The sequence below is a fragment of the Fundulus heteroclitus genome, chromosome 3, assembly GCF_011125445.2.
Source record: "Fundulus heteroclitus isolate FHET01 chromosome 3, MU-UCD_Fhet_4.1, whole genome shotgun sequence".
Classification (NCBI taxonomy): domain Eukaryota; kingdom Metazoa; phylum Chordata; class Actinopteri; order Cyprinodontiformes; family Fundulidae; genus Fundulus; species Fundulus heteroclitus.
Window position 1 is genome coordinate 22,413,457 of NC_046363.1, and position 69,991 is coordinate 22,483,447.

Genomic DNA, 69,991 nt, shown 5'->3' on the forward strand with positions numbered 1-69,991 from the left:
GTTTTGGCACTGGCACAATGGAAGTGCATTTGAAGCATGTTGGTACAGCTGCTTGGGCAAGAGACAGGTTGAAAAAAATCTGTAAAAACCCCAGCGAGCTGCTCCGCACATGCCCTTAGCACGCGTCCAGGGATGTTATCTGGTCCAGCTGCCTTGTGCGTGCTGATCCTGCTCAGTGCATTGCAGACATCTGTGGAGGAGAGTGTGATTGGCGGGTGGTCGGCTGACGATTTGAGCTTGGTGGCAGTTTCACTGTTGTCTCTTTCAAAACGAGCATAAAAGTCATTCAGCTCGTTTTGCTGTCATAGTCGAGTCTACCTTTCTTGTGATATAATTCTCACACTTTTTCCCAGCGGGACGAAGCAGAGGAAGGAAGGATAAAATATCTGATTACTTTAGCTGGTAGAGCCCTTTCTATTCCAGCAGGCTCCTATACCGCACAGACAGAGGGACTGTGATGCCGCGTGTCCTTGTGACCGCGTGCTTGGAGAAGCTCAGTGTTTCAAGCTCGGTGTCACATATGAAACAGTTTAATGTGAAGACTTGTTACCACCGAGCAGTTTATAGTGTGACACCGCGTACCCGCTCGTAAAAACTGAGCTCTGTGCATGCCTGTCAGTGCGGACTCATGTAAAAATAAATATAAATATAAAAACATTATATAAATAACTTCTATGTATAAACAAAAGGCTAAAACACTATCTTGAATAAAAAGTATGTTGTAGGAGAGAGGAATATTAACACTGACAAGACAGAAACTTATTAAAAACACTCTAAATATGCTCAAAAAAATGAACTCTATAAAATCATTTAAAGTATTAAATAATATAACGGAATCCAAACTACATTTATACATGTTTTTTATATTATCAATTTTAACTAAAAGAGAGCAGAGACACCCACAGTGGATGAAATCCCTACAGGGAGGGATCTATACAAGTGTGGCATTCTCAAGAGAAAAAAATATATCATTACCCATTAAAGAATATGTTTATAATATATTTACATCCCGCTTCATAATCTAGTGGAAGCTTTGCTCATGCGTGACTCATTTTCAGTGGGGAAACAGACGAGATGGTCTCATCTCTGACTTCAGGCAGAGTTTGCCTGTTGGTGCTTTCGAAGCGGGTGGGGCTCACAGCTGCACTCGGGGTTTACTGAAGAGACAGTAAACTTGGAGCGATCGATGCTTTTTCTTGTTGCCAAAGTCTCAGACAAGACAGAAAAATATCGCTAGCTCGATTGCTTGTCGTCTTTGAATAAAACAGTCGCTAGAGCAGTCTGGAAAGTTGCTAAATAGTTGGCAAAAGTGTCGATGAAAGTAAGCATGTGGGAGCAGAATGTTAGTCCCTCCCATCAGTCTCCTCTGTGTGTTTCTTAAGGTGAAGTTCAGCAAAATAATATTGTTTTAGTTGGAGACTCCCTGAAAAAAAAAAAAAGTTAATGCAGCCTTAAACATACTGTTAAGAGGACTGATGAGGCTGAAGCTTGTCAGTCTGCATGGACGGTCTGACGTGGCTCTAGGGCCATTTTGTTAACTGGGTTTCGGTACCCATCCCTACCCGGGCTTAGGGTGGATAAAACTTAGGCCTGCACTCTCATGAAACTCAGACTGTATTGCTTTTAACCCTTAGCTGGCGGAGTAAAAGCACTCTCCCCTAATGCCTGATTGAACAACTCTGGTTTTTTCATGCAACATGTGAATAATACAAAGACAAAAACACGGACAAACGCAAACCATGGTCTAAACAGAATGTTTGATCAAACTGTATTTATCAAATTTGAGAAATGATTAACTGAAGCGTATAAATTCCTCAGACTGTTACCCTAAAGGCAAAGCAATGACAGACATGGACAGAGTTACACACTAGATTAGGAATGTGAATAACAAGCTAACCTGTAGTTAAGTTCTAAAGTAATGGAGACAAAAAAGTATTGCACAGTAATTTCTAATTCAGATGAAAATGCAAAATTAAAGTAAAACAGAGAAAATACAGCAACCCATTTACACAGTGGTGTGAGAAAATATGAAATATACATGACTGTACAAGCCAACCCCCAGAGTAGTCAAAGCGTGTGCACATTGGCATTAGCCTTTGAGAGAAAGTGTAAATGATTCATGATCAGATCAGAATCCGTACCACCATTAGCACCCTTATCGACTCTGTTGTGAGCAGCAGAGATTAGTCTAGCAGCACCTGAGATGAAGAACCTGCAGAAGCGCTCCTCTTAACATCCAGGATGCTGCATTCTGTCACTGAAAGAGCTCTCCAGCTCTGCAACACCTGCATGCATGAGGCTTGAGACATTGTCCCCCAGTGATGCTATCCAACGAGAAAGCTGGCCCTCCTAATGGGTTTACCAAGCTGCTTCTTCTCAGATAAAGATCTGTCAGGAAGCGGCTGCTTGTTTTAGCTCCAACAAACCACACCATAGAAGATGGCTGATGCCACCATAGAGTCAAAGAAGGTCGTCAGGAGCGCTCCTTAGACTCCAAAAAAACCCTGAGCCTCCTCAGCAGGTAGAGTCTGCTGCGACCCTTCCTGTAAAGAGCATCCGTAAAGTGACTCCAGTCCGGTTTGATGCTCAGGTGAACGCCCAGGTACTTTTAAGAGTACAACATCTCAACATCTGGTGCCTGGATGTTAATTGGTTTCAAAGAGGTGGGTCTGCGCCTGCGGACGTCCAACACCAGCTTCTTTGCTTTCCCTGCATTTAACCTGAGATGGTTCTGCTGGCACCGGTCTACCAAGCTCTCTATACACTCATCTGTGATGTGAGCTGCTTTGGCTGTCATCAGAGAACTTCTGAAGGTGGTAACCTGGAGAGCTGATGAAGTCTGCAGTTTAGATGGTGAGCAGAAACTAGGCTGTCAGAGAGACAGCCCTTTGTCCTCGTGTACTGCGGTCGACCAGTGAAGTAATCCAATGTCCGCTGAGAGAGGTAGTGGACCACTCCTGACCGCTCTAACTTGTCCTTGAGAAGTTGGAAGGTGTTGAAAGTGCTGGAAAACCAAAAGAACATGATCCCAGGTTTCACTAGGTGGGCCAGAGCTCGGTGTAGCAGGTAGATGATGGTATCATCCACCCTAATGCCAGGCTGGTTGGCAAACTGACCTGGATTTAATGAAGACCTCAGCGAAGATGGTTAAGGATCAGCCTCTTGAAGGTCTTCAGTGGTTCTGTTTCTGAAACACTTCTCAGCCTAATCCGTTGTGCTGCCAGTTCTTCACAGTTGTGTTGTTGGTCTGATGTTCGTGGCATGGTGACGTTCAGGTTGGTTGGCTCAGTGACATGTGATGTGGGCCCACAGCGACACTTCAGCATTTTTTGGTTTTCTTCCAACTGACATGTTGAATGCTTGGGACCCCAGGAATGCAGAGCCTGTGTGGCCAGTTTCAATACTGTGATAGAACTGTAGACACCATCCCTTCTTTTACAGAAACATCCAGATGAAAGAGGAGGTGGAAAGAGTAGCAGCTGTAGCCAGAGCTTATTGTGTCCATGCAAAAGCTTGTTCAGGTTCTGGTGTCCGGCGAAGTTTGGCTCGCAGGTTCCGGTTTCCTGCATCTGCAACGCTTTCTCGTAATGGTTGAGTCAGAAGGGAGTCAGCCTCCGCAAAACTGTTTTTTATCATGATGCTTGCCAGCTTATCTGAACCAGAGTTTTGCAGCTCCATACAGATATTCAACCATACTTTCCTCATCAGTAATAGTAATGTCACTGAGCCGATTTGGATCTGGAGTACCGGGGTATTTCCCTCTTAGAATATCCCTTACTCCATTCAGAAAACAATTGAGAGTGGCATTCTCAGGTGTAGAAGCACACACTCTTCCCTCTTTGAGCCGTGTATTAGTGGGTCGACAGCTCTCACCTCAGCCACACATAGCTGTTCTTCCGTTGTTTCAACCCGAAATGTGATTATCCAATCAGCTGCTCGGCAGGGAAAGGGGCTAGCTTGGCTATGAGAAAGGCCATGCCTCTATGTCTGAAAGGAGCATAGGCAAGATTATCATTTCCCACTTATCTAAGGTGGAACATGGCAGGTGGCATGACTTTTCCACGTTTAGTCCCTCTGAAAACATAACCACCATGTGCTGCTGCCTTATTCACAGCTGCTTCTTCTCGGGGGTCAGAATAAACAGACAGCCGATGCTCCTTTTCTTCTTCATCCTTACTGGAGAGGAGAGATGTGTGATCGGTTCAATCGGTGGGATTGGGGGGGGGGGGGGGGTCCTCTGTCCTTTTCCTGACCCCTTGCTTGTTCTGCCATTTCTCTGTGTAGTTCCTCAAAGAGGGATCTGAAAGTTTAACTTCCTCCTTCCTCTCTGAGGTGGCTGAGAGGCAAATTACTCTCACTCCCAGATGGCGTTGGGAGGGTCGGTAGTTAGTTACATCAGAGGGAGCAGGGCAGGAGGGAGGGGGTGCTGATACACCACCTTGGGGTTGTGAAGGGCTGTGAGGAGTTGAAGAGGACATGTACCCGTCTTTAGCGTAGGTCTGCTTCCTCTTGGTTGTGATATTCTACTGTTCCCCCTGTTATCCGGACTACTGGAGCAGCAATAATAATAATAATAATATTAATATGGGAGGAATCTGAAAAGGAAGACGCTTTCTCCTCGCTATTTAATCATATCACATTTTAAGCAGGGTTCAACATAGAACAGTGATTTATTAGTTACATTTTAACTTTGCAAATACAATAAACAGTAGAGCACTTGGAAATTGTCCCTGGTTAGCAAAACATAAAGGTTTTTGGAAAGCAATAAGATTCCATTGTTTTTATTGCATTATAAACAGTGACATCAGGGAAGTGAACAGCAATTTTATTGTTATTTTACACGCAGAATGGTTTACAAGTGGTGTTTGACTTTAACTTGTGGCTCCTTGGGCCATAAGAGTCTGCTTAGGACTTTGTTGACAATTGGTTGCAATTTTACAATTGTATCATAGTTGCTGGTTTACCTAGCAGCAACATTTTAATGTGTTAATTTGCTAGGCAACCCTAGTTAAGTTGTTTGCTGCATTTTGGATAGATTACATTTTTAATTGATTTTTAATCTCGAGACCTAGTCTGCTTCAAGTGCCTTGTTCAAATCTTCACCTCTTTATTATGACCTCTAAAGGTGAATGGTCTTCAAAGCAACTATTTTTTTCTAACTTAGCACTACTGCAGTAACTGTGAACAAGTCCTTTTCGACATAGAAAGTTTAAAACATCTGAAATTTGCAGACACCAGAATGGAGGTATCAAGAAGAAGGGTCCTACTGAGGCACCTGGAGCCGGCGAGGCCCCTCCGTCGCTGCGTCCACGCCGATGTTGGTAAGTTTTAAGGTGCCGGCCTGAAATTCAGGGTGTTTGTCTTAATTTAAGGGTTGTGTTTTTATTCATAGAGTCTCCAATAAGTGCTGCAGCAGGTGATCAGGATCCGGTGGAGCAGGAGGTGAGAGAACCATTGTGTAATGTTGCATTAATGGGTGAGGATTGAGTTTAAACTAGCAAAGGAGTTGGGTTTAAATTCATGTAGACATTGTTTTTTTTTTGTTTTTTTTTTCAAAATCAATGCGTTTAGCGTTTTTTCACACGCCTGTGCTTCCTGTGCTCTCGTTAGTGCGAATGCAGTAGACATTTACACTTATTGTTTTCCTCCTTTTGACATCCGTACCACTTTTTGATTCGCTTTTTTTTTTTGCCATTTGAAATGAAAGGAAATCCTGTAAAATTCACCAAATTTCTGCTAAGTTTCTATGACAGCTTGCTATATCTACGTACGTTCAGCTAAAAACTCCATTAGTTTTAAAATATTCACAAAACCTCCTATCTTCAACTACTTCAGCTAGTTCATATCTTTTGCCATGTTCATATAGTACCTCCTTAAAATAATTTAGCATTTTCATAAAATTCAACAAAATACATGGGAGCTCAGAGCTTTTTGAATAAATTCTACTTCTCCGAACAACTTCTTCTCACTCACTCAATTTTCCCTCTATACACATAAATTATACATCAAAACATAGAAAGTGGGGGAGTGTGAGTTTCTCTAAAGGGGCCCAGCTGTGTGTATTCAGTCAGTCAGCATAGAAACGCAGCACCTGTCAAATTCTGACTAGTCAGGGTTGACAGAATGGAAGGACCGTTGGATGTGTGTGTTTAATCCAGTATGCATGTTTTACACATACATATATCTCTTCTCCTCCTCCTCCACTCTCGTTTTCTCTTTCTGTTCCTCTCCTCCACTCTTTCTTTCCAACATGTGTCAGCAGATCCAACTTGTGGGTAACTACCACTGTTGTCTTCTCCACTCTATAAATGCCCATTGCAACCTCATTCCAGCTCCTCAGGGTTGGCCTGTCCTGTGTTAGCCATTTCCTTGCCAGTGCCTTCTTCAGTCAGCGATATGTTTAACAGGTGCTTGTCCTTTGTTTCCCCGTCCTGTGGTATGAATCCAAAGAACAGAGTTTTTATTTTGAAGGGGAATGCCCGTTTAAAAATGTTCTGTAAAGCAACATGAATGTCTGTCCAATATTGTTTTCGCAAAGGGCAGTCCCATTGAACGTGACAATGGTTTTGCTTTTTGGGTTCCGCAAATTCTCCAACAGGTAGGGGGCGCTCCATCGTAGTATGTTTTCTGGCATGGGGTGATAAAGTATCTTATAATTATTTTCCACCCAAATTCTTTCCGCTGTGATGATTTGGCTCATTTCCACTGAGATTTCCAGAGAGATGTCCATTCCTCCTGAGAAATGCTAGTTCCTCGCTCCTTTTCCTGTAGAGCTTTAATATACAGTGTTGACTGACATCTGGCATTCACCAAACATTTATACAACAGTGAAATGACACCTTTACCAATCTTTCAGTCATATGCTTGTTTAAACAAATCCACAAAATCCGGATTTACCATCGTGAAATTCCTCATTTTATTATCGACACAGTGTCTTAACCACAGGTATCGGTAAAAATCCAGACTCTGTAATGAATATTAATTTTTAAGTGTCTTGAAATTTATCCTTTTTAAACAATTAGTATATTACTGTTAATCCTTTTATTGCCCAAATCTTGAAACTGGGTTCATATTACTTTTTGAGGAAATTCTAGTCAAAAGCATACCACTTGCTCATCAAGTTTCTAGTAATTCTGTCAAATTTAAGAAGTGTTTTTTCACACGCTTTCACTTCTTTATCCATTTTCAGCAAATCATAATGCTTCCACAGTATGTCAGCTTCTGCCTTGGCTTTCTAGAATTTCTTTTATTTTTATAAATCTTCAGCAGCTTTTGCAGGTATGTTATGTTAGCATACAGTTTATTGATTAGTTTAAAATTTCACTTTTGTTCATTTTATGCTGCTTTTTCATATTTCAGCCATTTTCAGCTATTCTGCTCATTCAGCTTCCTGCATTCCCACTGCATTTTTCTGGAGCATGTAACAAAAGTAATTTCCCTCTGGGATTATTAAAGTATGTCTGATTCTGATTTTCAGTGGAAATACAATTCTTTTCCAGTTGATTTTTCCATTATTCCCATTAAATACTCTGATTAGTCATTAAACTGATTTAGACACTAAGGCAATCTCTTGAGACTTTCTAACTTTTGCACTTGACAGACTACTGTTGGTATAGAGCAGGTCTTCAAGATTTTCAACCTCCATAAACAGAAAAAAGGTAAGAAACGACATGATATAAAGGTGGAACTAGGTTGTGCATCTCTGCTCTCTCTTAAAAAGTGCTCACTTTTACTGTAACACTTATTTGGTTCAAATAGAAGATACTTGTATTTTAGATCTTGGTTTCCTTTTCTCAGTAGAAAGAATATCTTACACGAGGGAAGTTTTAATTGGTTTGGCCAGCTGCCCTGAAGCCAAAAAGAGGCCAGAATACCTACCCGACCACCCCATTGTGTTGCCTGAGGCAGTAAGTTGTTGATTTCTAGTTTAAATTTTAATGTTTGTTTATTATTTGATCACAAATCTTAGTTAATTTCATTAATATCTTGACAGAGGGATCCGGGACAAGAGCTGAGAGTAACCCTGTGGAATGGTGTAAAAGAAGACGTATGAGTAAGTAAGTTAGAGAAATGAAATTATCATATGGATAAAGTTTAGATTCATGTTGACAGTATATTTTGACTTGATGTAAATCTTGCAGACCAAACCAACCGGGGCGATGACACAAAACCCTGTCATGGGGTTGCAAGTTACAACATTCAGTGCTTTGGAAAAGTATTCATGCTATTTCATAATTTGTCACATTACCACCTAATTGCTGTGTCATCGTTTGAATTTTATGTGATACACCAAATAGTGCGTTATTTTTGCAGTGGAAGGAAAATTGTGCTCGATTTGTTTTTTATTTTTTTTAACCAAAGAAATCGTGACTGTGCTTTAGAATTCACTGCCTCCCTACTCTGTAAATAAAATAAGTCACCAGATTAATGAATCATTTCCACCTGTGTGTAATTTAATCCCAGTATGAATGCAGCAGCCCTGTCAGGGTCTTGGAGGTTTGTTAGAGAACATTGGGAAACAAATGGCATCATAACCAAGAAGGAACATGGCAGGCAGGATGGGGATACCGTCATTGAAACGTTTAAAGTAGGGTTAGCCAAGCCAACTTTATTTATAAGCACTTTAAAAACAGCAAAGCTGACAAAAGTGCTAAACAGATATATAAAGCATCAAAAACATAAATACATAAAACATATAAATGTATTAGTAACTTGAATAAGATACAGTATAAAACACATAAAATATGTTATAAATAACTGGAATAAAATGGATAAAGTGAGCTCTCATGCTGTGTCAAAAGCTAATGACAAAAGGTGGGTTTTTGGAGCAGATTAGTAAATACAGTTTGATGGTTTTTGCGACTTCACTTGGGGACACTTTCAAAGTTTTCCCAATTTTTCGGACTGACTGACCTTTGTTTCTTAAAGTAATGATGGCCACTCGTTTTTCTTTACTTGGCTGCTTTTTTCTTGCCATAATACAAATTCTAACAGTCTATTCAGTAGGGCTATCAGCTGTGTATCCACCTGACTTCTGCACAACACAACCGATGGTCCCAACCCCATTTATAAGGCAAGAAATCCCACTTTTTAAACCTGACAGGGGACACCTGTGAAGTAAAAACCATTTCAGGTGACTACCTCTTTAAGCTCATCAAGAGAATGCCAAGAGTGTGTGAAGCAGTAATCAAAGCAAAAGGTGGCTACTTTGAAGAACCTAGAATATAAGACATATTTTCAGTTGTTTCACACTTTTTTGTTAAGTATATAATTCCGCCCTCATTCGTGTGGAGGTAGGTCTTGTTCACGAATGAGGGGAAGATAGAGCGGGAGATCGACAGGCGGATTGGTGCAGCGTCTGCTGTGAAGCGGGCGCTGTACCGATCCGTTGTGGTGAAGAGAGAGCTGAGCCAAAAGGCGAAGCTCTCGATTTACCGGTCGATCTACGTTCCTACCCTCATCTATGGTCACGAGCTTTGGGTCGTGACCGAAAGAACGAGATCCCGGATACAAGCGGCTGAAATGAGTTTTCTCCGTAGTGTGTCTGGGCTCTCCCTTAGAGATAGGGTGAGGAGCTCAGTCATCCGGGGAGGACTCAGAGTAGAGCCGCTGCTCCTCCACGTCGAGAGGAGCCAGTTGAGGTGGCTCGGGCATCTGGTCAGGATGCCTCCTGGACGCCTCCCTGGTGAGGTGTTCCGGGCACGTCCCACCGGGAGGAGGCCCAGGGGAAGACCCAGGACACGCTGGAGGGACTATGTCTCCCTGCTGGCCTGGGAACGCCTTGGGATTCCTCCTGAGGAGCTGGCCCAAGTGGCCGGGGAGAGGGATGTCTGGGCCTCCCTACTGAAGCTGCTACCCCCGCGACCCGACCCCGGATAAGCGGAAGAAGACGGACGGACGGACGGATATAATTCCGCATGTGTTAATTCATAGTTTTGATGCTTTCAGTGTGAATCTACAATTTTCATAGTCATGAAAATAAAGAAAACTGAAAAGGTGTGTCCAAACATTTGGTCTGTACTGTACCACTTCAAATCTAATTATTTCTGGAGAAATTACATTAAGTCGAGTTTCTTTTTATAGCACATTTCATTTCCTTAGTTAAAAATCAAGTATCCTAAACATTATTGACTTTTAATTTTGCAAATGCCTGTGCAAATTCTGTTTGCCGGGTCATCGCAACAGCAAACGGGCTTAAATCGGAGGCAAGCGGACTTGTTTAGTTTGCAAATCATCCTTTAAAATGTTATTTTCTGAAATTATGTTTTAGATAAAGGCTTGTTCACAATGCAAGATTTAAAAATTTTCAGCCGATTTTTAAAGCCTGAGAGACGCCATGTATAACAATTTAAAAAAATCATAGATATAATAGGTTTGCTCATACCTCGTGTGGTGTCTGGTCAAACGGCAAGCACAACGCACCACACACGAACAGATTTCCCTCAGGAACATTTGGGTGTCAGACAGGAAATCTCGCTAAACCTCTTAAGATTAATCGTGGGTTTAGAGTAAAGAAATATGGACAACGAGGAAGAATAATCGCAATAGTTTTTGGACTGATTTTTAACAGAGTAAATGCATTAAAAAGGTGTTGATTAAATGAGTGGAGACAGCATGAACAAGGGCGCTACGTTTGCTACACTATGATATAGAGGTGAGTTATGTTTCTTTTCTCGCAGTTTCCCTCACCTACCTTTCTGATTAGCTACAGGTTACATTCAACAGGCTTGTTTGTCCTTGGGGAAACGCCCCACATGAAAGGATATCGAGCCAAGACAATCCAACATGTTGAGTATCCCTGGTTTGAAGTTAGAGTGGTCCTGACGTCCTCCTGAGCAGACCAGATCACTCTTAACACGTCACACACGTTAGAAATATCTCTTAAGATAATCTTAAGTCACCTCGGTAGTTGGAGCATGTTGGATGGGGAAGCTCAGGGAAAAAAAATACTGTAAATGATCCTGCTGTGTGAACCAGCCTTATCTCTAAATTTTATTGTGAATGGATTGAATTGTTCTAAATTAGTTAAGCTAATTTGACCTCATTTCATATTCTTTAAGGTGAACTTAGGTTCTCTACATTAAAGATTCTCACAAAACTCTAAAATCATCAGATCATTTTTATGGTGATGGTTTTGAATCTTTATCATCTGTCCTTTTTTGGTCTTAATTTTGCTTAACAGTTTTACAAAAATTTTACTAGCCTAGTAAAGAAGAGTTGTTGGTTGAGATAGATTGTTAATTCAGGTAAACAGCAGTATTAATGGTATTCACTGGACGGACATTTATTTCTGTTAATAAATTCTGATATTTCAAGAGAAGTTGTCACTCATTTATTCCCTGTGTGTGAAGTTTTGTGGTAGAGAATGCAAGAGCTCGAATCACTCCATCTATTGTACTAATAGCATTTCATTGCCCAACCGCACATTCAGGACAAATTGGTCCACTGACCTGAGTGAGCGGGAAGGGCAATGTAATTACAGTAGCTCAGAGAGGTAGGGTGGGGCCAGAGCAGTTAAAGATTTAAAAGCAAATAAAATAATCTTAAAATCAACCCTAAACTGAACAGGCACCCAGTGTAATTAAGAGGCTATGTACTTTCTCTTTTATGTACCAGTTAAAAGGCAGGCAGCTACATTCGATATGAGACTCCGTATTAAAGAGGGTTGCAGTAATCAAATCATGTTCTGATAAAATTACTGGAATTACAGTTTCAAAGTCCTGTTTTAAGAGAGTATGTTCCACATTTGATAGTTGTATCAGTTGATGAAAGGTTGATTTCACCACCGAACTGATTTGCCTGTCAAAATTAAAATCACTGTCTGTTTTTACCCCAAGGTTAGTAACACTGGGTTTTACATACTGTGCCAGGGAGCCAACCTCTACGGAGTTAAAAACACCAGAGACCCCGGGACTAAAACACCAAACCTCTGTGTTTTTTCATTAGAATTAACTAAATTCAATATTAACTATTAACTATTCAAAACAATTAACTATTCAAAAAAAAAAAATGAATTAACTAAATTTAGAGTGACCTTGGCTCTTACTTTCTTAAAGGAGGAATAAGCGATATTTCACAACTAGGTGGTGCTTGAGCACTGTCTGTAGACCAAAACATCTGTGATAAGCCACGCGTTCGGCCCCTCTTTTCCCTTCTCAACTGTCGCCTCATATGTGCATATTTGTAGAGGATAGAAACACAGCAAAACAGTTTCCCCTCAGAGGAACATTTCTAGTGCAGAAAAGACTTAATACCTTATAATGCTGTTGGCAAGAGAACGTTTTGATCTGCTGAGGGTGCTCTCCGCCATGTTGTTCCGATGCTGCGCTGCTCTGAGTGGCAGCTGTTCACTTGCACATACATGCACACGCCCGCATGTACACGTACGGTCCGGCCCGGGTGTTAGAACAGTCTAAAATGGCACCCGACAGGAAAGGGAAACGAGAAGACTTAAAATTGGTCAGGATGACACAGAATGTTCTGTCAGGCACGACCTGAACTAGTCAACGGCAGTCCCTTGAATGCCAATGAAGTGCCCTAAGCGAGAAATTGAAAGTTTTGTGATCCACAGTGTAAAATACAGCTGTTAAATCTAATATTTCTGGAGTCTGGCGCTAAGTTAATGTTAACCCTAAGCAGTGCAGATTATGTGCTTTGACATGACTTAAAACCTGACTGAAAAACCTCAGAAATATTGCCCCTTAAAAAAGTCCATCATCTGTATATAGACTATTTTCTACATTTTTTTTTTTTTTTTTTTAGAAAAGACAGCTTGAAGGTTGGCCTAAATTTTGAAAATACAGTTGGATTTTGAAAGTACAGTTTTAACCTAATACAGAACATACAGTTGGATCACAGCTCAGCTTTTTAATCAAGGCTGCACTAAAGCATGTTTTCAATCATTTGGAAAAACACCCGAGGACAGACTACTGTTAATAACAGGAAGAAGAGGCCCTAGAGTAGCAATTATTTCTTTGAAAAACCTGAGTGGGAATGCATCCTTGGGAGAACCTGAGGGTTTAAAATTATCAATAATCTCCTTTAAGCAGTTAAGTTAGAGAAATAAGCAAGGGGTACATGGTAACTCTGGAGGAGCTGCAGAGATCCACAGCTCATCTGGAAGAATGTGTTGACAGGAAAACTTATTTATTGGTCATCCACTTTACAAACTGTTCTAAAATGGAAGGAAACTGGACTTTCAATTTTGTTCTTAAAAGATGTTCCACTTTTTTTTGGATATTAATACAGAACTAGTGAGGCTCTGGAGGCAGTAATGCTGTTTTGTACCTTTTTGTCTACAGGTGCCGTTGTTTGGGCTTCATCATGGCAGTTGTCCGTTTACAGGGGCCGAGTGTCACGGCAGGTTCTGGGGATATTTACAGGTTCTTCACGGGCCTCCAAATTCCAGAAGAAGTTCTCCATATGATTTGTGTGGAGGTAAATGAAGCTTTCGGTATCTTCGCTTCAGATGAAGATCCAAGAAGAGCCATTGGATGGTGAGGGGGGGGGGTCCATTAATGGATCTACCTTTAAGATTGCTTCTTCGGGTTCAGTGGAAACCTTTTCCAGGGCAACCTTGAAAAGATTTTAAATCCGTGAGCTTTTTTTTTTTTCTTGTAAATTGAGTCCAAATTTGTAAAACAAAATCAAATAAAATCTCCATCCAATCTGATATTTTTTACAGTTACACAATCATGCATTGCTTTGTCTAGCTTTGTCACAAAACATCCCCATAAAACACATTGAAATTTGTTGCTTGAAAAGTTCACTATTGTGAAAACAGATCAGTTGCAGGAATACGTCTGCAAGCTGCTGTACATGTTGAACCGGCGTCCCTTTGATACTTTGGTGTATATATTGAAAATATTTTGTCCACACAAAACAGCGAGTGTAATATTAGTGCGGCATTGGAGTGTTATTTATTGGCTGTACTGATTTGTTGGGTTTATTGCAATTGCTGTCATGCATATTTAGTGAGTTTAGTGCAATGTTCTGGGTACAGTCTGAATAATTGTCAACATGCTGGGTGTCTGCTTATCACTTCATCCGTTTCAGAATACTACTGTAAAGCTAAAACACTGTTCAGATTTGAGTTATGTTCTCAAAAGTTCAAAGTCCTTCGGTCAGATGAATATTGGTTATTTATTTGCATTACAGTTGAGGTGTGGCTCTTATCAACTCCGGAAAATGCTTTCATCTGGAATGGCAGCAAGATGACTGCTCCACTATCGGTTTTGAGCTATACCTCACTCAATACTGTGAAAGTCCTCCTAGACTTAAGTTTTCTTCTGGTGTGTTCTGTTGTCGTAAAAACTCAAAGTAAACGATCAGCCTTTTTAAACTAGTTTGGACAACCGTGATCTTAATCCCGAGAAAGCAGAAGCTTAGGCTGCTGCCTTAAGAAAAAAGACCTTTATGACTCATGTTGGGAGGAACCCACTGGTTTGACAAATAATTATTGTAGTTGTGTTTTAGTTTGGTCAGCACGTTTTATAAAAATAAAAAAACTGTTTTGCAAGTAGCAGTTTCTATTTTTTTTTTTTTTTTTTATTTCTTCACATTCTGTCATTACTACAACCACAAACTTTGGCTTGTTTGTTAGCATTTATGTGATATACCAGCACACTGCAGCAAAATTCTTAAGTGGGTGGGGGAAAAAATGGTTTAAGTAAGTATCCATGAGTCAAGACTTTATCTTGACCTTTTGCTTCAAATGTCTGTTTGCCTCTTTCACTTTTGCACAATCAGAAACTGCAACTTTGCAACTTTGTCTTTGCAAAATGGTTTACTAGCTGCCATATTGGATTATTCTATCATCTGTAAATAAGCCCATTTTTTTTTTGTCTTGCCATAGATTCTTATTCGTTTTGCTTTTTGGGCTTTTTTTTTTTTTGCTGGGCCTTTCTAACGCACGAACATGCTCTGATCGAGTGTCGCATTGTAGCCCTAGTTGCATGTTTAGGCCTGTTACCGTGCTGGAAGTGAATCTCTACGCCAGTTTCAAGTCCCACATGGTCCGTATTTGTTGCTCTTCCAGGCGTAACCTTTATCCTGCTCCATCTTTTCATCAAGTCGGAACAGCTTCCCTGGCCCTCCCCACAGTATAATGCTACTTCCACCCTGTTTCATTGTGAGGCTGGTGTCTTGGGGAAAATGTGCAGTGTGACGTTCACCTTATTCCCACATGCTGGCTGTGTGCGCTGTAAATTTCCTTTACGTTGCAAACACATGAAGCAATGAGCTTTGCAACACATTTGTTACATGCTGTTAAATTATTCACACCCATCAGGATGTGTGTGAATGGGTGAATGACTATAGTGTAAAGGGCTTTGGGGTTGTGGGACTAGTTAAAGCGCTGCACAAGTACAAGCCATTTACCATTTTCTCTGGCTTTAATACAAGTCTACTTATTGTAATCCTCAGGCCAATTAAGTACGTTGTGCATATTTCTCAAGAGCAGAATTATCGTCCACTAGGATTAATGTTTAGTGATTGCAAGCAAATATATATATTTTTTTTCCATTTGAAGTCTTAGTCTGACACAGGCGTTTGTCCTCTTAACCAGCCGATTTCCCGGAATAAAAAGTGATTGCCACATCTGCAGTTGGTCACCGCTGTACGTGACACAGAGCGGCCCGCCTGCCAGCCAATGAGAGAGCAGCTCTGCAGAGCCGTACCTGTCACGTCACCGGAGGTGGGCGCTGGCGTTTCATATTACTGGCGGCGTCAGATATTCAAAACGAAACTTAATTTCTCTACGTCGGAGGACGCAGCAGTGAAGATAAACCGTTAGAAGGGAAACTTCATAATTTGTGGCTTTTCACTATCCAGCCGTTCGGTTGTTTCATTTTCAAGGTAAATATGGAGTTTGTTGATTCTTCTCGTCCTCTGCGATGCCATTTTTTTATTAGAGGAATGTCTAAACCCCTGGAGGGTTAACGAAGACTGACAAAACTTTATAGGCGATTAAAAAAAAAAAAAAGAAGAAGAAAAGAAAACGACAAATCAGCCCCTGGTTCGAACCTTTGACCTGTTAGAGTCAGCGGGAAGGACAGGTGTTGTTAAAGGTGTATTTTTCTTTGTGGTCCACTAACAAACCATTTACTGTGCGGACTTTTCAGGAACATGGCCCAGAAGGAAGGCAAGCAAAACCAGCAGCGCGGCAGGTGAGCAGTTTCCCCTTAGATAACCTGGCAATATCACTTTTGGTGGCTGTTTGGGCAGAAGCTCACTGTAATTTGTGTAAGTCAGGAAACTGATGAGTGTGACAGGACCGTCTATGACCTTTTTTTTTGTCCACCAAAAGACGGCCTCCCCCCTCCCCCTCTCCCTTTTTTTTAATGAAAGCTACTGACAGAATTAGGGGTAAATGTAGATTCACACAGATTACCCCCCAAATGTTATTCTATTCTATTTTGATTCTAATGCTGTTTCACTTCTTACAATAAAGTTGACATATTCACCTTCTCATCTCATTTTCCTTTTTTAATTAAAAGCGATTATCGCCTATAATACCATTGTTCTCAAACTGTGGTGATACACTGGGATCCCTCTGTCGTCCTCAAAGTGACTTTGGTATCGACTATAAATAGAAAGTATATCAGCTGTAATGTATTGGGAACGCGAAATTGTCAACAGGATGAGCCGTTGGAGCATGATGATCTTTCCTCCATATACTATTCAAAAAGAAGGAAAGTTTCAAGATCGCCCTCCCGCTCATTCTAAGGCAGATCGGCGGTGAACCGAGAACAAGCACTACTTAGAGACTAACTTCGATCAGCCATACCATAATATTAGGCAACGAAACTGCGTAGTCGCCTTGGCTGCATCTCAGCGGTTCTCCTCAAGTGACCTCTTCCTCATGTGTCGGGAGCGCGCACTGCAGCCAGAGAGGCGGGTCCGAGAGTCTTCGCAGCATTTCTCACCGACTGGTTTTGAATTACTCTGTTCCTTTTGGGGGGAAATAAGAATAAACTTGGGCTTTTTTTAATCGCCGGTATAATCAAAGTTTTTAACAACTTGGCTTACTTTTTCCTGACCATCAATCAGCCGCCAAACAGATCGTTTTTTTTTTTTGCTGCGTGTAACACCCCGATCCCAATCAAATCATTGGAGCAAGTGAATCTACCAGTGGACGATAACTCTTGAATTTGGAGACATTCGCTCTTTTATTGTGAAATAAAGAGCAAATTCTCTCCAAATGCAGGGGAACAGAATTTCGCACAAGATCCGAGCGTGAGCCACCAAGATGTTCGCTGCAGTCCTATAATGAGGGGTTTCTTCCACCTATACGCTCCATGACACTGAGATATGTGAACTCTGAAGACTAAGATGTGCTCATAAAACCATTTCTGGGGCATTTTAAGGAATGGATAAATGATCTTGCGGAAATGAGGAACATGTCTCAGGAGCATATTTTTTCCAGTTCCAGTTATGTTTCAAACTGATATCCATGCGCCACATGTAAACGACGCGCGCATAAGCATGTAAAAGAAAGAAAACGTGATCGATCAGACCAAACAACTTGGGACCTCATGTAGGAAGCGTGTCTAAAAATAAAACTTGCGGCGCAATGTTTAACAGCGTATAAAAATGAATGTTGCGTGAAAGTATGCGGTAGGCAGATTTACGCAAACGTTTGATTTGCCACGCGCGTCAGCAAACCACAACGTTCTAAAACTCACCCCAAAACACTGCAGTGTAACTAGGTTTAGCTTTATTTATCTCAATGACTTTTTTTTTCATGAACTGGAACTTTTTATGGAAAAAATCCGTCCTTTCATTTTCAGTATTAATCCCTAAATTATTATAATAGCTAATCTTTTTCAGCAGATTAAACAGCAACGTTATTTAGACACCTCAAAAAATTATGGAAACTGTAAAAATCGCTCAGTTTTTGGTAGATGTAAGTTCGCATCCGTCTGTGCGCTAAGTAGCATTGAATGCGTGTAAATGATCTATAGGGCTCTTTCATTTTCAGCAGATTAATTCCTAAAAAAGTAATGTGTGATGATTCCTAAGGTGGAAACAATCGCACATGTCCACAAATAGCTGCGTAAAGTTGCGCGTATAGTAGTGGAAGGATGGCACTGCTCTGCTGGTGGAGGAATGTGGAGGGAGCGTGTGTTCAGAAATCCTGCTGATCTGCTGGCACATTATGAATGGCTTATTATTGGCCGATTTAACTTGGCCAGGACGATGATTTCAGAACTGGCCGCAGCTTTAGGGGAAAACTTGGAGGCACCGTGCGTCACCGCCGTTTGAAGCTCAATCCGCTGCAGTGTCTGCAACCGGGCTTCTGGGTAATTAAATCATTAAAACGAGTCAGGATGCTTTTTTAAAAGTACTTCACAAGGTGTGAAGTACTTTAAATTAATATTAAAGTACTTCCTAATCTTAAATAGCCAGTTTGTTTAAATTTGCCGATATTACTCAATAAGGTTTGCTGTATAGGTTTGCTGTCATTCACTACAAATAGGTGTATCAGAGTAAGTGACACCGGTGTTGCCATGGTTATTTGGACACGTGGTAGCGTGCCTTCAGATATTTGAACTGATTTGCATAAGTAGGGGTGCAGACATGCTGACCCAATACACTTGAACGTAAGTATTATCTATCACACATCTGGATTTATCATGTATGCGGTGACACATCTGCGCACGGATTTATACAGCTGACGGTTTTTGTGCGCCGCCGCAAGTTTCAAAATTTCTCTCCTTCGCCAACTTTTAGTATGAAAGCTGGTCTGTCTTTTAGGCGTGGGGCTCCTGGTTGCCTTGCTCTGCGGTCCTGCTCCGTTGCTCATTTACTCATTTTATTCTGTAGGCCGTGCGTGTAAGGGAGCAGGCAACACCGGCACCCTGACAGCTCTACATTCATTCAGCCCCATATGCAGTTAACTGCAATGCTCGGTGTATCCTGACACCTTCTATTGGATTCAACTGTATCACTTTTTAGTAATTTGAGCTACAGATAATCTGATGGATTGGCCCATGGCTCACCCTTCCCTTCCCGCATGTATGACTCTGTTGCTGGTTCGCTGCTGCTCCTTTTACTGGCTCCGATCACAGCAAACAACACGCCATAAGAGCTGCATATTTGAAGATATCGGGGCCCAGCTGTCTAGCCATCAACAATCAAAAAACATTAAATCCAATTTGCTCCTTGCAAGATGTGAGTTTTGCAAGGAGCAAATTGGATTTAATGTTTTTTTTTCCTTTTTGGGTTAAAACACCATAAGTGGCAAAAGTCCAAATACTTTTAGTGCCCTTTTAAAATGCCTTGACAGTACCGTGGTACTTCGACAACTTAGTATTTATACAAAGGTACACATCTTATTTTCGAACTGGTTATATTCCATCATTTTTATTTCAAACCCTTAAAGTGTAACTCACTCCAAAATCAACTTTAAAAAAAAATAAAGTTTTGCAGGTAAACTGTAAAAACGGGGCCTAGGGGTGCTACTTTAATGTTGCTGTGCAATTTATTTATTTTTTTTACATTTTGTTTGTTCTGCAATATTTGTCTTTAAACCATTTTAGAGCTGCCCTCGTACGGTTGCATGGGTGCACGGGTACTGGTGCAGTTGAATCTTCTTACTGGTTCCAACGGTACATGCTTTGGTCATCATGGCCCCGTAATAATAGCATCTCAGTCAGACACATGCCACAGTGACATGGAATCGGGAGCATCGCCCGATAGTGTTTAGCGTTCGTTACTGCTTTGAACGTTAGGCCATGTTAGCAAAGATGCTGCTGACGTGACTTTACCTTGAGGACTTCACCCATTCCGTCCTCCGCTGCCTCGGCAGCACCGGCTTCAGGCATCACTGAGTCAGTCCCTAGCGGCTCGTACTAAGAAGGCTCAGCCTCCTTCAACCTTAAGAAATGAGGGGGTGAAAAATCTTCCACCTCAAAAAAAAAAAAACAATCCGTGGCGAAACCACCAGTGTCGCCCTGGTCACGCTTCATGTTTCAACGTGTCACTTGCCTAAGCCCCCTGTCCCTCGGGGTCTCTTGGCACCACCCATTTTGGTGCCATTTTGGTGGCATTTTTAAAAATTTGTCTCGGGGCAGGGTTATGCTTTCACTTCAGGATGAGTTATGCTTCAAATGACAGTTAAGGCTTTATATGTCTTTAATTTGGAGTTAAACCCCTTGAGCTTCTAAATGCATTTCTGTGATGCACAGATATAAACAGTTATATTGGTTTAGCCTGAGTGTTTCACTAAAACTGAACCCGAGTCTTTAATGTCTGCCCTCTTTCCCTCTTTTAGTGCTGATTATGTGAAAAACCCACATCTGGAGGGTATGAAGGAGGACTTCCTTTATCACATCAACCTAGGAACTAAAACTAACAACCTACCAGAAATGTTTGGCGACGTCAAGGTAAGGAATTTTTCTCACTGTTTTATTGGGAAAACATGTTACTGACGTGACATTATAGACTAATTGTTGTTTTCAGCGACCAATGTTGCAATGATGAGTTTCGCTGATCCTTGACGTATAAACCAACGTTTTGTTTTCGTTACGTTCGCTTCTTTTTGATGCAGCCTAGAACATGATTTATGATGTAACATTATTCCATGATGACTAAACCATTACGACTGCATATTTGTTCTTTATTTGACACTAACACTCCGTGTGTAAATGTTCCCCCTAGTTTGTGTGCCTTGGGGGCAGTTCCAATAGGATGAAGGCATTCATTGAGCTGATTGCTAAAAAGCTCGGGATGGAAGACCCCAAATCGGAGTATCCCAACATCTGCGAGGGAACAGATCGTTACGTGATGTACAAAGTTGGACCCGTACTCAGCGTCAGCGTACGTGAGAACATGGCTCTGCTTAGCTTGCGTCCTGTAAACTTTCAGTCGCTTGTCTGTTTGATTTGTTATAATGTTGAACTTTTGCGTGATGCGTTTGCGCATGGTTTTCACAGCATGGGATGGGCATTCCATCCATGGCAATAGTGTTGCACGAGATCATAAAGCTCCTCCATCACGCACGCTGCAAGGATGTCACAGTCATACGCATCGGGACGTCAGGAGGAATAGGTACATTCAGTTGTTGTTTTTGACATTTTGACAACTAAAACAGCATGTTGGCACAAATCCTTCATGAAAGTTGTTACGCATAGTGGTAGTGGGCTGGTGATTTGGGCTTGTTTTCCAAACGTAGGAGCTATGTTAAACAAAGTTATGTCTTCATTTTAATCAGCTTTGGCTTGTAGGAAAATCTGTGAAAATTATGTTTTTTTTTTCTTTTGATAAGAGATGGAACTGGGTTAGGAAGAGCAGCAGGAGGGAGAGGTGTTTTTTTTTTTATTAACATGTCTGATAGTTATAAGAAAAGCAGGGAAATGGAAAATGAAATAGAAAAAGGAGGACAACCATTTACATTTTTAAACTTTAGTCTTGCCTCTTAAACCTTTTACATGATCTGATTGTATTCAGAGCTAGCGATGATATAAAAGTTTTATAATAATAAACATCGAAAATACCAGTGAAAATGACTTGATTTGACATCAGTACCTTTGCTGACAGATTGCTTTGTGGGTTTAATATGTGGGTAAAAGGAGATCTCTGTCTTGTCAGCAGGAGTTCAGCGTCCCTACAGTGTCAGCTTTTTTTTTTCTTCTGCTTAATGGTTCACTTTTTGTCATTTTGAATCTAGAGGAGTATGGATTTTTAAGCACAGCTGTATTCAAATATTAAAACAAAATAAGATATTACTTGTTATTCTGTTGTTTTTTTTCCATTGTTAATTATGCATGTAAAAAATTTTCTTACTTTGAACCATTTCGACGTACAAGTGTATCTTTCAGATGAATATTTATTTGCAGAATAATTTTCAGCACCAGTTTAATTGTCTCACTTATCAGTAGTTTTGTTGCTGTTTTTCAGGAGTTGAGCCTGGCACAGTTGTTGTTACCAAAGAAGCGGTGGATCCCGTCACCTTCAAGCCTACGTTTGAGCAGGTGATCCTGGGAAAGATGGTGGTGCGCAGTACTAAACTGGACTCAGGTCTGGCCGAGGAGCTGCTGGTGTGCAGCAAAGAGTTCAGCCAGTTTAAGACGGTCATCGGTAACACCGTCTGCACACTGGACTTTTATGAAGGTATGCACTCTTACTGTACTGATGGTTTACACTCTTTTCCCTGCAGGACCCTCACAGTGTACGTTTTCCTTCCCTTATCTCTTTCACATGCAATCCAAAGGTCAAGCTCGCCTGGATGGTGCCTTCTGCTACTACACCGAGAAAGATAAAATGGATTACCTCAAAAAAGTCAAAGAAGCGGGGGTCTGCAACATGGAGATGGAATCGACCGTTTTTGCTTCTATGTGCGAACAGAGCGGTCTGCGAGGTGAGAAAACACGATAGCGTCATAATACCTGACAAAAGTTTGATTGGCTCAAAACGAGAGTCAAACATTGTTTTTTTTTTTTTGTTTTTTTCTTACAGGGGCTGTTGTCTGCGTCGCCCTGTTGAATCGATTGAATGGCGATCAGATAGACAGCCCTCATGAAGTTCTGGATGATTACCAGCATCGTCCTCAGCTACTGGTCGCCTCCTACATTAAGAAGCAGCTGCAGCTGCAGACCAAAGCAAAACACAACTGAATGCAGTTGCTACACTGATGTGAGAGCAAGAGCGTCGTTTGCGGTCTGGTAACAGGGGTTATGACCCCCCCACCCAAAAAAAAAAAACCCCAACAGAAAAATCTGATCCAAGCAATGTAACTCCCCCATCCCCAAATCACACCATTGCAATTTAGAAAAAATATTTTCATGAATAACTTTCTTTATTTTCACTTTCCATCTAAATAATAGCGTTTTTTAATCATCTGATAGTAATGAGTCAACGGGAGAGTGAGGGGCTGAAGCCGAGCGGCACAACACAGGCTGGAGTAAGCGGTAAAACTGGATGCTGACTCAGTAAGACCTAATTGTAATACAGCTAATCCCTTATATTCAACTTGCAAAATGTGAAGTGGAGGTTTACTCTAATAAGCATCTTCAGGATCATGATGAGGCACAGAGAGCAGAGGGACTTTTATCTGAACTAGTTAAAGTTAAAGGGCCTGGCAGTAGAAAGTATATATAGATCCCTCTCTGTGAGCTTCTAGTTGGATTAGCCTCATTATGTGAAAATATCTGGTCCTTTACTTCAGTAAAAACAAAGCACTTAATCCTAAAGCAGCTAAACACATTAAAAGGTCCTGCAGATCGTCACATTGTGTCCCGCTGCTACAGCCGGTCCTACAGTCCAGTTCTACCTGTAGACAGAAAAAAAGTGTTGCTCAATAAACCGGGAAAACATGCATAAAATTGCAAAAAAAAAGCTTCCCTCTTCTCTTTTATTTGTGATGGTCCTAAACATCTGGGCTGTTTAAAGGTTGCAGAAGAAATAATAATTAAAAAAAATCATAGCAATTAATCACAAGTGTATCATTAACTAGTTAATCGTTTTATTTTTTCTGACTAATACATCTAACATGCAATATTATATAAACTAAACTCATTAAGCAAGTATACGGTTTAACTCAAGTTAAAACATGCATTGTTTATGTATTCAATTATTATCTGTCATCTTTTGTCCTGTTAAAATCCAAGAGAGGTCCAGGAAGAGGCTCTATGTTATACTGTAAACACATCAAATTAAAACCTTTTTCTCTACAGAAAGATTTTAAAAGTAAAGCTTGTATTAAAGACTCAAATGCTCACAGAAGAACAAAAGATAGCGTTATAAAATATTAGATTTATTATGTTTGACAGGGCAAATGAAAGTAGTTCATTCTGATTAAGACAGAATAATATTTCGTCATATATATACTGTATGCCTACAATTTGACTAAGATTTAAGAAAATCAACTTATATGAATGCACTGTTTTGAACTGAAATTTAAACCATAGAGCCCCAGGAGTGGAAGACTTTGATGCAAGTTTAAAATTTAATAGCATCCTTTATGTTATCAAAAAGTGATCCCTCTGCTCGAACAAGTAAAATTATTGTGAACCTTTTTGTTTGAGTCACAATAATTTACATTCAACAGAGACTCAGCCAAGGCAGTGTTATTTGCTAAATAAATAGCTTCTGTCACTCTCCCATCGCCGCTGTTCACACATCTGTGGTGCTGAAAAAACACAGACTGCTACTTTTAACCTGTCATTCTTGTTAGTCAGGTTATTTATTAGGAATGATGATCATTGGTAAAACCAAACGCGTTATAAATGCTGCCCTTTCTGTCCATGAAAAAACGCTTTATTTTACTCTGGGATGACTGGAGAATGTTATGTGGCACTATTTGGCACAGTGGTACATAAGTAAAGTTATGAATTAATATGTTTTAATGTGGCCACATAAATCATATTTTTAATTATGACTTATATTCATACGCTTTTGCACCTTAAGCTTGCACCTTAATTGTTTACCCTTTGCCTTAGTTTAGCTTTTAATTTACCTGAGCGTTGAATGCATTTAGATGTTGTAATTTTTTTTATTGATTTGATTTAAGGCACTTTTATATATTTAAAGGGCTTATATCATGCAAAACCAACGTCTTTGAGCTTTAAGCTATGTTATGATGCTATTCCTTCATCAAAATCATGCCAAAGGTATTTTTTTTTGCTTGATCCACGCATGTATGACTAATCTTTGTGAATTTTGCTCTCTGAGCAGCATCCCCTTCCTGTCTTGGATAACGAGTGGTCATGATCAGGTCTACGTGGAGCTGTCTTTACGCTCCCCCTCTAGGAAGTACCTAAAAAAAAACATGGCTAATGAGCGGGGATGTAAGGCAGAACGCAATCATTTCTGCTTAAAGTTTTTAGCACCCAATCTGAGGAGCGACACCAAATACTCTTTTTTTGATACTATGCTGCAGCAGCTCTAGAGTGAAAAAGCAGCGTGTCAGTGAAGGCAAGCGTCTTTTTTTCACAACAAATTAATACGCCGTAGTGCCAAAGACAATATTTCATCATATATATGCCTATAGATGACTGGGAGCCTTAAAAAAAAGCATGAAATAGATCCTTTAAATTTCTATTCCTTAAAACTTGAACTTCACACATGCTATAACAGAATATTCTTAACCAGTTCTTCCAAAATTCTTTTTACTTAAGTGCCAAAGAAATTATACAAATATCAGGTATTTTTTTTCTATGTTGTTGTTTAAAAAAAAAAGATCTGAACCCAATAGTATTCATCTCATTGAGACTCTTTATTGTTCATGATTACTTGGTATGTTATCTCAACAACAACAACAAAAAAACAATTGCACAGAGGTAACTTTTCATCAACCTATGTATAATAACAAATACTGGTGCTAAAAACCTCTATGTGATACAGAGATTAAAAAAAATATATTTTTATGAATTAAAACAATTGTCCTCACAGTGTTGTTTGTTACTTACGATTGCATAGCTGCAGATTCAATAAGTGCCGTGAGAAAAAAATCATTGAGGATATTTGTTTCTAGATCAATTGAAGGTATTTGCAGGACTAAAAAGAGCTCAACTCCAGAACATGATTTGATCAGATCATCAGAGTTTTTCCTTTAAATCACTCAATATGTTTGTCTTATGTTTGAAGTTCCGCCGTCTTATCCAAAATATTCTCACATCAATTATCATGAAGCTAAAGGTTCAAGGCTTTTTGAAGGGTGTCGGTGGATTTTTCCATTTAGGATTAATTTGATATATTCTGATACACATGAAATGTAATGTCAAACAGCAGAAATAGTGTGAAAATGACCAATCCTTACAAAGTCTATTACGTCCTTAATAGTTTACTCCTGTTAAAAGTGCCTTGGAACAATCTTCAAACCCCTTGAACCTTTTCACAGTTTTCATTTTGTAATATTCAAACTTCAATGTATGTGAGAAATCAAGCAATTATGTGTAATGCTGTGCTGCTTCAAAAATCTTTTCTTGCACTTTTATGTTCATTAAAGAACTTTTAAAAATAAAACATCTGAAAAGTTATGCGTGCATGTGTACTTTGCCTGCTTTATTGTAATAGCCCTAAATTAAATACAGTGACTTGTAATTCACTTCTCTCATAAATACAGCCAATCTGAAAAGGGTTAAAAAACATTAATGAGCAAACTACATCACAAAGACCAAGGAACAAGCCGAAACGCATCAGGGACAAGAAGTTGTGGACAAGAGCAAAGAAGAGTTGCCGTGAAAAACAAAATCCCACATTTTGAACATCTCCCCAAGAGTTGTTCAATCCATCATCTGAAAATTTAAGAGTTTGGCACATCTGCAAAGTTACCAAGAGAGCAAGGAGAGCTTTCATCAACGTTGCAACCATCGTGACTTTAGAAGATGTCCAGATAGTCGCACCTCAGCTGAGGGAGACTGTGGAGAGGCCAGGCACAAATCTGGCTCTGGAAGTGGCAACAAAAGAGCTGTTGTTGACAAAGTCATAAGAAGCTTGCGCTTTGCCGCGGTTCATGTAGGGGACGCCGCAAAGACGAGGAAGAAGGTGCTCTTGTCAGATGAAACCGCAATATAACCTTTTGCCCCGCATGTAAAACACCAGACATTACACATCACCCTCAACACGACAACCCCAACGATAACTACTAGTACGTCTCAGAAAATTAGAATATTGCTCAAAAAAGTGCAATATTTTCATTTTATAGAGATTCATTACACCTAGAGTAAAATAGTTCAAGTTTTTATTTGCTGTACCTACTTTTGATGACTATGGCTTACAGGTAAAGAAAACCCAAAGTTCAGTGTCTCAGAAAATTAGAATATCACATCAGAGCGATCAAAAACAAGATGTCTTAAGCACAAATGTCAGGCGTCTAAAAAGTATGTCCTTTTCTATGCACCCAATACTTGGTTGGGCCGCATCTCCCATGAATTACTGCATCAATGCGCCGTGGCAGAGAGGCCATCAGCCCGTGGCGCTGCATAGATGTGTTGGAAGCCCAGATTGCTTTCATAGCTGCCTTCAGGTCATCTGCCTTGTTGGGTCTGGTTCCGTAGATTTTTCGCGGTGTTCAGGTCAGCGGAGTTTGCTGGCCTTCCAAGAACAGGAACACCATAGCCAGCTTTTGGTACCTTGGACAGTGTGGGCAGGTACCAAATTCTGCTGGAAAATGAAATCAGCATCTCCATTCAGCTGGTCCGCAGAGGGAAGCATGAAGTGCTCTATAGAATTTCCTGGTAGACGGCTGCATTTACTGTAGACTTCAGAAAACCAAGCGGACCAACACCAGCTGACACGGCCCCCCAAACCATCACTGACTGTGAAAACTTCACACTGGGCTGCAAACAATGTGGATTCTGGTCCTCTCTCCTCTTGCTCCAGACTTTGGGACCTTGATTTTCAAATGAAATGCAGAACTGAGTTTCATCTGAAAACAGGACTTTGGACCATTGAGCAACGGTCCAATTGCTTTTCTTCCTTGCCCAGCTAAGACGGTTCTGACATTGTCTCTGGATTAGGAGTGGCTTGACATGAAGAATGCAACATTTGTAGCTCTTGAGGCACCAACTCCAGCCTAAGTCCACTTGTTGTGAATTGGTTATTCCTGGTGCAGCTTTTCCTACAACACGTCTTCCTTCCACTCAATTTTCTCTTAACATGGTTGGATACAGAACTTTGTTAACAGCCAGCTTCTTCAGCAATGACCTTGTGTGTCTTACCCTCCTTATGAAGGGTGCCGATGATTGTCTTCAGGACATCTGTCCAGTCAGCAGTCCTCCCTGTGGTTGTGTCGCCTACTGACCCACTGCGTGAGAGACCGTTTATAGGCTCAAGAAACCTTTTCAAGTGTTTTGAGTTGATTAACTGATTAGAATGTGACACCATGAGTTTCAAGTAATTAACTTTTTCAAAGTGTTCTAATTTTCTGAGACACTGAATTTTGGGTTTTTGTAATTTGTGAGCCATAATCAAAATTACAAGAAACAAAGGCTTATATATATATATATATATATATATATATATATATATATATATATATATATATATATATATATATATATATATATATATATATATTGCTCCACATGTAATGGTTCTATATAATATGTGTTTCCCTTTCTGAGATGACACACTAGTATGGTGGTGACAGCAGCATGCTGCGGGGATGCTTTCTTGAGGAAGGAGAGGGAAGCTGGACAGAATTTATGGGCAAATTGGCATAAATTAAAGGCAAATTTTATTTTATATTGATTAAAAAAACTTTAACCCCTAATTACGGTTCACCTTTCTTTCCCTTCCCTTCATGAATCCCAATATGATCCATTGAAGTTCACGGCTGTAACGTCACAGAAAATGTGACATTTATCAAGAGCATCAATCCCTTTTCTTGTGAGCAGTTCAGCTCTGGATGTAGTTTTGATTTGCCTTAGACTCAGTTGTGCACTGAGTCCTGCTCAGGCTGCAGCTTGGATTGGTGGCTGGCTGGTAGCCGTCGTGCGTGCGCGTCATAGGCAAGAGGAGGGTCTGCATGCGCGTTTCCGTGCGCGGTTCTCCTGCTGTCTGCTGCCCGGTCCAAGCCCTGTCTATTCGCTGACTCAGTGCCTTAAGCAGCATCACGGTCCATCGGAACAGAGCTTCAGCATCCTCTGCGGAGAAATAGATCAGCCATGGCCAAAACTGTAACCGGTAAGTGTGATGGGACTCTTCCTTTCTAAATAATAATAAATAAAACAAAAACGGGAGGATGGATGGTTGGATGAGAGGATGGATGGATAGCTGATTGGATAGACTCATGACAGGCGCATCCTTTCCATACCAGAGTGGGGTTTTATGTCGGCTGGCGTTGTATTTTGATCGCTAAAAACTAAAACCTTTCACGCACTGATCCTCTGTCTCCTAATCTAATGGGAGTCTATTGTCTCAGCTGAAATCTGCAAAAGGCAAGAATAGCTTTACAAGGCCAGAATCCTTCGTCACTGTCTTTTCGAAACGTGTGTTTGATTTTTGTAAGCATTGCTGTTTTATTTCATATGCTGTAACCAATATCCGAAACGATGCGATCTGAGGTGTTCATACAAAGCTTTTATTTGCTGCGCGGCAGCTGCGCCGCTCGCTGCCGCCGCCGCGGCCCCCAACATGCAGCATAATGCAGACGGACCCCACCCAAGATGCTAAGCGGCCCGATGACTGAGCCCACAGCAAAACAGACATCCTCATCCTTTGGGCTCTTATTGTGACCGAGCTTGCACAAAAATGGCTGTTTCATTTTTAAATGTTGCATTTATGTTTATTATTATTTTCTTATTTTTCTTATTTTTTTTTTTTTTTGTAAAACGCGATCAGGATGCTGCCTCGTCTAAATTAGCCTCTTATTTATCCTGCTGTGCCATGTATTGCAATTCATCTAGCAAGAAATGAACAAATTTTTTTCTGCATCCACGATTGTAGCGGTTGGATTTTTTAATTAAAACACTAATATTTATTAATGTTTATACATATTCCACTTCACTAGTTTGCCATTGTGGAGGCACTGCCATTTAATAATTTTGTTTTTTATTGATGTTTTTACCTTTGTTAAAGCAGTACCCTGATGTAATTATTCCATTTTGACATTTGTGTGCGTGTGTGTGTGTGTGTTTGCGTGCCTTATTTTGGAGAGCATCCTGAAGCAGATAAGTGTATTGTAAGGTGGGAGGCAGGCCAACCCTGCAGCAAAAGAGCTGCTTCACACTCTGGCCTTCTGAACCAAAGGCTTAACGGCTCTGTGGTCTTCTGTGGAGGAGCCAGGCGACGACTTTTATAAATGTAAAAAATAAAACATTAAGAAGAGGGAGGAAAAATGAAGAGCAGATCATTAATCAGCTGGTTCTGGCTGTCTGGACAGTGCAATAAGCTTGGCATACCTCATATGCAAGGGGCTCCGGTACAAAGAGTTGACAAGAGAACTGAATGAACTGATGCAGAGGCCTGTTTGGTTTCTTTTGTTTCCTACGCATGACAATTATATTTCTGTTCCTTTAAAAAAAAAAAAAGTCTATAATGATCCTTAAAGAATGCCCCCATCTAAATGAATAAATCAATTGTTCATCAATTATTAATGGAGAAACACAATACTTCTATACATTTAAGATTTGAAATACATTATTGATTCTGTAATAATGAAATGTTAGAATAGCTTGCAAAACTGTTCATACCCCTGGACATTTTACATGCTTTGTCACATTACCACCACAGTTTGGTTATTGAGATTTTATGTGATAGAGCAACACAAAGCAGGACATACATAGTGAAGTAGAAGGGAAAAGGATTTTTTTTTTTTTACAAGTATAATTTTCAGAAGTGTGGTCTGCATTTGTGTTTAATGTTCTTTAATCTGATACCCTAAAATAAAATAAAATAAAAAAAAAACAGAAAACTACCAACTTAGTAATAGTGTCCACCTTTGTGCTATTTATTCTCAGTATAGCTCCAACTGTTCTGTAAGGTTTTGTTTTTGTACATCTTGAAGACTGAGGAACACAGCAGACAGGTCAGGGATAAATTGTGGAGAAGTTTAAAGGAGGTTTAGATAATAAAAACAATAACCCAAAGCTTGAATACATGCAAGAGCATTGTAAACATGTGTTACCTGAAAAATAGCAAAACCATGTTAGAAATCTGTCAAGAAATGGCTGTCTCCCTAAATCTGACGGTCCAGTTAAAGATTAATCAGAAAGTTACAGACGGGCTGCCGAGATCCTCAACACTGGTGGGAAAAGTCATTGACTGAACAACTTTTGCACTGAGCTACACAAATCTGGCACAAATTATCTGGTTTCCACAAACCAGACTGGGAACGGTAAATATCTAGAAGAAGGTGCTGTTAAAATGCTGAAATCACGTGACATTTTTCATTCACTTCATGATTATGTATTACTTTGTGTGGGTCTATCACATAAAATACCAAGAAAATGGACAACAATTACTTGCTAATCAACATGAAAAAGACTGTGTGACAAAAAAAATGAACGCTGCACATGATTCTGAACACACCACCCCTATGGCGAAACATGGTGGCAGTAACATCATGCTGCGGGGATGTTTTTCTTTAGAAAGGACAGCAAAGCTAGTCAGAGTTAATGTGCAGATGGATGGAGCGAAATACATTCTTCCTCTCCTTCCAAAATCCGGATTCAAGGACTATGAGTGGTTTGGCAAACTCTATATGCGGTTTAAGCCACCTCCATTGGCCAACTGTCAATTATAGGACTTTAGGACTTTTTTGTTTGAGCAATCGCCTTAGTTATGTATTGTTTGACGTGTTTTTCTGTTTCCAGAATCTTTCTTACCTGGATGCAATTTTTGTTCTTTATATCCCAACAGCATACAAAGAGAAGATGAAGGAGCTGTCTGTCCTCTCCCTCATCTGTTCCTGCTTCTACCCAGAGACTCGCAACAAGCTTGTTTGCGAATTCGAAGGTATGGGTGAGCCTGAAACATCGATTTTCTTTGCAACCAAACAAATGGTCCCTAATGGATGTTTTCTCTGCCCTGGAAGAAAAGCCATTAGTAATTAATGAACTGGTATGTTAATGGATTTCTTTTGCCATTGTATTTGTCTGATTTACAGACATGGAGGTTAAACCTATAGACAAGCGAGCCTCGGGGCAAGCCTTTGAGGTCATTCTCAAGCCCCAGTCCCCGGTGTCAGACCTAGCCCACAACCTCCCCTCTCCCCCAAAGAGGGATCTCTCCCTGGAGGACATCGAGAAGAAACTGGAGGCAGCTGAAGAGCGAAGGAAGGTATTTTGCTTCTCACCAGCAGCTTTGGGTTTTAAATAACCGAGGCTTTAAAAAAAAGAATAACACAATGTGTTTATTTAGTACCAAGAGTCTCAGGTGCTGAAGGCCTTGGCGGAAAAGCGGGAGCACGAGAGGGACGTGTTGCTAAAGGCCATGGAGGAGAACAGCAACTTCAGCAAGATGGCCGAGGAGAAGCTCCAGATGAAGATGGAGCAGATTAAGGAGAACCGCGAGGCCCACCTGGCAGCCATGTTGGAGCGCCTACTGGAGAAGGTCAGCGCTGCGTAGGATCGTGCATTTATCAGGGAGAACCAGCGTTGCAGAATGAGCGTTACAATTGTCCAAACTAATCATCGTCACTCTGTGTGTTGCTGTGCACAGGAGAAGCATGCTGCCGCAGTGCGCAGGAACAAAGAGCTGCTGAGGGAAGAGCAGCTAGCATGAGCTTCACACAACTCCTGTGGTCCGTCTTGTCGAACCCCCATCCATCCCCTGTCCTGCCCTCAACCTCTCCAAAACAGACACTCTGCCCTGAAGGCTGAGAGGCTCAAGAAACTCACCATCACAACACTGCACACCTTGCCACAACTATCCACAAACCTCAGTATTATCAGTGAAACAGGCATCCATGACACTCCCGCAACAGAATAGATTTGTTAATTTCATTTAGAGTGCAACCATATGACTTTTATTTTGTAAATATTTATCCTGTTCATCTAGCTGACTAGTTAGTGAGCTTGCTAGGGAGCTAGCTGGCTAGCTAGCTAGCTAGTTGGCTAGATAGCTTTCTATTTATCTCTCACTAGCTAGCTAAATGGACGGAAAGCAAGATCACTGTCTTGCTTGATAGCCAGTATGCTAACTATTTATCTAGCTAGCTAGCTAGCTAGCTATGTAGCTCTCTATCTGTTTGTCATTGATGATTTTTGTTCTTCAGGTTTTACTCCACAACTCTTTTCATGTGAAAGGCCTCAGTGTTGTGAGCTGGCAGTAGATGGATGATTTTCAGTGTTTTCTGGTGATGTCACGACGACAACGATGATGACGACGACAACAATGATGATGATGATGCTCTTGATCGGATAATGATATCTGTGTGTTTCGTGAAGAGTGACGGTTGATGTGTGTACGCTGCGAAACTGGCTTGGACACGTCGCATACCTCCCCCATGCCACCCATTGAGTCAGACCACTTCTCTAAGATGACCTGTATTGTTGTTAGGAATGTATTTGCCTAAAGGGAGTAACTATTGGTACATCTGCATATTCCCACTTTTTTCCCCGACCAGTCGTTTGCCAAATAAACAGCTCTCCTAGGATCAGAGTCTCTGGAGATGAGTCTCACGAAATGAATGAATGTTATGAGACCAAACTGGTATCATGCACAGTGTCTTGGACAGTGGAATGTGCTGTTGCTCCCATCTTGATATTTGATAGTGTGAACCTAAAGTATGTCTGTGTGGACGAATACTAGGCATCATTAGCATCTTCTCTCTTTAGAGGTTTAGGTAGATAACGGATACAAGAAGCTTTACATACAGCACACTGAAGTAGTCTCTTTTTAACCTTCAGTATACCACTGATATTTGCCTGCGTAGTCTGCTGCTTGTGTTTTTTCCTCTTCATATTTTTCTCTGTGAAAGCTTTGCTGAATAAAGGTTTGGGAGTCCAGTGAACATGGCATGCACCATCTATTACGTTTCTGTAACTAAACACAAAGGGAATTGTAAACTGCCAAATAAAAGAACCAGTTATCTACACATCTTGACAATTGCAGTCTGCGACCATCACATTTCTTATTTCATTTCACATAGGCTAACTGATACATTTCAAACAGGCCATGCGGCTTTCTTCAGAGGGTAAGACTAATGCTGAAAAACAGAGTGAATGATCACAGGATCAAGAACACCGAACCTTTCTCTTTCGTTCCCAAAACTCCTCTGAGGGGAGGGAGCACCTGGAAACACGGACTATGACAGAAAGGTTCCGTTTCTCATCCTAGCGATCTACAGCGGATTTCTACTGATATTATTTGGCTGAATAACCATTACAGTACATTAAAATACTTTTAACTTGCATTTTCATTTTCAATTAAAATAAAAACTATTTCACTCTTTGTGAGGGTCTCACACAAACAAAGAGATTGCAGTGCTGGCCAATACAGCTTTACATCATGCTTGGAAATTGGGTTTTCCATATAACTGTAGCACTGATAAACTATGTTAAACTATATTAATCTGCTTAGTCCCAACCAGTCTTAACCGGTCAAAAACAATTAAAACTTGGTCTCAAGGAGTTCCTCACCTTCTCATTGAAAACATCTGATCACAAACTTAAAGAAGAAAGGAGAAATCTGGATATTTCTCAGTTTAAGATTAATTTGTTTTTAATTAACCGTGCCCTGCGATAGACTGGCAACCTGTCCAGGGTGTACCCCAATTCACGCCGGTTGAATGCTGGAGATAGGCACCAGCACCCCTCGTGACCCCATGAGGGATAAGCGTGCATAGATGATGGATGGATGAATGGATGGATGGATGGATGGATAAATTAACCAATCAATCACACTTCAATCAAGGTTTACTTAAAAACACAAAAAAGACCTAATAATGTCTATTTAGAAAAAGAAAATAAACAATCAAAGATAAAAACACAAGATGATAACACCACCTAGAGGAAGTTTTATGAATGAGAATCTAAGCCTAAAGTATGTTATCAAAAGCCTGAAGATTAACAAGGGGTGCCTGCGGCCTAGTTTTGAGCTAAAGAAATAATTTGATTGTATAATTTAGATATGGAACAAAGAAGCAGGACTTTTAAGCTCTACAACCACCATGGTTCTTTCAGAAACTAAACCAGAACCACCATGGTTCTTTCAGAAACTAAATCAGAACCACCATGAGAGAACAGAAAACAAGGTTCTGTTTCAGAAACCCCACTTTTGGCTCACATAAGAGCGGACCATACCTTTGGTTCAGCATAATCAGCTGTGATTATGGCCACTCGGAGACTGGCTCTGTCTGCTGGGGGTTTTGGTGACTTGCACTTTGGATTTAGGACAAGTTGACATTATACAAAATCACATAGGGAATTCTTGAAGAAATGTTACACCAAATAAGATGAACATAGCAAAGCTTACAATAGAAACAAAACCTTATTCTGGTTCTTTTTGTGTCACCTGACTGAACATTCAATACTATAAACGTGTCCTTGTTTAGAATAAAAAGAGAGATTCACATTCAGAGTTTAACACAAAAACTTTAAAGTTAATGACATCCTGACAACTTTTGAGTGTAGCACTTTAAAAAAATAGATCACAATCTATGTTGGTGAAGACGAAGTTGTTGTGTCTAAGGTCTGGAAGGATATATTGAAGTAAACTGTAGAAAAGCATTCTTTTATATGAAAAGTCAAAACTTTGTGTTAATACACACTACAGTCTATATTCATTTTGGTACAGAAAATATTGACTCTTGAGACATGACAAAATAAATGAAAGTGTGCTGTGAATGCACCTACATTTATCTAATTTATCTCAATATGAAGCTAAATTTATCACATATAAAACCTCTACATTTTTATATATTTTAATATATAATCTTTTAAAATTTACAATAACTGTGTCTGTTATGTATTTTATCTATCTTTGTTTAGTTTAGCATACAATTCTAGTGTTAGGAATACCCCAGAAACTCAATAATAATAATAATAATAATAATAATAATAATTATTATTATTATTATTATTATTATTATTATTATTATTATTATTATTATTATTAAATTATTAAAGGTTACACATGTAACCCTAAACCTGGCATCGTTTGCACTTTGTAAGTGTGATGTTCTACCAGCAGGTGGCAGTGTCCGAGTTATTTTAAATTGTAAACGAAGCTAATCTCATCTTCCAAAGCAGGTCAATATTTCAAAGTAACACAATTGTATTAAACACGGAAACTTTGTTTGTGACTTTATTTTCAACTTACAAATTTGCTTGTCTGATGATGGCAAACTAGCCTACATAATGTTGGTGCATTATTAATGCGTGGCTTCAGCCCACAGTCAAAAAAATATGAAAACATACTCCCCGCCTGGGAGCCTTGATGTGATCTATAGAAGTTTAAATCTTCTCCGCTAAAACAATGAACTGTTTTAACATCTTAATTTATAGAAACAAACTCAGAAACAACCCATTTGACTCCAGCTCGTGATTTATGAGACCATCTGCTGCGGCGTTGGTGATACTTAATAAATCTCCCTCTCCACCAATGTCTTCATCCTGTTCACACTATTGTCTCCGTTTCAGGCCAACCCAGGCTGGTGAGGTCAGGGCAACATTGTAAAGGATTTCCTCTGGCTTTTAATGATTTCCTGGGTATTCATAAGGGCAACAATGCTTTTGGATTCTGTTACTCGAGCTTGGCACATGGCGAGGGACCTGCTTTCCAGTCAATAACCGGGACCTTATTAGCTTATAATGAACTATCATGGTGCTGCAGCTGCAACACAAACACTGATTTTGGAAGAAGCCTACAATCCAGTGGTGAGGCGGAAAAATAGGAACTTTTACCGCAAATGTCAACAGAATGAATTTGAGACCAGTAACATTTTGGTCATAAAATTAAACATAAAAACAGTCTCAAAACAATGTGTTTAAGACCAACTTTATTGGTAAAAAATTATAACAGATACATAAAAACAATGTTTCAATTTCAAGACATTTGTTTTCCAACTGTAAGTCATAAAACACTTCTTCTTTTTTTTGTACATTGTTGCAATTTTGCTAACAAAAACCAGACAAAATAAACAACATTACCTTTTAAATGTAGAGAACTGGCCCAGACTCTAACAAGGGCTGACTGAGACAGTAGCTTGGGCCTCTAAGGATTTGGTCACCCAAAATGTTCCTTTCTTTAAATGAATGGAAGTTTTGCAAATATATTCTATAAAATTTATAAGTACAGATTTCCATGTTGATAATTAATCTGTAACTGAAAATGATCATTGCCCCATCTTTAATCTAGCCAGCTCCAAGCACATCAGAAGTAACCTTTCTTCCTCTTTCTTCGGATACGCCTTCCCTTGTTCCAGATGTACCTGCTGGAGTTGTAAGCACATGCTCCAGGCCTCCTTTGTTGTTTTTTTTATTTTTTGGTATATTCCTGTGACTGGGTTACAATGGCGCATAGAGGCCTGGCGTAGTGCTCACATTTATGTCTCACTGTTAAGAATGGATTAGTCTGTATTTAAAACAAACTTTAATTGTTGTTCTTGTTTTTTTACTCCGTGGTTTGGACAACCAATTGTGGTGATATGTATTCATAACTTCCACAGGTGAAAGAAATTTCACCTGTGGCACCAAAACTTGATCTAACTCTAGCCCCGGAGCCCACATCCTCCTAAGTCCAGCCCTGGTGGTCACCAGTTTACACAATTTTTGTTTCGTATCTCTAAATTTCCTCTACAGTCCCCCTATTCATGGCTCATTCGTATGCTTATATCAATCCTCAACCTGGAGGCAGTACAGGCTTCCTCGTTTAAACTTTTAATTCAGTGAATAATATAACAAATTTCAAGTAAATTAAATTCTTAGCGGGCATTACATCCACCTGCGACGTCTCAAACTTGTGTCTAAGTAAAATCAAATAAATTGGTTTTATTCGTATCCCCTGTTGTTTATCGCTATAAGAACAGTTGAAGCAGGAAATCTGTCGGTGATGGTGGGAACAGCTCAACCTGTCGCCAGTTCAGTCCGGTGGTCAGCGTCAGAACGCCCCGATCTCCATGCCCCAAGGCCTGTAAGGCTTCGACACGGCGGAGGAGGGACTCCGCGTACTGATGGCTGTTGGGGAGATGAGAGGAAAGGCCCCAAAGGAGAGGGGGAAGGTCGACAGCGAGGAGAGAGATGAGACGAGAGGTGGGGACAGCTTAGTCGTCGGCACGGGTAGACTGAGGGGTAGGGAGCCGTTGGGAGGGACCCTGAGGGATTCTGTAGGGGACATCATGCCAAGCCTGGATGTCCCGGAAACCTCGCTGGACGAGGAGGACGAAGAAGAGGAAGAGGACGATGAGCAAGAAGAGGGGGGACTGCTGTTTGTTCTGGGCGCAGGTGTCCTGCCCTGAGGGTGCTGCAGAAGAAGGTGGTGGGGGAGCGAGGAAGGGGCCGTCCCATAGGCTGAGCCCCAGGCCAAGTGCTCCAGTCCGGCGTGCGCCTCCCTCTGAGAGGCGCAGTTGCTGAGGTGGGACACCAAGCGCAACCGCAGGGAGTCCGTACCGTCCCGGCCCTCGACGATGCTAAGGTAGCGGGCCGTCTCTGCCAGGCACTCCCTGAAGCCCAGGCTGCGGTAGTCCTTAGCAAGAGCGTGAGCCTCAAAGAAACCTATGGGACGAGACAACGGGACGTTTAAAGAAGCAGGCGGCTTAAAGCAGAGACTTCGTGGTTTGCATTTTAATGTCACAGGATTATTCACCTTTCCCTCCAGACGCATGAAGCATCTTCAGGTGGTCCACTGTCATTTGCAAAATTTCAGCTTTTTCCAGTTTGGCGGATCCCTGAGAAGCAAGAAGATGGATATTGTTATTTTACACAAATTCCAGGTGAACATGGCCATGATCTGCATAACAATCAGTTTGACTTCAGGACGAGAGGCTGTAATGAAGGCCGTAATGAATGAGTAATGAGTAATTCACCTGCTTCTCAAAGGCACTTGGCACCAGTCTTCTCAGCTCTGACAGGCTGTTATTGATCCGGTCACGTCTCCTTTTCTCTATTATCTGTTTTAAATGCATATATAATAGAAAGAAATATTGAATCAGAAAATATATTGAAAATATCTAAAATAAAGAAAAATACTTTAAATGTGCGTATATATATATATATATATATATATATATATATATATATATATATATATATATATATATATATATACACACACACACAGTAAGCATAGATGGAAGAAAGAAAAGCATTTGTGCTTTGTAAAGTCAGTCCTAGATGTTTGCATACCCCTCTGCGCCTTTTTCTTGCTTGAACTTGTGTGGTGGTGGTGGTGGGTGACATTGATCCTGGAGAGTCAGCTTGACTGAAAAGTAGATTTGTTACAAAACATTTTTAGTTGAAATCAATGCACAACAATATATGTTGTTATATTAGCTCAAGAGCAATGCCTATTTAATCTGAAAAAAGATAAAAGCCAAAGACCACCCATCTTGCCTTTAAATCTAACCTATCATGTAGGTATTGGGGAAAACAAAAAAACGAATCCTACCCATTTTCGTCTCCACTGTCCTTCTCCACTTCCACGTTGTCGTCCAGCTCGCTGTCCGATGAGCTGTAGTTGAGGCTTCGCTTCATTCTCATATCCAGACTCACTCAGAGGAAGGCGGCTTACTTGGTTTCACAGAGAGCTCCAGCTGCGGAGGGTCCGAGCAACAGTTTGATCATCGGATCCGCTTCTGCTGGGATTAGGTTCACACCGCGGGGAGGGGGCGGGGCCCGATGATTGAGGTGGGCGTGGCACGAAACCAGTGCGCGAGCTCAAACGAAGCTGACACCTAATGACGTGTGCATTAAGGTATATCATGCTGTGTACGATTGGAAACGTTTAAATAGAGTCAAGTGTGTTGTTTTAAATGTTTTTGTTGTATTTTTATGACAAAATACAGAAAACTGGAAAAAGTAGTCTATCTATCTATCTATCTATCTATCTATCTATCTATCTATCTATCTATCTATCTATCTATCTATCTATCTATCTATCTATCTATCTATCTATCTATCTATGTTTTTAAAAGCACGAGGAGAACTGGTCTGTATGTTGCTCAGTGGATGCTGTGAAGAATAAACACAACATTTGTGTTTAACCCTTAAATCTAAAGCCACATTTCCAGCTTTCCTCATTTTCAGCAGACCTTTCAATCCATATAACGATATTTTCTAGGTAAAATCTCAATTGACAAAACATTTTTCCGGTAAAGTCCCTATCCTTGAATGTTTAAATGTTGCAAACATGCATTATGATTGTAACAAATAAACTTGATTCAATTGGTGTTCCGTATTCAGCCCATTATTTAGTACATCTGAAAAATGTGAAGGCTTCTACCTGTGATTGTGGGTGAATAGTTGTAAAAAAACAAACAAACAAAACAGAAAAAAAAACAACAACAACGCAATGATAGAATAAAATCTTTTATCTTCTCACAGTGGGGAAATTCAGACAATATAATTATTATATGTGGCTTTGCATGGAGTTAAGATGTTCCCACAACATTATGATCATCACTTTAATACAACATGCCATTCTCAAACAATAACAAAGTTCAACATTCAGCAAATATGGATCTGTTTGGTGCTGTTAGAACTTGCTTAATTTGACATTTCATGCCATTAAGCATCAAATCTCCTAATTCTTTTTTCTACTTGAACAGAATTCAGTGCTGTTTAATGTGCTGTTTATGCAGACACGCGATCAAAGACCTGCTGTTCCTGATCTGGCCCTAACGTGTCTGTTCAGTCCATCTGTGGAAATGCCCCGCCCCACCACTGCCACCAACCCCGGCTGTCTAACAGAGCAGTACCTTGTTGAGACACAGCTGCTTCTGCTCCATCAGGTCAGTTGTTAACTTTGTGCACGGGGGAGCGAGACAAGTGCAGATGAGAGCTTGATTCCCGTGGACAACTGCAGCATGAGCAACAATTCCTGTTCCCAGCAGGTCATAGGTTTTTCCATAACGTCAGGTACAGTGTGAAGCGACTATGGAGGAGCATCGCACATCTCTCATATGAAGACAGCAAAGCACAAGGATGACCATTCATTTAATTTTCCAAAAAAAAAAAAAACAAACAGGAAAAGGACGAAAAGGAAACCATTTCCACTGTTGGCACATTCACATGTCATACCCTTAACCCGCTTCAAGTGTGTCAATTTGCACATCTTGCAGACCTTAAATAAGTAGTTCAGTATCCCTATTTCTATATTTTAAAAAGCATTCTTGTGTCTGCAACAGAATATTCTTCTACAGTCTTAGAATATTTCCCCTTGACTGAAGCTAACGGCCAATCTGAATGGGGCCAGTTTCAAAGTGAAATTCCAGTAAGACTTAATTAAAAGGGGAATTTCTAGAACCACTATGGTGTTTCTCATTTTATATCATACTGTTACTCTGATCAGTAAATGCCTACCAGATTCTGTTTCACGTCGGAGGTCTTTAACAGTTCGCCACCATGTCTGCAACCTCCTCTCCACTGCTGTGAAACTGCAGACTTTACCGCAATGCAATACTGACAACATTTCAAAAGGTCCTAACAAAAAGATTTTGTATTTAGGTTTTTATTTGTTGGAGTTGTCTGGGGATGGTAGAACTCCATGTTGTAACTGGACATGATGGCAGCTCCAGCCTCAGGGGAATATCTATCCAGATTGAATGCCGAACTATCCTTTTAACTTGTTTATGATTGGATGAACAAGATAATACTTGGTAGAAAGTACTTACTGGTTATGTGGAACAGAATTAGATTACGCCTGAAGGGATGTTTCACCCTCATTCGTGTATTTATTTTGGAAGTGGGGTTTTGTAGATTAATTATGAGTAATCAGTGTTTTGCACCCACCAGACAGCAGTCAATGTGATCTCTCTTTGTTGGGTTATAGAGAAATATCGATATTGATGATTACAAACAAATTCAAAACATGTATTTAAAGTGCAGCCCTGACCATTTTATGCTGTTGCTTAGCAACCTATTTTTAGATACAGAACACACAAACAATGAATTCAAACTCAGCCCTTTACTCAACCAACTTTTTACCAAAACTGCAAGTTTTTAAAAAGGAAAAAAAAAACAAAAACGCACGCTCTCTGAACTCTTTGAAGGGGGCGGAGCTTGGTGACAGAGCGTTCCTGGGTCTGCGTTTGTGATTGGTTGGGAGGACGTAATGACTGTAATATTACCCTACATGGCTTTGAATGTCTTGTTACTGAAAAGTGCTATATAAATAAACTTACCTTACCTTACCTTAGAATGCAAAAGGATGGAAAAGCTTTTCTTCTATTGAACTTTTTATTGACCCTTTTTTGTCTGTCGTTGATATACGTCTATCGATCGATGTATATATTGTTATTGAATTATCGTCCAGCCCATATTTTAGTGTGTGGTTTTTGGTTTTGCGAGTTTGTCCGCCGTCCACCTAAGTATCAGATTTCAAATATCATATGATCTACATTAAGCTATCAGTGTTTGGAAAGAGAGAAGAAACCAACTGTTTCAATACGAATAAAAGACGTAAACTTCATCACTGACTCTGTTTCATTTATATGTTGGCCACAACATATAGAGTTACTGTTGGAATGGATTAGTGTATTGATTTAATAGTTTGATGGATGGATGCATGGATGAATGACATGTGCATGGTTGATGGATAGATGAACAAATGGATGGATGGATGAATGCATCCTCCCCCCCCCCCCCCCTCCAGGCACATACTCGCACTGTCTCACACACACCCCTGCTGACAATCAAACAGACCTTCAGACCATGTTGTAGACTGAACTTGCACTAGCTGCACTTTATTTAAATATAAAATTTTTATTTGCATATATTTCTTCTGCTGGTATTTTTTTTTACATTTTGTCTGTGTATTACGTGCCTTCTAAAACCTGGAGTCTCAGCGAGATATTGTTCTAGTTTCATAATGACAATAGAAAAACCCTTGGTAGATTCTGCATGGAAGGACGGATGAATATCAGCCTGAAAATATAAATATTTTCCCATAATCCGTTTCCTTTCCCATACTAATCTAGACCCAGAAGATACTTTAAAACCAAATCAGATTTTATTCTCGTAAACTACGTGGGAACACTGTTCTGTTGGCTCAACTGATCAGCCGTAGGGTATTTTTTGATGTCCTGGTACAGGCTGTGGCTTTAAGTACTCAAGCTGCAAGGAACTGGTAAGAGTTTTGGAAGCCAAGTCAAAGAAACTACCCCTTTTTATCTCTTGCTTTATCACCCCTTTCATTGACGGACGGATAACAGTTTAAATATGTTTGAAATCACTTTAATATTGTTTATCATCTTATTATAGTAATGGGGCTCCCCTGTGATAGGCTTTTTCAGGTGGTTTCCATTATGCAGACACAAACCACTCACACCTCACTGTCAAGGTCCTCCACATTAGCGCCAACATTCCTCTGGCTCGTGAAGGCCTACTAATTACGATTCATCTTCCCCAAACGCCTTGACCTTTCGGCTCTGGCGACAAGACCCTTTCTCCAGGAAGGTAGAGGTGAGCGTCGTAAGTGGCCCGACTCTGTTGGGATCGGTTAAGTTTGGGCCTCGTTCGTTTCACGACTGATCACGTTTTGTCTGGCTCATCTTGGAGCCGAACAACGCAGGCAGCAGCATGCCGGCACAGGCCGGTGACCGCTGGACGTGATTTAGCGCCGGCGTGTTGAAGAAACCCCGCTCTCTACAACCATATGCCAGGAAGCTAAAAGGTATAAGCAGGCGTTTGTTTGAAACTGGCGTGTGCCCAGCTGCCTTCCTCAATCTTCCCTCAGGTTTCCCCGGGTGACTCCTTTGTGTGCGAGAGTGCGGCCCGAGTGTGCGCCAGTGTGTGCGCCAGTGTGTGTGTGTTTATGTGTGTTTGTGCGAACAAGAGTGTGTGGGCGTGTTCAGGAGGTGCCGTTTCCCACAACCCCGATCTAATTCTGTGGTAACTCAATCTCCGTGTGAGCGCTTCCCGGCGAGTGTTCTCCCACCCGTCGACAGTCTCTCCCTGGCTGGCTGAGTGTGTCTGACAGAGGGCTCCCCTCCTCTCCTCCCCCACCTCTTCTTCCACGTCCCCCCCCCTCCACCCCCCTCCACCACCAGTCCTACATGCCCTCCCATCAGGATTGATTTACTATGTCAACCGTCGTGGCAGTCGGCAGCAGCGACGCTCACAGCCGGGCCTGCATCCTGCGCGCACACCACCCCGACATCTTATACCCGCCACTCAACAACTGCTGCAGGGAAGTTTGGGCTTTGTGGGTGCTTGTGTGGGAGGGAGGCCATTAGGGAGGCGCTTTTGAGCATGTGAGATGATTTCGTTGTTCATGTTTTATTCAGCCAAAGGGGGGGGGGGGTTGGCTTGGGGGAAAAGCCTGAACTTTGCTGCACGCAAGAGGTATGATGTTATGTAAGGCCGGGAAAAATGCCACCCAGGTTGGACCTAAATAAGCCGCCTGACTTGGGGAAACGTCTCCGAGACAGGCAGCGCACAACAATGTTATCCTATGGGCCACAGCTTCCTGCTTGTCCCCTCTTATTCCAGTCAGCACCCAGGCGCTATATCGGGCAGAGCGCGGACCAGGCCTGAGATCCATTCCCACTGTTTGACCACAATGCGCCCGCCTTCTCATTCTTTACTTTCCTGTCTTTGTTGGCATCCTTTCTATGTGTGCTTTTTAGATAGGTAAAGCCAAGAAGGATATGTTGACTTCCTTGTTTCTTTGTTTAGCTCGGGGTTTTGTTTCTTTTTTTCATTCAGTTTTTTTGTTTTCCTTTTCTTTTTTTTTTTTTCTAAAGATATCTAAGGTCAGAGTACCGCCACCAGCTTCTCTCCTTAACTAAAGTCACCGGCTTCGATTGCTGATTGCATCGCCGAGGTTTCATAGAATATCTTCTGTTTTGGAGAAGAAAAGTCGATTAAACGGAATATGTGTCCCCTATTGTTTACCTCATGAAGGCACGCGGGCCTCATAATTACCAGTAACCTGTTGCCATTCATCTTTTCGCAAAAAGCACAATGGTGGGAAGGCAGATCACAAGACTGATTCCCCAAATAAGCGCAGCAGGAGACAGCATCTGATGTCCTTCCAGAGAAAGGAGCGCCATGAAGACAAGCTTGTTTTTGAAGGCCACACATTGTGTTGCTGCACTCACACGAGGCCTTTTGCCTTTTACTGTTGTAGAAAACACCTTTAGCTGCAGAAACAGCTGCCAGAATTTTTGTCTGTACCACCTTGATCTATTTTTGAACACTGTTCTCTTAATGCTCCTTTAGAGAGGATGGAGGGGCAACGAAAGACCTAAACCCTTCCATCGCACCTCTGGCTGTACGTTTGGGATCACTATCCTGCTGGGAGGTGAGAAAAAGCATTTAGATAAGATAGCAGGATGCTGCCGTCAGCGTGTTTCACCGTAGGGATTCTGTGTTCAGGGTAATGTGCCGTATTGGTTTCTTACACTCCAAAGGTTCAGTTTTGGGCTCATCTGACCAGAGCACCTTCCTCTGGATGTGTCTGTCCTCGTCGCAAACTTTAAATGGTACTTTTATGGCCTTACTTCTATAAGGTTTTTCTTCTTGCCACTTCCACAAAGGCCACATTTGTGAGATGCATGACAAATAGCTGCCCCATTGGTTAATGCTCTGGTTAATATAAAAAAAAGCCATTAATTTAAGGGGCTTATAGAGGAGGCAGAAAACAAATGTGTTGCAAACATTTCAGATTTAAAAAAAAAAATTAAAACATTTGAAAACCACGATTAATTTCCTTTTCACTTCACAGTTAGCACCACTTGTCTTGATCTATCACCTGAAATATCAGGACAATGCATTGATGGGACAGGATGTGAAAGATTTCAAAGAGTATCAACAAATTTGGGAGGCACCTCGAGGAGATTAAGAAATAAAAAGGCTTAGTTTGTGTGTGATGAGTTTATTATTACATGAAAAAAGCTTCTTTTTTTTTCTGTTTCAAAGAGAGGCCGGCTCCTCTCCCAGTGGATGCTCTTTGCCAGCTGTCTGCTCTGCAGTGAAGTAGTGCTTTCCCAAGCTCTGACCTGTGGGAAAATCTGTTGTGGCCAGTAATTGATTCCGCCCTGCCAGCCCCATTACTCTCCACTGCAGTCAAACTGCCAGCGATCTGCAGAAAGCCCCTGTTAGCACAGCCCCCTTTACGCTTTCTCTCCGCCGTTACACAAACACGAAGCAGAATCCAAGAAAGTCCCACTGTTGGACCAATTTTATCTATTTTCTTTTTTTTTTTTGTAAAAAAAATAAAATAATGAGGGTCGCTCCAAGGAAGCCGGGTAATTATGGACCTTCTCTATATTTATTGTAATAATTCTTTCTAAGTGTCATTCATATAATGTGCTCTCTTGACAGTCCTGCTAAAGAAAAGCATTCTAACAGATTCCTGTTGCATGCAACCTCACTGTGCCACATAAAATGATCGCTTACGTTTCATCATTGCCGTCTACTTCACTCAAAGGGCCGAATCTGATCGCTTATTTAGCTGGATGGCTGTGTGACACAGACCCAGACACGTCGTCCAAATTCGTCATGAAATATTCAGTGCCGTCATCTGCAGGCATGGGTGACTTGCTCTTCGCCGCCCAACGCTTACCGCACGTCTAAATAAAGACGAGTGCACTCCACTCCTTCCAATTAGTGTTCAATTAGGGAGGGCTCTGCTCTGCTCACATGGATCGGCGCTTTCCACTCTGGTACCAGCAGGTGTCTGGAAGTGTGCGAGGGCCCGGTTACACCGGGATTATCGGGGCCATGGGAGAAGGATAAAAGCGTGCATCCTGACACGCTGTGGAGTCAAATGATGATCCTCTAACTTCTTGCCGTGCCGATTACGCAGCGTCACTTTGAACCGGGCCTATTTAGGAGCCGTGGAAAAGAATCGCTCCTTGTGAGCCGCAGAGAGACAAGAGTGGCCTCAAGCCGAGTGATTTATCAAGGATTCTCATGACTCCGGTGGGCTTTATATAACTACCAGCTGAAGGGGTGCACTTTCCCATATTGTAAGGGGTCAGGAGGCCACCCTCTGAGCACTGTGCCAGAGGAATTCCATCCCACAGTTTGGAGATCTGAGAACGGATAAAAGGGGAGAGAACTGTACGCTGTGCATCAGTTTAGCTCCGAGTGACCCTCCACCCACTCACCCACTGACTGAACCCCCGTGAACAGCGCTTTCCCTGCACCTCTCGCTTCATTGACAGAACAAGCAGCTTCACTGTGAGAGGGAGGAAGGGTGGACGCCCCCCCCCCCCCCCCCCCCCCACCCCTTTCCCTCAACTCTCTCCCCTTGCAGCCCCGCCGTCGGTGTGCTGCAAACCGGCAGCCCGGGGCTCAGGGAGCGTGTGGGATAAAGGGATGAGAGGGAAGATCAAAGCAGGAAGCATGAAAAACCTCAAAGCACACAAGCAAGAGGCACCTCCCTGACCTCTGCACACACACACACACACACACACACACACACACACACACACACACAGACACTCTTCACCCCGGCAACGCAGCACGGCCTGGCGCCTGCCCCTGCGTTTCTCCCCGCAGCTGCAGGAAAAAGGCAAAGAGGAGAGGGCACATCGTTCAGGTCGTGTGAGACTCTCTGATGAGAGCTTGGGAACTGCTGGGAACCTGACCTCAGCTGATGCCCCCTGCTGGTGCCAGACACGCAGCGCACACCTGTTCAATGCCACTCAGTCAGTGCTAGGTCATCGATCTTATTTTCAGGGTTTTTTTTCTCCTCTCCCCTAAGAAGGATGCAGTTTATCAGATTTGTCAGCTACTGGTTGGAGGAAGCACGCTTACCCCCAGTGAGTTAGAGTATCATCAACACGTTTGTTTATTTCAGCGATTTCGGTTTATTTCAATTCAAAAGGCGAACTTCATCTCATCACGCAGAGCGAGCTTTTCCAGGTCTGGATTTCTGTTGTTTTTTTTTTTTTTACCATCCTAGCAGCTGAACTTTAGCTTTTAGATGCTGCAAACCATATTACCAGCGACAAACACTTTAAGCACGTCACTCTGTGTGTAATGATTCTATATTAGTTTCATGAGAATGTGGTATTCCAATTTAAGGAGATGCTCCAAGATAAACTACGCCCCCAGATTTCCTGGTGCGTTCTGATTTTGAGGATGAGAAAAACCAAGTGGAGCAACACCAGCAGGGGGCAATGCTCCTGAAAACACCACTTGATGTATCAACTTCTCCACCTCTCCACTGTTCCTCCAGACTCTGTGACCTTAATGTCACTACTTTTCATCTGAAAAGAGAACTTTGGTTCCTTGGTTCAGGTAAGATGCGTGTGATGTCTTCCCTGGTTCAGCAGCAGTTCAGCGCAAAGAATGAACAATTGTTGCCCACATTATGAAGATAAAGCTGCGAGTGGTGGCTCTTGAAGTATAGCCTCCCATCTGCAGGCCCCGCCTTTTGGATCTCAGCGAGTCTCTTCAACGAACTTTGCTTCACAATCCTCTCACATTGCAAAAACGGATCTAAAAATAAGTAAAATGTTAAAGTTAGTGTATTTATCCTTGATTTGAGCAGGTAAATAAGATTATCTGCCAATGGAATGAGTATTTTGACCCCTAAAATAAGATAATTAGACATCCTGCACTTGAAATAAGATGATTGAGATGAATTGTTCCTATTTTAAGTGCAAAATTCTTATTCCATTGGCAAATCATCTTATTTATCAGCTCAATTCAAGGACAAATACACACATTTTGAGAACATTTTACTTATTTCTAGTTCCGTTTTTGCAGTGCAAGGCAGTGGTTAACACTGCTGCTTGTGCACATGTTATTTTATCACATGTTTTCCTTCCACTCAACTTTCCCATAATGCGCTTGGATACAGCGCTTAACGAGCAGCTTCTCTAGGAAGGACTTCTCTAGGCTAACCCTCTAAGTGGGTTTGTCATCGGCTGTCATCTGGACCAGCAGCCCTGCGTGCAGGCAATTAAAGGGAAAAGCACTTGAAATATATAAATCTGTTTTTTTATAAGACAATAACGGCATAATTTGTATTGAATTACAGACATCAGCTGAGCTTTTAAGGGAAAATGTGATCTTTTAGGATTCACCTGTATTTAGACTTTGATGTCTAGAGTTCTTTTTGTATCATGTCCTGATGCACAGCCTCCCCAACTGGATTCCCACAGTGTGACATCGAGTCCAGCACCAAACCTAATCAGCCATGACCCCGGTTTTACCTGCTGGCACACGAAGTTGTGGTTGACAAAAAGCCCAGTCAGACGCCAGAGGCTCCTCCTTGGCCCTGAGGATCCTCTCTCCATTATTCATGAGTGCTCAGGTTGGACCCTGGGAACAAGCTGAACGAGGTCCTGTGTCAATACGCAACAGTGGCCACCACAATGAGCTCTGCCTCCGACTACACTGTTGACAGACACCGACACAAAAGGGCTGAAAGGGGTCCCCCTCCGTTCTCACACACACTGAAGAATGAGTCAGTGTGCTGCCGCTCAGGGCTGTGTTTGTACAGTATACGCAGCTTTTGTTCCTGGCCACTGTTCTCCCATCAATGGGGTCTGAAAGTGTTGATGAAAACCAGAAGGAAAGGACTCCCCTGCGGATGCCAGCAAGAGTTCACGTTCATTAGACGGGATCCGGGGCCCGCCGGACGGCACCTGTATGTGCGCAGAGAAACCCCGGCAGACAGAGCAACAAGTGATCGGCTTATTGGGTTGGTAAACAGGCTTCCATTGGATATTGGAGACAAGTCTCTTTTAGATCATTACTGACAATAATGTGTGTTTGGCCACAAAATCCAATCTCTTTTTTCCCCCCTCTGGTTTGATGTTGTTGGAAGTTTTTTTTTTTTCAACACCATGCAAAAAAGAAAACTGTGACAAGTGTAGCCACATACGGTGAATCCGTGCTCTTGGACTGAAATATGTTTTCTATTGCCTAATTTCTATTTTTGACCAATAAATAAATACAAAAATAAAATGATCCTTTCATAGAACAGCCACCGTGATGTGGTGGAGGTGTTTCAGTACCTGATTGTTGGATCTCCCAAGGCAAACTGGCCTCAGATGATGGATCAGAGTGATCCAGTAATCAGAATAATGGCGGACCACAGTGACTGATTAACCTTGTCCAAATTAAGGAGACCAGGGCGGTGACCTCCTTGAGAACAGCGTGTTTGGGGAGGGTAATGGGATACCGTGGCTCATGTGTTTCATTGTGGGACTTGGTTAGGCTCAAGGAAGCCCCCTTCAGGTGCATTGGTTGTACAACAATCTAAGGCAGACTTCATGTCAGTAAAACACCATTGACTTTAATTTTTGATTTTTTCCCCCGATAGTTTTAAAAATAGAATAAATGTTTCATACTTTTTAAAACACATCCTTAAAAATCTCTGTGCAGAACAGAAGAATCCATTTCAGGCTTGGCCGGTCAGTGATTTTACATTTGGTCCAGGGGATAATGAAAACTAATCCCAAATACCTCATTAGGACCACGCCCCGACAATAAGCAGGAGGGGGCAGAGACAGCTAGAGGCATCAGCAAACTGTTGAGGGCCCCCTAAGAACCAGGGGCCTCCCATAAATGCTTGACTCTCCAAACCTTATATTCCTTTACTCATTAGGAAAATGCTGTTTGATTAGATTTGACGGTTTCAACATAAATGTAAAAAATGTTTTAAATGTTTTAAAATCTAATGAAAGATGTTAAGGTATTTTCAAGTTTACTTTGTAAACGTGCAAAGAATAATCTTTGGTGTTTGACTGTTGTGTCAACACAGTTATGGCCTGATGCTACGGTTTAAATATTTTCTTTGAGTTTGTGATCAGTTCATTAACATCTCAGCCAATTATCCGTGACCGCTCTTAAGATCAGCCAATTAACGTTGGGCCCTTCTCCCAGATAATCTGTACTGAAACACTTTCCGTGGTGGTGATGGTCTTAACAGCCCAGCCCTAGGCAGGGGGCCTCACTAATGACTAGCTACCATTCTGAGTTGCTGCGACACACTATGGCTAAATGGACAGGCCAACCACATCTTTTTTATTTTTTTATTTGGTATTAGTATTTCTTTGATGTGTGGGGTATCTTTGAATGCAATTTGCTGTAGGTTAATAACTTCCTTTTAATCAATGCTATCCTGTTCATGTCAGGAGAGAAATCCAGCAGGATTTCCCCCTCTGAGATCTAACATATATGAATGTGTTCATTTTTTTTATTTATTTTACATATATTTTTATTTGTATATTTTAGAGCAGTGTAATAAAATACCTAAAGGAATACATGTGAGGAACAAGGAATACAAATGAGAGCCGTTTTGGTGTCATGTATTCATATATAGCGGTATATAGCAGTTTCTCCTGCCTGACATTGCGCTAAAGACTAAAATATGTCAGAACTAAAAATATACATCGCTGCAGTGACACAAAATTGCACGAATGTGCTGTTTTATGGAAATAATTTCAAGACTTGTCTCAAAGTAATTTGAATTGCTTGACAAATGTCGCCATCTACTGGTTAACATCCACATTACCACACAATGGAGAGCCTAAAATGGTCCCAAAATTGATAGAAATTTGATTAAAAATGCTTGTCAACATAAATACGTCAAATTTGAGATACGCTTGAACAGTTTAGAGGATATAATTGCATTTAAAAATACCCTTTAAGCAAACTGAGCCACTGCTGAGGGCCCCCAAAGAACCAGGGGCCTCCCATAAATGCTTGACTCTGAACACAGACCACATATCTACAAACGTTTTATTAAAACTATACTATTATACTATAAAATTAGGTTTGACGGCTTCAACATAAATCACAATGTTAAAGCGTTTAAAATCAAATAAAATTATTTCAAGTTTACTGAGGTCATGGGTTACCTACCGCCTTCTGAAACATTATCTTTTTTTTAGAGAGCCAATTAAAAACAAAAACAAAAGAAAAAGGAAAGAAAAGGAAAAAAAAAAACGAATAAACTCTTTTTCTATAATATTTTACATGAAAATAACCAAAATGCCATACAATTTATTTGACAGTTACAAACTCTATAAGGGAAAGAGTGCATGCACACATCTTTCCCTTCATGCAGTCAGACAAAAATCAAGTGGTCTTTTTTACATAATTTTCTGACCACTTCATCAATGCTGAAAGCCAGTAAACCCAGAGCTGTAATCCAAACCGATCATCACATGATATACAAGAAAAAAAAAAGCCATGCCTCCTTATCCGGCCATTTCCAAGGCAACAGTAAGACCTGCTGCTGATTGGTGGATGGGAGTTATCCCCGCAGTAATTGTGGCTTGAAATAAAGTCTGTCACATCGCCTGTGTGCGCTTTAAGACCGTGGAGCGTTTGGTGTGACTGAGTTCCTTCTCTGGCATCATGATCGACCCATTTGTTGGAACGTGGTCTTTAGATACCAGCGAAAACTTTGATGAATACCTGAAAGAAGTCGGTGAGTGTTTCTTTTATAGTGAATCTGACGTGGGGTGGGCCCTTTGTAGTTCTGACTTACCATTGCGTTTATCTTTTAAATAAAATGCCTACAGGTGTTAACGCTCTCAAGCGGGGGGTGGCCACTGCCTCCAGCCCTGATGTGGTGATCAGCAAGGCCGATGATGGGTTCATTTCCATGAAGGCTGGCAACATTATGACGCCGCACAAGATCAAGTTCAAACTGAACGAGGAGTTTGATGAGACCACAATAGATGGCCGCAAAGCAAGGGTTAGTTATTGTATCATTAACGCGTATCATCCCATTTACGATCCAAAGTAAGCCTCCACGTTTACATTCGTGTGTTTTTATTCCCAATAAGTCCACCTTCACCATAGAGAATGGCAAACTTGTGCAGAAACAGTCCTGGGACGGTAAGACTACAACCCTGGTGAGAGAGATTAAAGAGGGAAAACTTAGAGTGGTGAGTAAAATACTTTATTAACTTCTATACTTTTATTTAACTTGTACGTCTTTTAAACCATCGCATTTACAAAAACAACAACAAAAAAACAACAACATTGTTACCCATTAAAACCTACAGCAACTTTTAATATATTTGCCCTAGTAATGAAATGGGTTGGGTTTTGTCTCCAGCATTATTTTTTAAATTGTTAAGTATTATAAAGCTGTTGTACACCAATTTTAAGATGACTAATTGGTTTCTTGTCTCAACAGGAATGTACCATGGGCGACATTACTTCGGTTAGGGTCTATAAAAAAAAGTGAAATAACCTCCGTCTGACAACATTAAGACACATGCATTGAATTTTTTGAAGAGCTGGTGTGATGTGATGCTACTTTCTGTTCAATTTTAATAAAAATCAGTTCAACCATGACTCATACTTTCTTTGGTTTCAAATGCATAACTGTATATATCTGTACAACTCTGAGGCACAACTGTGGGTGGCGGTTACCTTCTGCTCCCTCTGGACAATTATTATTATTATTATTATTATTATTATTATTATTATTATTATTATTATTATTATTATTATATTTTTTATTCTGAGGTTATAAACCTACTTATAGTGATTTGAACTGGGATGACTTCTAAGCCTGATCATGGCTTTGGGACCTTAATGTCTCTCTTTGGTTCATGTCCTTGGCACCATGCCTGTGCCAAGGACATGAATATTTTTAAATCAATAAAAGTATTTCAAATGTGTTAAATAAAATGCTTAAATTTGCAGTAGGTAAGTTTTGTACAAATGCAATTTTACACATTTGTTAAAACTGTCACTATGTTCTGACAGTAAAATATGAGACATAATCTATGGAAAAGAAATCCAGCTTCTCTGGTTCCTCTCTGTAGTCCTACTGCCTTTTGCAGAAATCCACTGCTCCCGGGCAGAAACAACCAATCAGAGTCAGGAAGAATGTCTGGCTCTAGTTGCTAGCAGTGTCATTCACTATGTGCTGTCCATGGCTTTGCAGCAATCCTGCATAATGAGCATGTATGAAGCGACAGTGGAGAGAAAAACTCTCCCTTTAACGGGAAGGAAAAACATCCAGCAGAACCAGGCTCAGTGTGAACGGTCATCTGCCTCGACCGACTGGGGTTAGAGAAGACAGAGCAGAGACACAAAAAGCACAGAAGCACACATTGATCCAGGAATCCTTTCTATGTTATATGGTAATAGCAAATGATCTGTCTGCCTTGGATGATGTCACAGCTAACAGAATGCCAGACCAAGTGTACCTACTATGAAGAGAAAAATGACAGAGAACAAAAAGTTAAAAATTGAAATAACAAAAAACAATCCAAATTGGAGAACAACAGGAGAACTCAGCAGAGTAAGAACAATAGACCCTGATGTCCTCCAGCAGCCTAAGCCTACAGCAGCAAAACTATATAGATAGCTCAGGGTAACCTAAGCCACTCTAACTATAAGCTTTGTCAAAAAGGAAAGTTTTAAGCTTAGTCTTAAGTTAAAAGTAGTAGTTGTCTGCCTAGTGTGCTGTTTTTTTTTTTTTTTTTTTTTTTTTTTTTTGATAAATTGCAGACAAACAACCTGCTTTACAGGAAAACTGCCAATTTCTTGAGTGGCACCTACTCAGAAAACAAAGCCATTAGGGCAGCATGGCCAACTCCACTATAGGGAGGGCTGTAGCACAGCAGAGAGCAAGGGGGAAGGACTTGTAAGGCCTGTAAGGTGAGCTGGTTCAAATTTTTTAGGCTAAGACCACAGTTGTTGCAAAACTCCCTTCTGCTGCTTTAATGCAAAATGCATTAAGGGTTGCTGTGATGCATTAAGAGTGAATTGGTTTTGATTAGGGTTCTGTAAAACTAGATCGACACATTAATCCACATCGGGCTGCCGTTCGATGCTGGAATCAAGGCTGTCGTTGAGCAATAATAAGGGCAGTGATTGTGGGGGGGGGCATACTGAGCATATTTTGTCAAAGTGCACTTCTATTGGAGGTTTGTTATAAATTCACAAGATACAGCCTTTGCACCTAATAAGCTTTTTTGGAAACCCTATTACTTTGGATTAAGCTTTGTGTGGGGGTGCAGACTTCCTTTGAATTGGTTTTACCCTCTTAAGCACAATCACACTATCAGCTGATGAATTCCTGTATTGTTCTAAATCCACTTATCCACTCCTTTGGTTAGAAAAGAATGTGTAGTAAAGAGGTGGTAACTACTATAGTAAATGTAAATGTACGTTTACCTTGTAGAAAGGGTCAGCCTTAGCATTTTGGGGATCATAACGAGTATTAAAGTACATCGGACGTTACATTAATCTTTTAAGGTTCGCATTCGGTCCAGTTTTCTTTCAAGATTGCTCCGTTATTATTGTCGCTCCTCCATCCATCTTCCCATCAACCAACACCAGCTTCCCAGTTCCTGCTGAAAGAAAAGCACAACCACAGCATTACTCCACCGTGTTTCCCCGTGAGGATGGATGCTTACAGTGGTGTGCAGTTTGTTTTCTGCTAAGCATCGTTCTTCCCTCTAGGTCGAAAGTTACATTTTGGTCTCATCAGATTAGATTCCACATGTTGGCGGTGTTCCCTGCTTGGCTCGTGTCACACATTAAAAAAAAGTCTTCTTTTTGCTATTATTGTTGGCCAAAGGGGACCAGATTACTTTCTCTGAAATCTTAACAAACTTTCTTTCTTTTTTTACTTGTCAGTTTTCTGCCAGACTTTTAGAGCACATAGTCCATTAGATAGTCCTTTTCGAGGTTAAATAGAATCCAGCACCGGGTGCGATGAGCAGACATAAACAGACGCGGCGCCATCTACCAGCAGTATTTTAGAACTATCATAACGCAGATTTGTTTCCAAATCATTTGTAAATGATGCCGGACTGAGCCTAACCCTCTACAATGCCTTGCAGTAAAACAGCAGCTCGCCGTGATCAAACACCAACCGTTATTAATTAAATACACCAATCTACAGCAACTTTAAAAGCCTCATATCAGAACATTTCCTCACGTCAATCAACTCTGTGGTTACATCTGAGCGATCGGCAGGTTTAGAGTCCGCTTCTGTCAACAAACTTTATTCCGAGAAATTTTCCAGCCTTTTCCCTCTTGGAATCATATATTATTTGCATTATATTTTTTCCCCCCACTGGATCTTGGACCATTCTTCATTGTTTCGCTCGGAGATGCTAATAGCCGTTAGCTGATTTCTTGTTTTAACCCCTGCTGTGCATGCGCAGTGTCGTACTTCCATCGTTATTATAAATAAACACGAAAGGCTTTACTTACAAACAAATTGAGTAAAAAAAAACAACAAAATAACAACTAATACGCCAGCAGGACGAAATAATCTTTCATAGAAACTTTGTATGTAACCAGAGTGAGCTACTGACGTATAAATAAAAAAGTCAAATAACATAGCTATGCACCTTCAAATCTATTGCAATAGCATTTGTGAAAAAAAGTTTTACATTCACATGCCTTTTGGGCAATGCTGAATGGATCGGCGCTGTATTCAGAGCTTTGAATGCAGAGTATAAAGTGTTCTCGTTGCAACCTTGATTCTACTGCTGCTGTCCTGGTGCATTTTGTTACATCACGACCACCAGGCTAATATAGATGTCCCTCGCAGGAACAGGATGTCCAGCATGCGTCCACCATCGATTCGAAGCTTCATCGCTTTGGCCCTTATGCCCTGAATGTGTGCAATTCTGTGATCACCATATAGGGAACAATCTGAACACTGAATCTGGATCAGTGTGAGCTACTGAGTTGTAGATGCAGGCAGATCTTTCAACAAGTTCATGAACAGACCAGGACAACTTCTTTTGAAGGCTCTCAATCAAGAACTTTTGTCCGACCACTGGCAAGGAATTAAGCTTTTGGCCAAATCTGTTTCGACGGGGGTATAATAATCCCCTGGCCAGTGCTAGACTGTAATAAGTGTTCCTGGTTTAACCCTTAACTGGAAAGGAACATTTAAATACATTTGAAAATGAGTTAATTGCCATTTTCTGATGTATCTAGGCAAAAATGACACATTTTCATGATTTTTTTTTAATTATTTTTTTTACATAGGACCTTTATTTTTTATTCAGTTTCTATCCTGTCGTCCGTTAAAGGTCAGCAGGACATCCTTACAAGAATCCGTGGAACAAATTGGAAAACATTCTAAACCAGGGGTGTCCAAAAATTTCGCCATGTGGGCCAAAATTGGATGTCAAATGTACCCGAAAGGCCAAAATCTCTCTCTCTCTCTCTCTCTCTCTCTCTCTCTCTCTCTCTCTCTCTCTCTCTCTCTCTCTCTCTCTCTATATATATATATATATATATATATATATATATATATATATATAATATATATATATATATATATATATATATACATTGTATTTACATGTCTATGAAGGTTTAAGTCTGCGTCCATCAATACTCCCAGATTTCGTGCTTGATCGGTGGTTGCTAGTTGCTGAAGCTGTGTGCTAACACTTAATCGCTCTTCTATTGGTCTAAAAATTATAACTTCAGTTTTGTTTTTATTCAACTGATTTTTTCAGAGCTTATTATTCCGTTTACTTATATATCAAATCAATTTTACACATTGAAATACATTGAAACCCTATTAATCCATTCTGCCCCCCCCCCAAAAAAAACACAACTTGTTTTACATTTTCTGAATGAGGAACATTTTTTTGTAAATATGAATCTTGCATAAAAAACACAATACAACAGAATGTAGTGAAATAAACAGCTTTTGTTAAGTACAGTTCAGTATAATGCGCAGCACTGGAGAAGATGCTGACAAAGGTGGACCTTAAATTTTAGATTATCACTATGGAAAACTGAGGCTTTTATATTGAATATTATATGTTATTTTACTGTTAAAAGGCTATATACTTAATTTTCTAAAACTGGTTTAGTTCCAGCCATATTGTCCTGCCCAGGGCTGCAACGATCTGTGTGTAAAATATGAAGCCTTTTATTTTGTAGAGTATAATTAGGTCTTATTTTGAAAGTCCAGCATAGATGTCTAGAAGTGGCTAAGATCCATTAATAATATAGAATTTGCTTTCTCAATCTATGTATATCTTTTAGGGTTTCCTTGACGGATTTTATGATCTTTATTTTGAAAGTAATAATGACTAAAACTGTGGAGCTCTGTTTACCTACGTGGAACTTCCCATCTTGTACATCAGACAAGTAGGCTATATGGATCAAACTATTTGCAGAATAGTATTGTTTATTTTCAATGCAGAGCAAAAAGTCACAAAAAGTAAAATAATTGAAAAAAAATTTAAAAGTTGAAAGCACCAAAAGATATAGCAGTATTGTCCTGAACGAGCTGAACGTTTTGATGCACAATTCTTTAACTCGGCTGATGTGAAACTAGTTAAGCGCCCAAAAAAAAAAAAAAAAAACGTAGAAAGAAAAAACAATGATCCTTTACATTTCCAGGATTAAAGGACTAATGTCTCAGCAGGATCTGGAAAAAGTAATCCGTGCGTTTATTTTTAGTCGATTTGATCACTGCGACGGTGTTTTCACAGGTCTGCCTAAAAAGTGGATCAGACAGCTTCAGCTGATCCAGAACGCTGCTGCCCGCGTCCTCACTAAGACTAAGAAAGTAGAGCACATCACCCCAGTTCTAAAGTCCTTACACTGACTCCCTGTATCTCAGAGAATAGACTTTAAAATCCTTCTGTTAGTCTATAAATCACTGAATGGCTTAGCACCTAAATACATTACAGACTTGTTATCAGTGTATCAACCCTCCAGACCACTAAGGTCTTCTGGCTCCAGCCTTCTCTGCATACCTAGAACCAGAACCAAACATGGAGAAGCAGCATTTAGTTCCTATGCTCCACTTATCTGGAACAAACTTCCAGAAAACTGTAAAAGTTTGGAAAGCCTTAGTTCTTTTAAATCAAGATTAAAAACAGATTAAAAATAGGTTTAGGATTGCTTTCGACTGTTCTAGTTAAACTGTTTTACTAAAACATCATTAGTTCAACTTTGTAGTCCAACAGTTTTTAATGTTTGCTTTTAGTTTATATTCTCCCATGTCCTTTTTTTCTACATTTCATTCCTATTTGCTTTTATTTTCCTATATTTTAATCATGTAAAGCACTTTGCATTGTCTCTGTACTGAAATGTGCTACACAAATAAACTTGCCTTTTTGTTGTTGTTGATAAAACGGGATTCAATATAGTTTTGCTTACAATGATTGATGGAACAGCGACACTGGTGATATTGTTTGAAAAAAATCTGATTAATCTAATTTCCCCAATGGATGAAGATACTAAAATTAAAGAATCCTTGGACTGTCTAAATATTTTCTCTGTGATAGTTCACAACTGCAATAAAACATTTATTTATTTCATTTTTTTTACACACATTTAGCTGCAGGGTTGTCTAGTAGTTTCTTACTTTACAATCTTCATGGTGAAATTTAAAACTCTGATTTTCATTGTGGGTTCCATCCTGCAGAAATGCTGACATCTTGTGACAGACTCCTGTACTCCCGAGTAAAGATTGGATTGTACCACAGCACTGACGTGGGGAGTGTTAGAGTCTACTTTTAATTAGAAATTTTGTTTTTTTCTGAGAATGTATTCTTAATTAAATAACAACAAACAAAAAAGCACGAAAAAAATGCAGCTTTTTCCACTTAGCATGAATATCCAATAAAGACTGATATCATCATAACTATAATTTTAACTTCTTCAGGATGGACTCACCCGAGCTTACGTACGTACGTCATGCTTCGCTTTTTAAACATGGCCGACCAAGAAAACAGAATCATGGAAGTGGACAAGGGGAAGCATAAACCTTTCGTTGAACAAGTCAAGGCGCTGCTGGACGACTCTACCAGCAGAACAGAGAAGCGGAGGCGTCCAGGGGGTAGCAGCCAGTCCGCCGACGGCTGCTCTACGGCGGAGTACTGTGAGAAGCTGCAGGCATGGATGTGGCAGTACTACACTGGATATGTGAACTGGCAAAGCTGGCTGTTAGCTTCAGCTATGGCCGTCCCTCCCTGTTTACAGCCACTTGGCGGAACGTCCACTGCGCTTGTCTTTAACCCCCAGACCTGGCACAATGCTCCCTTCGGCCTCCCGTCGTCGCCGTACCCACATACGGTCAATTCCCCGAGCAGCCGAGCGGGAGAAGCGGCCGTCGGGGCCCCAGCGGCCGCCCAGCAGCAGCAACAGCCGCAGCGGGACCATGGAAACGCGCCCAGACAGGGTAAAGGCCGCCATTGTTTACAGGTCACTTTTCGCAATGTACAGGTGACATCAAGGGCAACGTTGTGCTTTGCTTTTGAGATAATGGATTATTTTAAAACAACACCAGCCTAAAATGTGGCAGAAAATATAAAAACCACGATAATTTGTGAGGCCAACAGTAAAAACAATCGGGTTAAATCATTATTAAAGCTATTAAAGTAAATGTCAAGTTGCTAAATGATAAATCCAAACTATCCAGCTCAGCTAGAACTAAAAATTAATGAATAACATTTTTTTTTATTTAAGTGATAGTTTTGAATGTGATTATTTGTCTAAAGCAGTTTTATTTTTTGGCAGCCCTCTTCCAGTTAAGTCCACCCGTGTTAACAGCACCACTGATATCTTTTCAATCCTCTCCATGCTCGATCATTTGTGGATTTTTGCATGATCACAACTTGGAATACATTTTAGTCGACAATAACTTCATAACAATAATATTAATCATATGTATTGTCATTGCAACACAGGTTACAGTGAAATTTGTTCTCTGCGTTTAACCCATCCCCAGGGGAGCACTGGGGTTGCTCAGGGTGCACAGAGTGGCAGTCTGTGGGAGTTGAACCCAGAACCTCTGCCACCAGGCACAGCAGCAGTCGAGATAAAGGGAAAAAAAATATTTTAATCGCAGTTTTACTACTTGGTATCCATTACCTGTACGATTCCATTTTTTTATCCTTATTTTAAAAGGTGAAAAACAGTAGTAACACTTTGCTAAAATGCACTCCTGCTGCATAAAGGTTTAGGGCTCAAGGAACATTAAAAAGCAATGCGAGAGTCTAGAACAGCAATGGATACATTATGCCACAAAAAAGATGTCCAGATTTATTTTTGGTGATTGTTTAACCGACTCTAATCCAAGATTCAACATAGTCTCGTTGATCACGCTTCTAATCGTCAACGTTCACAAACTATTTTAAGACTTGTTTGGGCTTTGTTAATCTTTACATATTTTTTTTTGTCACAGCTTGGGACCATTTGTAAAATTTCAATTTTGTAGTGATTTTTTTATTTTTTTATTTTTATTTTTTTTTATAGTAGCTGTGAAAATATGTCACCAAGTAAAGTCAACGCTTTTGTTACTGAGATTGCTGCACTATTAGGAATACATAATGGACATAGTCCCTACTAAGAGATTTTGTTAGTAAGATCACCTTAAAGTGTCCTTCAAAACTCAAGGACTTTCTTGAAAGTGTAAGCGTTCATTGAAGCCTATTACAGAGGTAAATAGTAGTACAACTTTTGCAGCAGATTACAAAGGAGTTCCTTTTATGTTTTTCTGAATAGCATAGAAATTAAAAAGTGATGTTCCTTTTACTGATGCGAGTCTTCACATTTTCACGCCTTCCTCTCTCCAGGTCGGGAGTACAGCATTCCTTCACCGCTCCAAAGACTTATGGCAGAGATGGTGGATTTCTTCATACTGTTTTTCATCAAAGCAACCATAATCATCAGTATAATGCACCTAAGTGGAATTAAGTGAGTTAATTTTGTTCAACCAGTAACGAGGCGACAGATTCCTTATCCCACTAGGAGAGTCAAATGTCTACAATTGCAAAAGCGTTTGTCATATTACAACCGCCGACGTTTCTCGTTTGTGATTTTATGTGATAGACCCGCACAAAGTAGCACATGATCATGGGGCGGACGGAAAATTAGACTTATTGGAAAAGTGGAAGAATGCAACCCTGTGTAAGCAGAGACCGTGGTCAGATGGGGCAAAAATTAAACATATAAAAGAACCAACACTGCAAAGCACTTTGTAACACGCCACGGTATAACACGGTGGTGGAAGAATCATGCTGTGGGGACGCTTTTTATCTTTCAGCAGGCCCTGGGAAGCTGGTCAGAGTTGATGGATGAAGCTAAATGCAGCAAAGTACATACCTAAAGCTAATGAGAATCTGTGATGAGACTTGGAAAAGTGATGACCACAGTTTGTCGTCCAGTCTGACTCTTAGTTTGGGCTGTTTAGTAGAGATGAGTCGGCAAAGATTTCAGCCTAAATGGGCAAAGCTGATGGAGGCGTACCCCACAAGCCCTGCATCCGTGACTACAGGAACAGATGCTTCCACAGAGTCTTGACACAGTGGGCGGAATGCAAATGCACGCCAGTTTTCCAAAAAAAAAAAAAAAAGAAGTATCCTAAACACTAATGTTCAACTTTATGTTGGTCTATCATGTAACGATACACTGGGGATTCGTTGCTGTAGTCTCATAAATAACAAGAAAAAGGTTCTCTGAGTGGAAAAACTTCAGTTGTTTGCATCTGGATCCTGTTTGCTTCTCAGGGATGTTTCCAAGTTCGCCATGCACTTCATCGTGGAGGAGATAGATGAAGACACGTCGATGGAGGAGCTGCAGAAAATGATGCTCGTTGCCCTCGTGTATCGGATATTAGTTTGTTTTTACGAGGTGAGGAGCTGTGGTGCGATACGAAAAAGCCTCTCGAACGCCTCCTGCATTAGCGGCGAGTCGCGGACATGACATGACGGAGACGCATTTCTCCTTTCTGCATTCAGATCGTGTGCATCTGGGGAGCCGGAGGCGCCACTCCGGGGAAATTCCTCATCGGACTCAGGGTCGTTACATGCGACTCTTCAGTTCTGGTTCAGCCCGATAGGGTGCTCGTAGTGCCGGCAACGAACGTCTCCCTATCTGCGTAAGCAGCATCTTTAACCCATCTTGGTACCACTTTATATTAAGGCTCTCCTTTATAGATGGCTAATAAATAGTTTATAGATATGTCTGATGATACCTGTAAACACTCTATAACTCACAAGCATTATACTGCATTAATTAAGGGCAAAGAAGAGACAAAACTGACTGGTTTGTGCTTATAAGGTAGTAACTTTGTCTGAAATGTTTAATATAAGCGCCTCTAGATGAAATATATAGTTGAACAGGCTAGGCTCAGTATTTGATAAGGAAACAGTCAGTTTTATGCTTTACTAATCCTTAATTAATGCATAATAAACACTTATGAGTTATACAATGTGTACAGAATAATTGATACACCTATAAACCATTTATTAGCCATCTGTAAGGGGAGGCCTATTGTAAAGTGGTACATATATATATATATATATATATATATATATATATATATATATATATATATATATATATATATATATATATATATATATATATATATATATATATATATATATATATATATATATATATATATATATATATATATATTAGTTTTTCTTCTTAAAGCTGTCCCAGCTCAGCCTCAGATTGACCTTGTCCTCCCGTCTTGCTCTACAGGTCCACCGTCCGAGCCTTGAACAAGAACTTCTCCATCGCCTTCTTTTTCCCGGCGTTCATCACGCTCCTCTTCTTCCAACACAACCGAACTGTCTACGATATGGTCGCCGGCACCATAGTCGTCAAGCGCTCCAGAGTCAGATGACGCTAAAGCCGATGAGGGCGGGGGAGTTAAAGTGACTCTGACCAGGAAAACGAAGAGCGCCCGCCAACCCGCGCCGCGGCCATGAACAGACGAGTCAGCACAGCGGCGCGGTCTGAAAGACTTCACTTTGAGCCGTTTAGGGTTCAGCCAGCTCGCTGTGTTTCTGCATGAAGGTGCCGCGTTCAGTGTCTGTTCCTTGCCAAATGTTTGCTGCTTTATACACAGGAGGAATGAAGGTAGATCTACACTTTTATTGGTAAACACGAGCTTTGCCTTGTTTAAAATTCCCTCCGCGTTAGGAGTGAATGCCACGTCTGGGTCAGCGTTTGAACGGCTGATCAAGCGTTGCATCGTCGTACCTCAGTATCTGTTGGCATCACGGCTCTGTTTCCAAAAGCCAATAGGGAGATTTAAAAAGAAAAAAAAATGTAAATAAAATAACTAATTTAAACCCTTTAACCACCTGGAAACGTACCCAATAAATTCACATTTATTCTACTTTTGAATCTGAAAGAACTTTATGGTAATTGGGGGGGAAAAAAAGGAAAGGATGGAGCAGAAGGTATTTTTATTTCTGTATTTCACTGTCCTGGTATTTCATATACTTTAAGAGCATTGCTAAAAAAGGATTAAAAACGTAATATTCATTATCAGTTTATGACTTGTATGGAATTTAAACCTGCCTGATGGTTTTGAGCTTTAATAATAGTCAATGAGGCCAATTGTTATGCGTTCACGTATTAAATTAAACGGTTTTGGAAGTGTTTTGAGGTGGTGGAGCGATTCCTGCTAAGGTATCCAGTCTGTGAAATGCACTGCCTCTCTGTATTAATGATCTCCTTTGCATATTCACATTGGTAAGGGATGGTCCAGCGTTCCCCACCATCCAAATTGAAGCCCAACTTGCATTTTTAAGGCAAAAAGAAATGCCCCAGGTAGTATTTAAATGTTATGTCAATGTTAAGTCAATGCCAGGGATTGTACAGATTTATTTCAGCAGTTCTTCGGTCCGACTGTGGGAGCGACACACTGTGTTTACTTTGCAATTAAAACAACAACTCTGGTTTAACGGCACATGGCCAATGTATTGAATGAAAAATGAGTCACCTCAGCGTATCTGAGCAGTCTTTGCTCTGACAGCATGTATTCGACGACGAAGCAGCTGAGGTGCGACACATTTTGTGCAACTAAGAATTTTTTGCATTTATTAAAGTTAAATATGATTACCCTCAGTTCCACATGTTTCTGTGAATTCTTTGTTTTGCTGTGTGTCAGCTATTTAACTATAAAATATTCACATCTTCCTGCATTATTCTGACACCTTTTAGCACGGATGTGTAAAACGGCTTTACAAAATCCGTCTTTATTTGACGTGGCTCCCGCAGAAAAACCTAATAGCTGAGATAATTTATTGAGAAAAGTTGATTTTCAAGATTTTCTTTCTCTCTCACAAATCACTGGTACCCCAAATACAGGCACCCTTCATAAAAACACTAAAGTAAATGTAACTTAAGCATTGTTTTATTATGTTTTTAGGGCTCTGGAGTCCTAAAGGCTGGATACAGTTTTCCAGGTCTAGATAACTGGAAAAAAATGGTATGCCAAAATATTTACATTTCCAGTCTTTAAAATCTAAGGACAGAAAAAAATAATTTCAATAAAATGTAAGGCTTTCATTTATATTTTAATTAAATCCGTTTAACAGATGAGGCTTGAATTTTACTCGAGCTTTCTGAGTTTCTAAGAACCCAAATTTAAACCATTGGGTTACATCGCCTTAACAATGCTTGTTTTGATGGCTATAGGCGTTTGGAAGCTGAGGACACTAATTGTTAAGGCTTTGTAGCAGGCAGCTCAGTCTGGTACTCACATACACACTTTTACTACAAAGCTACGCCATGGTTATGTATTTAAGCATTGTCTTACTGAAATATCCAGGGATTTGACTGAAAAAAAAAAAAAAACGCTAGGATGGCAGCATATATTACTTTATTTTGAGCTTTGCCCTGACAACCATCTGGATTTTCCTTTTTCCCTTTGGCCAGGAGGACACAACGTCTATTATTTCCAAAAACAATTTGAAATGTGCCATCTTCAGACCGTATCGCAGTTTTTCTTTTTTACATTGGTAATTATCGCACCGTTTCTGGCCTTTTGACGACGCCTTATTCTTCATATCATACTCCAAAAAGTAGGTCTTGAGTAACACTCCTGCATGTTTAAAGGCTTTGCTGTGTATGATCCAGCTTATATAGAAGAATATTAGGTCCTTTGCAAAAACAATAAAATATGTTTTAAAAAAGATGTTTGCTCCATCAAGGAATACTAATGATATGCTATTCAAAAAAATTTGAATTTCTTTGCCTATGCAAATTCTCAGTTATCCGGGTCATCGCAACCGCACACAGGCTTAAATTGGAGGCAACCGGACTTTTGCTCAGAACGTTTGCTCTTTAATTTCTTTGTGGAAAACAAGAGAACAAATTTGTATAGACCAGGATTTCCTTAAGAAAATGAGAAAAAGCACTACAGTAAAACCTTGAGCGAAGACATGAGAGATGAACTATTATGGTTCAGGTGGTCCATGCAAATTTTGCCAAAGCCTCATCCAGAGCAGCTTTGATAGAACTGTTGTCAACAAGATGTCATTTAGGTAGGAAGCAGGGATAAAACAGCTTCAGGTATGCCACACTACACAACCATGGGACCAGCAAAACATGGCAACATGTCATGCTTTTTAAAGACTTTGTGGCCTCTATTCAAAGCTCCAAAGAGAGAAAGGTGGAAAACACACAGCAAAGGTTACTATGGTAAAGAGACAATTCCTGGACTGCTGTTCTATTGATGCAGTGGACCCTGTATGTAAAAGCTACAAACCTTTTGAAAAAAAAATTATAGCATTTTGATAACAGAAGATTTCACTTTCTAGCAGAATCTATGAAAAGCTGCTGTAACAAGATGATCTTTTGCAGCTGGATTTACAGTGGAGATCAATGCTGAGGCAGAGTTCAGTGGAAGCAGCAAGTCTTTAGTTTTTCCTAGTTGTTCCTGGACAATTAGCAGCAGGTCCAGCCTTCCAACAAAAATCCACCCTCCCTGAGTAGTGGCAACCTTAAATAGTCTCAACTTTTTTAAGGACTAAACCATCCCAGTGTATTCGTTTTCTATGCTCCGTAAACGGCAGCGCCTTGGAAAAGCCAGCATGGCCTCAGTGAACCTGCCTCCCATGGGTTGTACTGAATAAAGCCGTTCAGTTCAATTATCTATTCACAGCTGAGTTTACCAAATCCCACCATCCATTAATATACACATGCATTTTAAAGAATAAAAATGTACAATTTCACCATTTACTATCATTTTGTATTTCAACCTTGCAACTCAGCTCCATTATGAAAACACCAAACAAAGACCCACGTACAGCAACATGCTAATTGTTACAATGCTCCATAAATATACACCAAATATAATACATATACAATAAATCAATAAATCCTTCTGTGCAAACTTGTGATTGATGCGCAAATCTAAGCTTAAAATGGAGTGCTGAAAAAGTTGCTAGTTTGAGATGATGTGTTGTGAAAATGTCTTACTATTTTATGTTTTAAACTCCTTAACTCCAGCTGTTTACTTCTATACTAAACAGGAGGTGTCCAAAGTGTGTGGCCTTCTGTGGGATTCTGCGTGACCTGTCGTTAGCAGGGTTTTTTTTCTTTTTTGATGGGAAAATGTTACTGACAAATTAAAATTTTAAGATGGAAAATGTTAGGTACAACATAAAATATTCCTGTTTTATCAACAGTTGATAAAAAGGATCCAGCAGCTTTTACTCAAAAGCATACTTAGCTGCGCCCCACATTTAACAACCGTTTTCTAAAAGCTGCCCATATCCCGTTTTTCTTGATAGGAACAGACAGATAAGTAATTTAGACCAGCAAATAAACAAATGCTTCAAAACAACTTGAGGAAATACTATTCCTTTCTTTTATTATAGCAAAATGTGCAAAACCCTTTTTATGTTTTGTATCTATAATGATTTACAGATGTATCTACGTTTTTTTTTTGTTTCATTAAAACTGTTTTTTAGTTACAAATGTTCTGAATTTATGTCGCCGCTGAGCACTTTCACCTAGATGATTTAGTCTTACTTTGTACATTTTTGTAAGTCAGGTAATTGTGTTATAAATGCATAAATCGCTGCATCACTATAGGATCCATGCACACATTTCTTTATAAAAAACGACTGAAGCCAGACTTAGTTGTTCATTTCTTTGTACTAGTGCTCCATCTAGTGTACGTTCACTATGCACACAGTTAAATTTGTCATGCGTCGATGCATTTTAGAGAACAAGTTCACTGCGGCTGCAGCATCTATGTTCAATTTCAGGCCGAAACATGTGCATGCATGGATTCATTTTTTGATAGCTGATGACATGACATTCGTTTTTTTAAACCACGTTTTAGAGCAGCTGCCTTTAAGATTCATTTCCCCAACATTTCTGAGTTTTCTGAGGTGTTGCATGTCCTATACTGGAATGAGGCTAAAGGAAGCCTGAGCTGGTGGGAAGCTTTGACATGGTGACTGTGTTAGGCTCTCCAAGTGGCAGCTTCAGATGACAGCCACAGATGGTGTATGCCAGATTACAGTGACCCCCCCCCCCCCCCCACCACCACCCCCTTCCTCCCTGGCAGGCATCATGCCACAGGAACTGGTTTATTATAACCCACAAACAAGCAGATCCTTCCTCAGGACTGGGTAATGTGGGTAAACCAACTTGCACAGCTGGGAATTGATGAAGAATTGAGAGCTGAAGCAGATTTTTTTTCTTTAAAATCTGTTCTGCTTCCAAAAAAGAGATTATGGGCTCATTATTTAAGAGATGTAGAGGAAAAAAAATGTGCTTTTCTATTATCTACTTCATCTTTAATTACCATGCGTTCCCAAAGAAAAGAAGCTGCAGCTGTGTGCAAACGTCGGTATAATTCTCCAACTTCCTCCTCTACATGTCATTCTGGTGTCCGATGCCTCGCTCGAAAAAATCCCACTCGCTTGCTGCCACATGGTCTGCCATACGGTGTGGAGCTGATGCAGTGTCCAGCCTGAGCTCCTGCCACGCTTTGTGCCTCTTCTTTAACAAGGGGAGTCATCTGCCAGCAGCATGGAGGGCTGACAGCTTCCTCTGACAGCCATGTGTAGGACACAGGGGGGGGGGGGGGGGGGGGGGGGGGGGGTGATGGAAACAGTCTGGCCTCAACTGGACTAAAATATTCTCTGTGAGAGAGGATGTTTTTACCATCAAAGTCATTATTTCCTCATCAGGTTTTTTCCTAAAATTAACAGGTGGGTGCTGCTTCCCACACAGCAGCAGCAGCAGCGACGGCAGCAGAATCCAGGTGTTTTTGAAGTGGTGCATGGAAAGGTGACGTGGGCGGAAACACTGCCTGTAGTCGCCGCCGTCGCCGCTGCTGCTGCTTGTTGCTCGCTCAGTGTGTCTGTGCCTGTCGGTGTTCCTCTCAAGTGGAGTCAGCAACGACAGGCTGGCTGAGTCCTGCCTGAGAGGAAGGAGCCGGTGATAAAGAGTAGACCTGCTCACTGGAATATTTCCACATTTTGTCACAAACTACGGGGTCATTTTGGGAGTTTACATATTAGATGAACACAAATCAGTTTGTTTAATGTAAAGTGAAGTAAAACTGCACAAGGTTTTCCTCTTTTTAAACAAATTTAAAAAGAGTAGCTTTTCATTTGACTCTGATACCCCAAAATAAGATTCTGAGGAAACAATGGCATGAAACTGAATCTGTATGAACAGAGTTTATTCTGTACGTGCCTCATAGGTTTGGAAATGTGTACAATTTTATGGAGAGTTTGGTTACAGAACAGTATCGCTGGCTTTGAGCCTGAACAGCTCAGGGAGCGACGTTCAGTCCAGCTCGCGAAAATTTAATAATTTCCCACAGTTAGCACCATTTTCAAATGAAATCAGTAGAAAAAGACCTTCAGTCATAACTGCAGTATTAAAAACCTAAGGGTTATAATGCAGCAACTCAGACACTCTTGTAACTCCACACAAGGAAGTTTTTTTTTTAAAGTATGTCTTAACTGCATGCATAAGGAAACCACATGCCACAAGCACTTTGTAACATCTTGTTACTGAACAGTGCTTTTTAAATAAACTTGCCTTGCCTATTGGCTCATACTAAGTAGGGTCATTTTTAGCCGGCCCTCTGGTTTATCTGTTTAACTTGTTTCTAACTTCTGCGTTTTCTTGGACTAACAACTTTGTAGCCTAGATTAATATTCAACAGGACAGCATAAAATGAGGAGCGGTGTCTGCCTGAGAGTTTCTACCTTTTTAAAAGTAGAAGTTAAAAGTATTAGGCCAACAGATAAACTGAGACTGAACTTCCTGCTTACCTTCACAATAAGAGTCTCAAGTTCTTCCAAAACCACATTTTTAAAAACAGTAAAACTGCTTTCAGTGCATTGTGGGTTTGCTCTGCAGACTTTAATTTGTCCATAATGTCATTTAACGACGGATAATTTTGAAGTTTGTCAACAAATACAAAATAATATTCCCACCACTGCGGTCCCTACCAATAATCGTAATATTGAGTTTGATAATTACATTGCTCCGATGTCTTCATTGTTAGTGAATTAACCTGTGTTAATATTTTTATGCATTTTCAAAACACATTTGAAATAATAACAATAATATTTGGGCCCATTATCACAGTGCTGACAGTAGTCATGACTGTACATTTTCACATCGTGGCATGCCTGGGAAAGAGATAAAGAGCAAACTTACCAACACAGGATCTAAACTGACTGGCGGGAGCAAGGAGAGCGTTTACTCTCAGTGAAGAGTCA

General features: G+C 40.6%; 6 protein-coding genes across 11 annotated transcripts; 5 read left to right on the forward strand and 1 right to left on the reverse strand.

The window, feature by feature from the left end:
- The first annotated feature begins 5,211 nt into the window (after positions 1-5,211).
- On the forward strand, positions 5,212-14,495 carry LOC105926282 (granulito). 5 transcript variants are annotated; one of them, XM_036133146.1, is made up of 6 exons: positions 5,212-5,321; positions 5,393-5,442; positions 7,601-7,658; positions 7,801-7,907; positions 7,994-8,053; positions 8,142-8,435. In XM_036133146.1, exons 1-5 carry the CDS (start codon positions 5,240-5,242, stop codon positions 8,051-8,053), a joined length of 357 nt encoding a protein of 118 aa, XP_035989039.1. In that variant the 5' UTR covers positions 5,212-5,239; the 3' UTR covers positions 8,142-8,435. The 5 variants fall into 5 exon arrangements, with proteins under 5 accessions (XP_035989039.1, XP_035989038.1, XP_035989035.1 ...); XM_036133145.1 differs by lacking the exon at positions 8,142-8,435 and adding an exon at positions 13,302-14,495 and having other exon boundaries at positions 5,213-5,321; positions 7,798-7,907; positions 7,994-8,057; XM_036133142.1 differs by lacking the exon at positions 8,142-8,435 and adding an exon at positions 13,302-14,495 and having other exon boundaries at positions 5,213-5,321; positions 7,798-7,907.
- A 1,223-nt stretch (positions 14,496-15,718) lies between these two features.
- On the forward strand, positions 15,719-25,979 carry LOC118561240 (uridine phosphorylase 1-like). The gene is made up of 8 exons (XM_036133151.1): positions 15,719-15,855; positions 16,122-16,166; positions 20,276-20,387; positions 20,662-20,820; positions 20,937-21,051; positions 21,901-22,113; positions 22,214-22,360; positions 22,459-25,979. The coding sequence occupies exons 2-8, from the start codon at positions 16,126-16,128 to the stop codon at positions 22,614-22,616; spliced, it is 945 nt and encodes a 314-aa protein (XP_035989044.1). The 5' UTR covers positions 15,719-15,855; positions 16,122-16,125; the 3' UTR covers positions 22,617-25,979.
- A 2,477-nt stretch (positions 25,980-28,456) lies between these two features.
- On the forward strand, positions 28,457-33,492 carry LOC105926332 (stathmin 2a). 2 transcript variants are annotated; one of them, XM_021316498.2, is made up of 5 exons: positions 28,457-28,629; positions 31,306-31,407; positions 31,553-31,725; positions 31,807-31,998; positions 32,107-33,492. In XM_021316498.2, the coding sequence occupies exons 1-5, from the start codon at positions 28,611-28,613 to the stop codon at positions 32,167-32,169; spliced, it is 549 nt and encodes a 182-aa protein (XP_021172173.1). In that variant the 5' UTR covers positions 28,457-28,610; the 3' UTR covers positions 32,170-33,492. The 2 variants fall into 2 exon arrangements, with proteins under 2 accessions (XP_021172173.1, XP_012718057.1); XM_012862603.3 differs by having other exon boundaries at positions 28,458-28,629; positions 31,306-31,401.
- A 3,977-nt stretch (positions 33,493-37,469) lies between these two features.
- On the reverse strand, positions 37,470-39,186 carry LOC118556343 (hairy/enhancer-of-split related with YRPW motif protein 1-like). Its single transcript, XM_036133171.1, has 5 exons — positions 38,995-39,186; positions 38,733-38,808; positions 38,414-38,497; positions 38,194-38,275; positions 37,470-38,102 (listed from the first exon to the last, which is right to left on the reverse strand). Exons 1-5 carry the CDS (start codon positions 39,084-39,086, stop codon positions 37,489-37,491), a joined length of 948 nt encoding a protein of 315 aa, XP_035989064.1. The 5' UTR covers positions 39,087-39,186; the 3' UTR covers positions 37,470-37,488.
- Positions 39,187-51,807: 12,621 nt separating this feature from the next.
- Positions 51,808-52,826, forward strand: fabp4b (fatty acid binding protein 4b). Its single transcript, XM_012862602.3, has 4 exons — positions 51,808-51,948; positions 52,043-52,218; positions 52,310-52,411; positions 52,666-52,826. Exons 1-4 carry the CDS (start codon positions 51,876-51,878, stop codon positions 52,714-52,716), a joined length of 402 nt encoding a protein of 133 aa, XP_012718056.2. The 5' UTR covers positions 51,808-51,875; the 3' UTR covers positions 52,717-52,826.
- A 6,353-nt stretch (positions 52,827-59,179) lies between these two features.
- LOC105926394 (protein FAM8A1) lies at positions 59,180-64,358 on the forward strand. The gene is made up of 5 exons (XM_012862699.3): positions 59,180-59,664; positions 61,061-61,181; positions 61,994-62,117; positions 62,225-62,364; positions 62,979-64,358. The coding sequence occupies exons 1-5, from the start codon at positions 59,181-59,183 to the stop codon at positions 63,121-63,123; spliced, it is 1,014 nt and encodes a 337-aa protein (XP_012718153.3). The 5' UTR covers position 59,180; the 3' UTR covers positions 63,124-64,358.
- The last annotated feature ends 5,633 nt before the right edge of the window (positions 64,359-69,991 follow it).

Coding starts and splice junctions, on each gene's coding strand:
- LOC118561240 (XM_036133151.1), top strand. CDS start 16,126: ATGGCCCAGAAGGAAGGCAAGCAAAACCAGCAGCGCGGCAG. Junction 20,821..20,936: donor GACCCGTACTCAGCGTCAGC/GTACGTGAGAAC, acceptor TGGTTTTCACAG/CATGGGATGGGCATTCCATC. Junction 21,052..21,900: donor CGGGACGTCAGGAGGAATAG/GTACATTCAGTT, acceptor GCTGTTTTTCAG/GAGTTGAGCCTGGCACAGTT.
- LOC105926394 (XM_012862699.3), top strand. CDS start 59,181: ATGCTTCGCTTTTTAAACATGGCCGACCAAGAAAACAGAATCATGGAA. Junction 61,182..61,993: donor ATGCACCTAAGTGGAATTAA/GTGAGTTAATTT, acceptor TTTGCTTCTCAG/GGATGTTTCCAAGTTCGCCA. Junction 62,365..62,978: donor ACGAACGTCTCCCTATCTGC/GTAAGCAGCATC, acceptor CTTGCTCTACAG/GTCCACCGTCCGAGCCTTGA.
- LOC105926332 (XM_021316498.2), top strand. Junction 31,726..31,806: donor CAGCTGAAGAGCGAAGGAAG/GTATTTTGCTTC, acceptor GTGTTTATTTAG/TACCAAGAGTCTCAGGTGCT. Junction 31,999..32,106: donor TGGAGCGCCTACTGGAGAAG/GTCAGCGCTGCG, acceptor TGCTGTGCACAG/GAGAAGCATGCTGCCGCAGT.
- LOC105926282 (XM_036133145.1), top strand. CDS start 5,240: ATGGAGGTATCAAGAAGAAGGGTCCTACTGAGGCACCTGGAGCCGGCG. Junction 5,322..5,392: donor CTGCGTCCACGCCGATGTTG/GTAAGTTTTAAG, acceptor TTTTATTCATAG/AGTCTCCAATAAGTGCTGCA. Junction 7,659..7,797: donor CCTCCATAAACAGAAAAAAG/GTAAGAAACGAC, acceptor TCCTTTTCTCAG/TAGAAAGAATATCTTACACG.
- fabp4b (XM_012862602.3), top strand. CDS start 51,876: ATGATCGACCCATTTGTTGGAACGTGGTCTTTAGATACCAGCGAAAAC. Junction 51,949..52,042: donor TGAATACCTGAAAGAAGTCG/GTGAGTGTTTCT, acceptor AAATGCCTACAG/GTGTTAACGCTCTCAAGCGG. Junction 52,412..52,665: donor AAGAGGGAAAACTTAGAGTG/GTGAGTAAAATA, acceptor TTGTCTCAACAG/GAATGTACCATGGGCGACAT.
- LOC118556343 (XM_036133171.1), bottom strand. CDS start 39,086: ATGAGAATGAAGCGAAGCCTCAACTACAGCTCATCGGACAGCGAGCTG. Junction 38,809..38,994: donor GACAGTGGAGACGAAAATGG/GTAGGATTCGTT, acceptor TCTACTTTTCAG/TCAAGCTGACTCTCCAGGAT. Junction 38,498..38,732: donor CAAGAAAAAGGCGCAGAGGG/GTATGCAAACAT, acceptor CATTTAAAACAG/ATAATAGAGAAAAGGAGACG.